At 23.3% G+C, this 72,089-nt stretch overlaps 2 protein-coding genes across 2 annotated transcripts; both read right to left on the reverse strand.

The window, feature by feature from the left end:
• Window positions 1-7,234: 7,234 nt before the first annotated feature.
• LOC145839034 (uncharacterized) lies at window positions 7,235-11,713 on the reverse strand. Its single transcript, XM_082946648.1, has 5 exons — window positions 11,623-11,713; window positions 8,591-9,268; window positions 8,082-8,224; window positions 7,510-7,813; window positions 7,235-7,323 (listed from the first exon to the last, which is right to left on the reverse strand). The coding sequence occupies exons 1-5, from the start codon at window positions 11,711-11,713 to the stop codon at window positions 7,235-7,237; spliced, it is 1,305 nt and encodes a 434-aa protein (XP_082802774.1).
• An 18,965-nt stretch (window positions 11,714-30,678) lies between these two features.
• Window positions 30,679-53,930, reverse strand: LOC145839035 (uncharacterized). The gene is made up of 7 exons (XM_082946649.1): window positions 53,888-53,930; window positions 53,137-53,303; window positions 52,934-53,054; window positions 52,386-52,570; window positions 52,073-52,226; window positions 51,923-52,018; window positions 30,679-31,361 (listed from the first exon to the last, which is right to left on the reverse strand). Exons 1-7 carry the CDS (start codon window positions 53,928-53,930, stop codon window positions 30,679-30,681), a joined length of 1,449 nt encoding a protein of 482 aa, XP_082802775.1.
• Window positions 53,931-72,089: the final 18,159 nt, after the last annotated feature.

The following is a 72,089-nucleotide window of genomic DNA, read 5'->3' on the forward strand; positions in this document are numbered from 1 at the left end:
GTTGAGTAAATTTACTATGTTTTTTTTCCTGATAATTAAAATATATTAATGTTAACTTAAATATAATACTTTATTGATATCGATTAAAAACATATTTACTTTGAAATTTTATATATTTTTATCAACAAATAGTGTTAAAGTAAGTAAAATATGAATATGTTTTTTTTATATACTAATCTTATTATCTAGAGAAAAACTAACGTATATTTGTATTTGTTAAAGCATACGACAATTCTGAATGATTGAACAGTTATTTTCTAAATAAACAAAACTTAAATAAAACAGCATATTATCAATATTGTATAAGGTATAAAATTTTAGTCAGTCTTTATCAAAAACAAATATTTTCATGCTTAAATTTTATTTTATTTTTCTAATTTAAACATTTTTCTCTTTTCCGTTTCCAATTTTGTATGTATAAAATAGTTATAAAAAATTTATATAATATCTTACTAAGTTAATTATAAATCATTTGAAACCATTCTTCTTGGTATTTTAAGGTTTCCATTTCACGCCTTATATCTATTTGATTATTTCTGACAAATTTCGGGGGACATAGTCAATTTAATTTAAATCTAAAAATGTTTAAAAATTAAATTATTTTAAATTTTTAAGGCTTACACTTTTATTGTTTTTAATATGACAAATATTATGAATAATAAAGTTAACATATGCTTTTGATTATTAACTTTTGTTCTTTGAAGATAATTACAAATAATCAATGTTTTTTTTTGTAAAGACTTTTGGATTGACTTTTAATGTTTCGATTTTATTTTCTTAAATTTATAGTCTAATTACCTAATGTTTAAAATTCATAACTTTAACCTTAACTAAGTCTGTTTTAGATAAGTTATATTTAATATTTTTTGATAAAGATAGTGAAAATCAAGAGCTTATGAAAGTTATATGATAAAAATATTTTAACTAAAAATAAAAAATTTATTATGTTATATGATATTTAAAGTTAGAGGAAAGGTATTGGATAAAAATGATCAAAGTTGTAGTAAAGTATTTTTTTCAGTAACTATGTTTTAATTCTAAACATCTCTAAACTTAAAATGTTAAAGGTTAATGATAGATAGAAAATATTTGATAGTTTAAACAACGCACTATAGATTGGTTTCATTCAAAAGTTTTAAAATAAGTATTAAATAAATATTCTGGTTTAGCTAGACTTATAAGCATCAGATTTACTTTAAAATATATAAAAAATTAATAAAAAAAATTTATAAAACAATAATTCAGTGCTACACCAAGACTAAATTACAAAGAAACATTAGCATAAACAAAAACAAAAATTAAATAATCAACAACATAATGTTAAAAGACATATAGAAACTATTTAACAATTTAAGCAAGTTACTTTAGATTGGTCTAAGTTCAACTATGCAAAGTTTTAATTTAAGTTTTGGTAAAGGTTAGTTAAGATCTTAATGCAAATAAAAGATTAAGGATTGGCGCCTGTTTTACATAATATATAAAGATAAATAATTTCGTTTTTAATTTCAATTGAAAACTAAAAACGAAAATATTACAGGAAGATTGTCTTATAAAAAATAAGTTTTAACATTTAAAATACTCAAAGGTTTTGAACATTAAATTTCAGTAATGATTAATTTACATCTATATACAACTAAAAGATTAAGAATTGGCGCCTGTGTTGCCAAATAAATAAAATTAATTGATTAAATGTTTACTATAAACAGAAGATTCAAGTTGAATGGCAAAACGTTTAAAAGATTTAAAATAATTGTTATCAAGTTCACACATAGGCAGTAATAAATCAAAATATACCAAAGCGTGGCTAGATATTTTTATTTTTTTTAAAAATTTATTTTAGTTTAGACTATTTATCTTTTCATATTTAGTCATCGTTTGGTATGGTTTGTTGTTTTGTTCAAATTGTTTGACTATGTTTTGACTACTTTTTTATGTGTTAAAACCTCGCAGAACTATAATATTTAACTAAAAATAAAAGTTTACATAAAAATAATAGACTTAGAGTCTAAGTCTATTATTTTTATGTAAACTTTTATTATTACTAAAAGTAGTTACTAAAAGAAACATTTATTTTACAAATAAATCTTAAAAGTCATGTTCGACTTTCAGTGCATCTACTTCTGTATAATAGCTTGTGTTGAAAGATATTTAAACTTTTATCAAGTTATACAAAAAACCAAGTCTCGTAAATTGTACGTAATTAATTCTTCACCAAATCAAATAGAATTATATATTTTTAATAAATGAGATGTATAATATTAAATATTAAATAAATGTATAAATATCAAATAAAATATTTTTGGAAATAGTTTTTTCTAGTTCTTTCTAATTCTAATACATACTCAAAAATTAAGTTTTTAAACCGAATATTGTAAATGAACATATGTTTTCAAGTAAATACAGGCAGCATAAAACGGTGTTCTTTTAATCTATATTTTATTTACTAACAAAGTTTATCAATTGTCTAAAAGCTTATTGAAACTAGGTAATACTTATGATATTTGACTACTTACAACTTTGTTTCTTAATTCTTATAAAATAAACTAATCAATGACATATGTTTCTCACAACTACTGAATAAACATTACAATAAGACCTTATTTCTTCTTGTTTGTTATTTTAAATCCTCCGAAGTGCCATATGTATTTTTCACAATAAATTTTTTTTTTACCAATATAAAATCAATCCTCACTAGATAATACCATACACACTATATTATTATATACTCATAAATTATCACACTAGATAAATAATCTGTCTTTTGTTGTTTGTCTGTGTATGTTTTTTTTTTGAAATCTTATGTATGTTAGATTACGAAAACAAAAGAGTAATTTCAAATTGTTTGATTTTTATTTATTAATACTAAAACTAGTGAGACTTGATGTAACACACTTGTCGAAATAGTTTTGGTTTTATCATTAAGAGCTTTAAAAAAACTTCATTTAACAATTTTTTCCGAAACATTTAGAATTAACTTAGGTTAGTGGTTCCTTTTTCACATTGTTTTACAGTTCTTTTAAGTTTAACTAACTTTACCTTTTTATAATTCTAATATGTTAATAAAAGCTAGTAGTTAAAAATAAGAAGACTGTAAAAAATATTTTTTTAAATATTATAATATACATAAATTATATTACTAAATGATATTACGAAATTATATATTTATGATATTACTAAATTTAGTAAAATAAGGTATGTGCATAAGTACCTTGAAAAAATTTTATTTATATGTCAAAACAATAAATAAAAATTGTTTATATTAGCTTAATAAAATTTGCATTTAAACAAATTTACTAAAATTTTAAATAAAAGTTTTTTTCAGGTTTTACCAACTTAATTTTCAAGTTTTCTAATTTTCTGTTTTTTTTTTACAACGTAGTAAATAACACTAAATAATAATAGATTTGTTTAAGTTAAATTTTGTTTTCCAACAATGTATTTTGAAAATTCACTAGTATGCGAAACTGTTTTTATTTTTAAAGCTTCAATGAGATTTATTTACTAAAAAAAAACCATAATCTTCTATTTCAACATTTTTTAGTAAATATTTTACGATAGTTTAACATATCTTAAGATTTTTTTTCACTAGACTTTTATAAAGATATAAAATGATTATTTTTAAATTTAGCTAATAATTCTACACTTTACCAATTACAGTCTAAACAGATATAAATTAAAACTGATTGTACTTACTAAAAAAGTTTTGGCAATTCTATCGTTTCAAAAATTGGTTTCAAAATATGTATCCAAAAGCTGTCATCATATAATAAAACATATATTCATCTTAAATCGTTTTAACTGTTAGTAAAATAAAACTTTAAACCTAAAATGAAAAAAAATTGTATAGTATTAGATTTTTTTGCTTTTAAACAAAACGGTTTATAAATTCTCGTTTGTCCAAACATTTATTTAAATAAAAGCCACGAAGAGTTTTGATTTTAATTTTGAAAATCAGTTATAAATAATTAAGTTTTAAATGTATTCTTTTTAAGATAGACAACTATAAAAAAAAGGTAATAAATCCGATTTAAGAAATATAATTTATGATATGTTTTGTTTTTACTTTAAGCTCATCAGTTAATAACATTTATCTTTAGGTGTATTTCAATACCATTTTTTAAAGACAAGGAATAAATAAGTTCTTTTTTCAATAGAAACTGCATAAATCAATCATATTTACTCAAGATTGGCGCCATAATTATTTGCATAAGAAAACACTCCGTAAATAAATTATTTAAATCTTTTAACAAGTTAAAATTTTTATTAGGGTTATATATAGCCTTTTAGAAAAAATACTGAAGCACTGTTTGACATTGAATTTTTATAAATAATTTAAAATTGAAATTTTTTGTAGTATTTTGAAGTTATTTAACATCGAGTAAAAATTTATATCAGAATATAAAGTATGAGCTAACTTACTATTGAACAAATAGAATTAAAACAAGTTTTAGAAACTTTAATTTTTCACGATTTATAAGTATTTAATATTATTTTAAAACTTTTATTATCTGGTTGTTTTAGAATTTAAACAAATAAAATGGTTAGTAAAAAAAAATCTAAATAAAAAAAAACGTACTTTGTTTTTAAAGTTAAAAAGTAAATAAAACTAATTTTGGTTTAAAGCTTTATACATTGTTGTTATACTGTACTGAACATTCTTCTTTAATAATAGTAAATTTATGTTATTTAACTTTAACATGAGTATTGCTTTTTCGATGTTAATAGTTAGTAGAAATTTTATTTTCAATTTAAAGTAAATAATGGACTAAACAAACTAAAAAACTTCTAAATTTTGATTTAACTTATTTTCGATGTTTATTGAAGTTTGGAAAAGTTTTATTGCTGTAAAAAATGTAAACTACTTTATCGACTATAATTTAGTTGTCCAGCTTATACTAAGAATTTTAATTTGTACAACATGTGTACTATACTTGTATATAGTCATTCAAATTTCTATGTACACTAAATTGCTACAACTTGTATGTAAATTAAAATAAACACTTTGAAATTTGTTTTATAAACTTATCAAACTTTACTAAACTACACTTCTAAATAAAAAAAAAGACACTTTGGTTAGATTTCTATGAAATAAGTATTTAGAATAATTTTAAATAACATAAATTATGTATTTTATATGTTTTAGTTTTTTGAAAACAAATGAAGAGATCTCAATTACTAGAAGAGAAATATATATTTATTTTTTTATACAACTAAATTTGCCTAATAAAGTATTGAAAGAATATATATAAATAACGTATAGAAAAATGTAGCTTATGATAATTTACTTATTTTAACTGTTTAGTTTTAATAGGTTACTATTACTAGTTTTGTAAGAACTAAAAACTGATATTTTTTATTTTGATGAAAACAACTAAAATAAAGGACTATACTTATATTTTTTTTTTAGTTTGGTTAAAGTAGATTAGAGTTTAAGATGTTCTATAAAAGGCCATCAGTATTTGTTATTTTAAACAAACACAAAAATCCTTTGATAATTGCATGCTACTTGCAAACGTATAAATATAAGAGTCAAGGTTCATTTGATATACTTTTAAGTATTTTATACAATTGAATATGAATTAGTTTAAGTTCAAACAAAATATATACCTATACAAAAAGTTTTTTATCTAACTTTGAAAAAAAGTCATTTAGTATAAAATCAGTAAAATTCTTTCTTTTCACTGCAAAAAATTATAATATACTGTTTATCAAAAAATAAATGCTTTGTATTAGTTTTTATATGAAGATAAAAAAGTTTACTACTACTTTGATGTTGCTTAATTTAAAGTTAAAATATTTTTTACTCTTCTTTTAAAACTAGGAAGTTTTAATAAACTAACTGTGGTAGAAGTATTTGTATTCAAAATAAAAACAAACTTTTTTTTTAAATTGCCTGAGTAGCTTTAACTTATAAATTTCCCTTTAACATCATAAAATAATGAAATCATCTGCAGTACTTTTATTTTTATGACATATTGAATTTTTAGGAGTATTAATCTTTTATTTTCAAAAAAAAGTTTTTCTTAATCGTCTTAAATACAAAAATACAAATTATTTCTAATAAATTTCTATAAAATTTTTAATTGTAATAAAGCATTACAAAGTAAAACAGTAAAGTTTCAAGTTATTTTAAAGCAAAACAGTTAGTAATACTCGTTAAGGTTACTGTTCTATATAAACTTTCTGTACATTAAGTTATGTATTTTTTGTGTTTTCTAACTTAGTTTTCTTTTATCCTTCAACAAATAATTCATGTCATCAAAATTAAGTTGAAATGAGTTTATTATTTTACAGCTATGGCTAACCAATGTACTAAGAGTTTATCTGAAACTAGTAAGAGAAGTATAAAACAAAGGTAGTCTAATATTTTACTTACTATACATTGGCTACAACTTTTATAAACTTTAAATGTTTTAAGTTGTAAAATTTAACTAGAATTCACTTTAGGCTAAATAAATATTATGGTATACAATATGTGAAGGTAACAACAAAAGACATGTTTATTAAAACTGTATACAATAGCGACAAAAAACAATTATCAATAAAAGTGCAATAGAAACTTAAACCGACCATTAAACAGCAGTTTACAAAATATTTAAATCTTAAACAAATAACTAAAACAAGAGTATAATTTTGTTAATGCAGCTAAATATCAAAATCAAGCAAGTTTTTTTGGACTAAACTAGCAACTATATATTTAATAAAATTATTTAATTTGCAGCATCAATAATAAAAAATGTATGAAAAAAAAATGCAGCTGAAAATTATTTGCTTATTTTTCTAAACTAAAGATGCAGCTTTTTATTAAAAAATTTACAAGTCTATAAATGCTTAACTACAACATCTTAAAAATATACAATGGCGACAAAGGAATTAAAAAGGTATTTAGAATGAAGTAAAAATTCTTGCTACCAACATAACTAAATAAAATGTGAACACAATTACAAAAAGCTTAAAAAACTTACTTTTTATAGTTTGCATAGTTACATACATGTATAAAGTTTTAATATCTTAAGTGTTAACATTTTTAAGCTTAAGAAAAAAAAAACAGTTCAAGGTTTCTTGGTAAAAAATTGAACATGTTATACTTTGACCGTCTAAGTAAGATGTTATGTTATAAAGAATAAATAAATTAAAACTTTTTTAGCATTTAGTAATAATTATCTTTTTAGCTTTTATATTGATACTTTTGCTTTACCCTATCTCGCTTTGTTTACTTTTGTCTCCATGTGTTTTATGATTGCTCCTCAACTAGATTTTGTTGAACTAAAATCTGTGATGGACTCTTTCCATTGTTGCTGTTAGATTCCAAAACAGTCAATCCTAATAGTAAATACATAAATAAGATTCTGTAGCTTTCTAAGGTTTTAAATATACTTTGTTTATTAATGAATTAAAACCAAGTTTTATAAAATCTAACTTTTTTGTATAAAACTGACTTAATGTTGTTGTAACAAAAAGTTTCTATTTTTAATGTTAAGATACATTAAACAACTTTTTCAAACTAACTCTGTTGGCAGTTCTGACTTTCATAAAAGTCGTAAGCAGACTCCATCGAATTGAACGATTGTACGGATGAATGGGGACTCCTAGTGGCAGAAGTTTCCGGCAATCCCGGTTGAATTACGGGATACATATCAGTACTGTAATAAGCAGAACCGTACTGCTGCATCTGTGGGTGCTGGATGTAGCTGCTAGGTGGCGCAAGGGGTGGTTGGTGGTGAAAATTGTGAGCATCGTAAACTGATTGGTTGTAGCAGGAATTTGATGGCTGCACTGAAGTAAAAGCTGATGATGCTTGAGTTGGCGACCCCTGTAAAAAATAAATTAAGTTGTCTCAAAAAATTTGCTATGAGTATAAAACACACTGTTAAGATAAAAAGAACTTAAATTGTTATAAGTAAGTACATTTGTTGTCTTCCATAAATATTGAATTGACAAGACAATTATTCTATTTTGATTTGCTGTAACTAGTAAAAATACTGTTACTACACTTTGTTAGAAAAATTATTTGAAATTAGTTGAGTAAATTTACACACTTATTCGCCCGATGATTTTATAGGTGTCAACTGTTTATTCACTGAAGATTTCGTGTTGGAACTACAAGATGTAAGATCTGGTGCAAGTCCGTAATAAGCTGTTTTCCATTCTTCCTCGATTTTCGGAGCAAAATATAACGCGTTGTTCGGCTGGTGATTGTACCCGTTAAATGGTGTTGTGTATCCTTAAAAAACAGTTACAATTATTTTCATACCGCTAACTCTTAAATTTGTACTGATTATCGTAATTTAATTTTTCACGAAATAAGTGTAGGAAAATTACAACACCGAAAAGTTAGTAAATAAGAATTTAACTGAACTTAAGTTGTAAAAGTATTTCTGTACAAACTGCAGTTACGCTTAATGTTGAAATTTTAAATTAGTTTTAAAGTATTAGTTTCTTACTATTTTTAGCACAGATATATTGTTACTTTTTCTTAATTTGCTTGTGCAAAATAAAAATTAGAAGGCGTAGTATTTTTTTAATTTTCAACCTCATTATATATAACATTACTAATTGAGGTTATATTTGATTATAAATTGGAACTAACTAATTTGCGAGTTGAGTATTTCAGGTATCGAGTGAGTGTAGAACTGAGACTGACTCGAACTTTTCATCGTGGAAGAATGTGAAACGTTTTCGAATTTCTGCACAGAACTCTTCATCGACACCTGAGGAAAAATAAATCCTGAAGTGTCGTTTGCGCTGTACATCGAACTCGAGCTTTGATTGGTTGATGGCTTAACATCAGTCTGATCGCATTTCTTCACTGCTTGCGGCGGGCTCTTTTTTGCTTTGTAATTAGGGTTGAGGGGGTTTTCGGGATGCAGCACATTGCCCACTTTGTTCCTCAAAATCCTGCTTATGGAGGAGACGGAGGGAACATTGAACTTGTCGCAAACCGTGTCGCTGAGCAACCGGTCCCTGATCTCCCACGCGAATATGCCCGGGTCGCCCACCTTGTACTCTTTTATCTTTTCCACCACTTTCGGCGTGGTCACCCTCGGCTTGCTGCCCCCTATGGCGCCCGGCGCGATGCTTCCGGTCTCGTTGAATCTGGCCAGGATCTTGCTGACGCAACCATGCGACACCCTCAGGTTTCGGCTGATGTCGCACGGTCGCACCCCCGTCTTGTGCAGTTCGATTATTTTCACTCGCATCTGGGTTGGCAGGGGTCGGCCGTTGACGAAAACTCCCCCCAATTGATTAACTTCCCCGTAGGAACTACCTGGGAAATTAATAATAAATTACTTTTCAAACTTATGAAGAAAAAATTAAAAAGCAGGTTATACATATGACATAAGTTTACATTTGATAGGACTTTAGCTTTAAATTTTTTTTGTATTGTATAAACTAGTAGTATTTTATAAATTTATATACTTAAAATAGAAATAATTTTACTGAGTCGATTGCCTTAAGCCCCATTAAAGGTTTTAATAATCTTTCGCAAATGTAAAGTTCAAAAGTAAAAGTAAATATGCTTTATTCAACTTAATTCTATAACTTTCAATTGTTTAGATTTTTAATTGATTAACCTTTGTACAGAAATTACACAAAATAAAAACATTATGAATTCATCATGATTTTTCGTCCAGAACGCCGTTAGTGCAAAAAATTTGTGTAATCGACAGTGAGGATTTTAATTATCGTCGCCACCACACGCAACAAACACTTGTGTTGAAATTTTAATCCAATCAAGTATTTGAGGGAAGATTTTCGTCTACACACAGGTAAGTAGTTTGTCGAGTGATTTATAAGTATGACGTATAACTGCTGAAAATTTTACACGCTAAACATACACTAATGCTAGTAAGGGTCGTAATTGATAGCTTTTCTGTGTTTTTACCGACGCCTTTTAATTAATGATGTGAACAAAGCTACTTGTTTTTATTGCATAATTTTTACTGGAGTTGGCAGATAGCCGAAAATGAAAATTTTTTGTTTTTAAATGTTCATAAAAACCACCCTTAACAATGGCAGAGGTAATTAATCCGATTTGTACTTGTTTGCTTTAAGCTTTTGTTTCTTACCTACATTGTTTTCTGTTTAATTTTTTCTTATACGTTTTTTTTTTGTAAAGAACTTATATAGTTTGCATATGTTCAAATTTTAACAAAGTTCGTTTATGGTACTGTACACTTAACAACTTCTTAAAACTAGAAAAGTTAGCTTGCATGATTAATGGAAAAAATAAAAACATATTTATTGCATATTCTAAAAATCTGATAAACTAAAGCTCACAATATGAATGTTTGATTTATTTTGGCCAAAACAAAAATATGCAGGGTATTCCATATAACGCAAGATCATTTTAATTTGCAGTTAAAAATTGAGATAACAGCTCTCTTTGCGAGAGTTTTCAATACATAAAATTCTACTTAAAATTAATTTATAAAAAACTACAAAATTGTTTTGCACCTGCAAGTAGCTCATAATACCAGCAGTTTTTTTTTTTTTATTAACTCGACACTTTTCACGTTTTATAGATCAAAACTCATTAGTATTGCAAAAGACGGCCATTGTTATGAAATCATCCGAAACGAATTTTTTCTTACGTCACGAATTCAACCCCCATTGAACGATTTGTCTCCCCATTTTGTGCTTCTCAAATTCGTGCACCCCAGATTGAAAATAATAGAAAACTTTTCAACACGTGAGTGTGAATAGAATTACCGAAAGGCAAATAAAACAGATAAGTTTTTGTACAATACCCGGTTACGTTTTCTGAATAAATATTTTAAAATACTTTGTTGAACTTCAATCGAAATAAAATTGCTGCTTTTTACCCAAACTAAATCTTCTTTATATTACATTTTCTCAACGAATGTTTTAATTATCAAATTGAAACTATTGCTGCACCTTGAAACTTTAAAAGCCTAGCTTTCAGGTTCGTATTGTTCTTTTCTTAAACTATTTTATATATTTAAGTATTATAAAAATGGTTTAACAAAAGTTCAATTATATATTTTAGTGAGAAGAGACTAAAGTAAATATATTTCTTAACTTAGATTAAAACTTATTGAATGTTTTATTTTCTCTCAATATTTTAAGTAAATTCTTAAGTTAAAATCTAATTTCTTTGACTATTAGTTATAATTTTTCAAAATTTTTAGTTTATTCGAGCACTGATTAGCTTATTAAGCGAAACATTATTCGTAAAATAAACTTTAAAATTTTTGTAATTTTTTTTCTTTTTTTATAAAACGGAAATCTTTAACTTTCCCAACGACAAAAAATAAAGTAATTGAAAAAATGTGTAGTAACTACTTTGGTCATTGAAAAAAGTATTATTATCTTAAAACCTGAACATGACATTAAACTGTATCCTGGTGTATGACTCGATAACCGAAAAGTTTTTTCGTTCACCAGATCTTTGGAACAATTTTTTATGTTGTTTATAGTCATTATATACAATGACTATAAACAATCACACTGTTATTAATGACTACACATTTTTGTTTCTTTTTATTTAAGACAAATCTAATAATTAGTATTAATTTGAAGTAATTTAAAAATTTTGGTACTAGCTCTTTAAATATTTATTTTAAAGTATTTTTCTATAATTACTAACTATAGTAGAACCTGAACAATTAGGCATAGTAGACATCATGTTTTGATTAGCTATGGGAGTAGAGAATCCAATATGTTGCGGTTGTGTTGGGGAATGCAGCATTTTCAAACTTTTGTCTCCTGATAAGTTTAGTCATTAGGTTCAGAAATTCGACTGAAGAATTTTTTCTAGACGAAATAAATATCATACATTTTTTGTTTATATGTTAGCTTTTTAAAATGAGCTTTTAAAAATTTAGTATAATTGAAAATATTTCCTTTTAAAAAATTTTTTTAAGTATGCATTGAAATTAGTTTTTTGCAAAAATATGTTAAAACAAAACTATACTATTAAAACAAAAGTTTTAAACGTTAAAGTTTACTAGTTAAATATAACAAATTAAATTAAAATATATAGAATAAAAAGTTAATATTAATTGAATTCACAAGTCTAATCTTTTTTTTTGTTAACTTACTTTATGAAGACTTCCGAAGATCCTTTTAGTTCTCGGTTGCTAAAGTTATAGTATTAATCAATTTCTTATTTTGGAATGTGTGAAATTGCCTTTTTTACTTTGTTATGTCTCTCAATCCTTTTTTTTTCTTGCTCGCTCAATTTGTAAAATAAAAATAAAGATTCGTAAAGCTTTAAATAAGTTTAACTTAACATAAATTTCAAACAAATCTATAAAGTTTTAATGCAACTGTAAAACACAAAATAAACAGCACATTAGACAAGTTAAAGATTTATAATAAGTCTTATGAAGTTTTTTCCAGTGAATACACAAACTATTCTAAACTATTTTAATTTAACCCGGTGAATACAAAGCTAGGTGTTACTAAAAATGTTTATAAAGTTAAAAGACATTATTAATAAGTAACTTTGTTATCTTTTATTAAATATGTTGCTCAAGATACTAAAAAAAGCACTTCTAACAAACACTACAGTGTTTAACAAGTCAAAACAAAGTTTTACTCTAATAAAAAACTAGTTGATTATGAATGACATGTTAATAGTAAAACTATATTGTAACTGCATTATTCTTTTTAAACACTTTTTAAATACATTTAACTGTTATCCTCAACTTGCTTATGTAGTCTGACTTTTGTTTTATTTAAACACAACCATTCTTTTGAAAAGTAAATTCATTAAAGCTTGCTATCTGTTTAAAGAAACTTAAGCAAAGTTTACTACAAGTTCTACGTAGGCAATTATGTAAATATTTCCATTCTCAAAACTTGAACTAGCTTTCAGTATTAGAAACAAAGACTAATTTACATCTCAATGCAAATAAAAGATTATCAAAAGGCGCCAAAAACTGCCAACATATATAAAAATTGTTGATTACTATTTTACCAAAATCTGGTTATTCAATCTAAACGACAAAATACTTAAAAGCTCAAATGTAGTTGTTATTAAGCTTTAAATAATCAATCAGTCAAAATTTACTGATATATAGTTCGTGGAACTTTTCTTTATTTTTAAAGAATTCTAAAAAATTAGATTAGTTTTTCTATTCACATTCCTACTCATTATTTATCATTTGTTCGATTTTATAAACTAACTTTAATTTGAATCAATCGACCTTCTAACCTTAATTCACAATAATTAAACAAACTTTAATATGTTTTATGTGTGTTTTTGGTTTTATATTAAAATAAGTTTACAAAAAAATATCTAAAACATTTAAATATCAATGTTTTTGTCTAACACGAACTTCTAAAAATACAAAACGTTTTACCATAACAAAAGTATTTTCATAGTAATTTCGGAAAATCGACAAATTAAAAAACTCATTTAATTTTTATTTGTTTTTTCTAAAATATTTTTATTCAGTTTTAAATTAACAAAGTTTAATATTTAACAAAGTTTTAAGTTAACATATCTATTTATTATTTACAAAAGATTTTAAGAAGGATTAGTGAAAATCCACTTTAATTTTGTCACTTTTTTGCTGTTCGACATTAAAGCCTAACTTTTAGTAATTTTAATTAGTTTTTTTTTTCATTTCTTTCACATTTAAATAAAGTTGACCATATAAGTAACTGATAATCATAAAATTAATCATAAAAGCTGAGTGAATATCCTATATATATTTTACGAGTTCAAAAGGAGGTCACGTTTTAATAGGTTATAATGATAAACCAAAACAAAATAAAACTATTTGTAAAAGAACTTAAAAGCGAAAAAAAGTTTGTTGAATTACCGTTATTTAGTAATCAGTTTGAGATAAACTAATACTCTTGCAAAAAAAATCAAACTAGTTAGATGAAACGATTTCTAATCTTTATAAGTGAATCAAAAGTCTCCTAACTGTAAACTACCTTCAGGTTTAAATGAAAAAAGTGAAACTTATGTCAACGTACTTGTAAATAGTGCTTTTTAACAGTTTTTAATTAATCAAGATCAAAAGTTACATCAGTAGAATATTTTTCTAGGTTTTTATTAAGTTTGCTAACATATTTTGACTTTAGTTCTATTATTAGTATAATTAAGATAATAAAAGTTAATATTATGGTTTTTAATAATTTAATTTGTACTTTGCTACTTAAATAATTTTGTTAATAAACTAATTTAATCTAAATGTCTAATCGTTTCACCCTTTATACTTTATAAGGGTTTAGTGTACATTTTTTAAATCAAATCAAACGGTTGATTAAAAGTATGTATTCGTTTAAATATAGTTGATTACTCTTTAAACAATTTATCTCTAATATTAAGAAAAATAAACAAACGTACAGTTCTTTGAAAATTACACGTTCTATTTGATTGTTAATTAAATAAAATAAATTGTTTTTATACTTAAAAAGAACCAAATATACAACGTAAGGAACACCTTATTTAACATTATTGTTTATAAAAAGCTACTTTTTTAGTTTACTTTCAAGTTTTATAATTCCTACTTACATAAATAAAAATAAAAATTTAACTGCCATATATACCAAACATGACTAGGTTATATAATAAATTCGTCAATAAAAATTTTTCTCAATATTTTTGAATTAATTTTAGTTCAACTGTTTTTAGCTAAATTAGGCTAGTTGTCATGATCACTAATTAAAATTATTTATAATATAATAAATAAATAATAACATTAATATACCAAGCAATACGCAATTTTTTTATAAAAGCAATGTAAATAAAATGAAACTTAAAGGACAAGTTACAAGTTTTAGATACTGTTTATTAATCGGATTAATTTAACTTGAAAGTTTTAATACCTTTAAAATTTCAATCTTTATTAGTTACGCATCAGTAGATGTTGTTGCTAGAGTACAATTAATGTAAAATTTAATATATTGTATTTTGAATCAACAGAATACTTATACTTCTCTGTTTCTAGAAAAAAAACCGCTTATATTTGATATTAGTCTAACAATAAGTGTTTTACACTTTGAACGTGAATATTTTTTTGTGATAAAATAATCTACTTGAGTTTGCACAAACAACTTGAAAAAAATTGCTTTTTTTTTTTTGAATAAATAATTGATTTTGAAAAAATATATATATACGTGTACAAGTAATAATATTACTATAATCATATTTTTTAAATGTAAGATAAATAACTATTCACATATAACTGTATATTAAAATTTCGCTTATTAACGTCATTTAATAAAATTGAATTGTAAACTTTCAATCCATTCATACATATAAACGAATTTTTTTCACTTGTAATATTTCAAAAAGTTCTTTAAATTTTGAAGCTTTACTTTGATGAGTTCAATACTTATTACATTGGCTATTATTCAACATTCAAAGCTTACAGCTAAAGGTAACCATTAAAAAACAATACGCAAAGCTTTAACGTTATAAAAGTGTACGAATAACCAGTTCTACGGAAACTAAAAGAAATAAACTGCTTGGATTTACTGTATATTATGTAGGTTTGTTTTTAATATTTTTTATAAAACTCAAAATCAGTTATATGAAAAAATTTACTTAGTATAATAAGTTTGACTAAAGTATTGATATATCTAAAAACTTTTATTTACATTATTTATCAATCGTACAAAAGCCATGGCTTTTATTTTTAATCAACATTTTGAATTAAAGCAAACAAAAGAGTTCATAAAGTAAGGTATAACAATAAAACTAGCAAAATATATAATGTTACGTTATTTCGTAATGATAAATTATCAGTTTGTCTTTGAAGTTAGACAGTTTACAAAGCACTTTAAAACATAGACAATTGTTTATTTAATTTTACATTCTAGTTCTTGGCTACGAGCTCAGTTTATGGTCAATTGAATCTTTATGATTTGTTGATTTTGGTGCTTATTTAGTTAAAGTTTTTTCAATTGTTTTTCTATAAATCTTTTTGTGTATTTGTTTAGTTTCTTTATCAAAAAATTTTATAATTTAAATGTAGGAAATATTTTATATTCTTATTATTGTAAAAATTTAATTTTTAATTATACTGTAAAAACTTTTTTTGATATTTTTAAAGTCAATCTAACTAAGATCTCGGATGGTGTTGTAGTTGATTGTGTGAAGTCCATTATTTATTATTAGTCAATCTAAGTTACCTTACAACAAAAATATTGTAAAGTTAAACGACAAACAGAGATTTAAAACAATAGATGTTGGTTTAAAATTTAATTGTTACAAACAGCAATCATTAAACTTTTTTGTATCGAAAACTTTGTTAAATTAAAACTTCAAGTAAAATAATTGTTTCTACATTATCACCACAAGTATATTGATGAGTTATTTTTGTTTTAGTGCTATACAAATAACTATATATTTTTATCTTATTTATACACGTTAATATTTGATTATCTCATTAATTAACGACTTAAAACTGTAAAATAAAGCTATATAAATAAAGTTAATAGTCAGTTTACGTAATTTTAATACAGCTTTACACAACTTTAACAATAATTATTTATGTTAAAAGAAAAACCATATTAAGGAGTTGAGGGAAGTTCTTTATTACATGCTTGCCACAGTTAATTTATTTTAGAAACTATAACATAACGAAAATTATCTTTTTTAGAAAAGTTTAAGTTTATGGAATATGTGAAAGTCAGTTTAAAACAGTTGATTATCTTAAACAAACACTTAAGCTGAGTGCTGTATGTTGTTTTTTTAATCTTAAAAAAAATTCAGTATGGTTATTTAGTCGAATCGACAAACTTTTAAAACTTAAAAAAATTTTTTAGTTCATTATTCATCTATTCAAGATAAAATAACTATGTATTGAGTTAGAGAATACTTAAATGTGTTTTAAGTAGCATAAGTAATGAACAACTGTTTATTTAATCTTTGAAATAAAAATTTAAATGTTTTTCATGTTAGTTATCTCATCATAAAAAGAAAAAAAACATATTAAGGGTGCGGCAAAGATAAAAATTGTTATTTATGTTATATATTTTATGTAAAGTTAGCTTATTAAAATCTAAATTATAAGACAAACAATCGGACTTATAAAACAAGTTTTTTATTCTCAGAAATAAAAGGTTTAGCTAAAATAAATGACTGTAATATTGTTGAGATGACATTTTATTCGTAAAGATTCTATTTTTACTCCTTAGTTGTTTTAGACTTCGCATTTTCGTACAAGTTTATCAAAAACAGTAAATATTTTCGACGCAATTGAAGGATATACTTTAGCTTTATACGTAACAAAAAGTCTAAGAAAAGGTAGTTAAATGATAAAATCTCATACGGTGTAACAAAATGACTAATAATAGAAAAAAACTTTTATTTTCAAAATAAAGCTGACAACTTTCTTGTACACAACGTTTTATTAAAACTTCGAAAAAATAAAAATAAAATGCAAACTGTAAAAGTTTTATTAAATATTTAATAAGAGCAATTAGACATTTTAAGTAGTTATAACAACGTTTAAATGCTTTTAAAAATTGTAAAATGTACTCTCTGTATATTTTAGTAAAAATACTGTTGATTTTCACTTGAAAATTATTTTAGCAAAATATGTGACCGATATTGTTGTTTATAATAAATATAAAGATATATGTATATATATATATTTTTAAAGTTATAATGTTAACATTTTTTTGTTATAAACTAAACGTATATACATGCTTAATAATTATATACAAATTCGCAAAAAAAATTGCTTATACGTTTATAAAAAATAAATTTTCACTAAAGTAAAATAGTTGCTAAAACTAGAAATTTAAAATATTAAAACTGGGTTTTAAATGATATGGAGTTTTTTAAGCATTATTTTAAACAACTATAATTAATATAATTAGTTAAGTTCGTATTAAGTATGTTTTAATAAAAAAATTAATAAACTCTGTGAACTAATATGTATCAAAGAAATCTTAATAATACATCACTTACAAAGAATAATATCATTGTAATTTCTTGAATCGTGTTCCCACGCAAAACATTATCAAGGTGCTTTCTATTAATCTTTTGATTCATTCAGATTTGTATGTTTATCTCAAAACTAGAAGACAAGCTTCAACTGATGTATACAAAGTAAATAAGCTAAATAGCGAGTAAGCTTATTGTGATTCAGTAAGCGTATTAAATTGATAAGATTCACATTTTATATTCTAGAAAGTATCAATTATTTTTGCTTTGTATATAAAAAAACTAAATCTACTTTTACAAGCACTAAAAAATAATAACTAAATTATTCTAACACTAATAGAATTTGCTATGCATAAATGTTTTTTTTTGAGATTAAACACAAACTTTTTTTTATTAACAATTTAAGCTACTTTAATTTTTTTTAATTAAACATAATAACCGAATTACTGAAATCATTACTGAATCGTTTCTTAAGAAAATCAACGAAAATAGTATATATTTAAAATTTTGTAGAGAAAAAAACTAATTTTAGTCGGTAAGAATCCTCTTTGACTAATAGTCAGTTGATGTTTGAATAATAAAAGTTTTATTAATAACAACTTATTTTTAAACAGTCAATAAACAGTTATATATAGGACTTATTTTTCTCAAACATTTATTATCTATTAACTGATTTAACTATTTTCTTACAACAAATAATGTTCAAGTATACGTTTTCCAATTATTTAAAAACCTTCAAAAAACATTTTTGATGTGAAATTGAGTTACATCACTCAGTAGTAAAGAATTGTTCTGAGTAAAGTAAAATTTACGAAGGATTAAAACAGTTTTTTATTTTAAATTATAGTATAGTTATAACCACTAACCAGTTGCTACTTAAATTTATAATGTTTTACATTGTGTTTGTAAACTTCAAAGGCTTATTCAGACGTACCTGAGTTAATAATAGATTATATTCTTAAGTTGTTAAATACTACCTGAATCTAAAAGTTTAATTATGCTAACTAAACGCAATGTTTATTTTTATTTTATACAGAATAATTTTAATATATAATGCAGCTTTTCTACACATAATTAACTGCATTCCACCAAAAGTAAGTAGTGGAAGAGTCTGAATGGTATTATCATATACTGTATAAACTATACTCAATATTTTATCAAAAATTAAAACATGACAAAACTTATATAAATTTTTAATTTTATTTGTGTTTAGTTGCTTTTGTATAACTGTTATATTAAAACTTGAGCTAATTCTCATCAGGACGGGTCCGGTGACGGGCAAAGGCTTGCCGGCTTCTGAATTACTTTTTGCTTGTCAATTTGTTTAGTATATATAAAAAAAACAGTTATTTTACTAAAATCAATAAAGTATTGAAAAATTAAAGTTTAGAGAACACAAAACATTGTGTTAAGGATAAATCTAAAACATTGTTAAAATTAGTTTTTAATGAAATCGTATTTTAAAGCCTATACATTTCAACTGAATGTAAATAAAAGTACGTGTTTTCAAGCATTTCATATAACTGATATTGTTTTTATTTGTTCATTACAAATAATATTATTATATGAGAACATAATCGCATTAATGATAAATCACGTATGCAATACTTGAATATTTAAGTTTAGCAAAAATTTCCGCTATTCAATCTTCCAACTACTATGATTGAGTATCACTGTCATTTAAAGTCCGAACTTGTCAAATTAATTGTTGAAGTACTTCCGTATGTTAACTATTATAAAACATTTAAATACATCACTTAAGAGAAAACAATATTGTTTTAACTGGACTAAGAGCTTTTTTACATACTTTATATAAATTAGATGTCATTGTATTTATTTAAAAATATATAAACCATTTTTATTAAAAAAAAAACTTTATAGTTTTTTATTAATGAAGAAGGTAACAGAATTAGCTTAGAACACAGTATAAATAGTTCCAAAGATTTAAGAACAGAAAGGTATAAATGTTTTCAATGAAAATTACAAATATATGTATAAACAAGTTTTAAAAAATCAGTATAACTTCTCAATCTGAAGAATCAAAACTTGTACCTACAAGAATCTTGTTTCCTTTAATAAGCTTTAAAAATTTGAAACTAGAAGTAAAATGCGGACTATATATTTTCTTGTTTCTAAAAAAACTTTAAATAGCATGCTCGTAAAGGTATTATTACAATTATTTTTTTAGTTTAAACAAATTAATTTATTAGATATTTATTAATTATATGTTTTGATTTTTAGAAAACAACATTTTAGATACTTATTTATTGTAATAATTTCAAAATTATAAGTTTTAACCGGCCAACTAAAAAGTCTCTTTCTTATAAAAACTAAAAAAAGATAAAACGAAATAGATTCAGTCTAATTAGGACAAAAATAAATGATTAATAAAAACCTGTCGTTTATATTCCGTTAAGAAAAGATTATTATTTTCAAATTCAATGAAATTTTTAACAAATAACTGTTCAAAAACATGATAATTGTATTTTTGTTGTTTTTTTTTTTATGAAACTTTATTCCACTAGTTAACAAAAAAACTTTTAGTTTTATGATATATTTCAAACTGGTTGTCATGATACTAAATATTTTTTGATAAAAACTTTTGATTTCTGATAAAAGTTAAAAGAGCTGCGCACTCATTAAAATAAAAAAAAATTAGTTAGTCATACTAGAGTGTATAAACAGTTAATTAAAAGATAAAAATAATATCTTGATTTACTCTTTTTTAAGTTTATTAAAATAAATTTAACATAAAAAGTAAACCTTTAGCCATATCACCACACTTTTTACTGATGTTTTATAAGCCTAAGTTCAAAAAGTTACATTTTAGGGAAACGAATAGATTTGCCACAAGTATTGTATACCGCCTTTTAATGTAAATTTTGTTTTCTTTTAGCGGCCTTTTAACTTATTTAACGAAGATAAAACACTGATTTATCTGACTAGTCGGGTTTTTTTGGCAATAACATCAGTTTACAAAAGACCAGTGAATCAATAACCTTTTTGTAGTTTTTAATTATTAAGGGGCAGGATTTTTGGCGCAGATTAGCTATTAGATTACATTTATCATAGATAATTTTGTATTTAGTAGTACTTTTTATTTAAAATTACGTAATAAAACTACATTTTATTGATAATAAAACTATTAAACGCTTTTCTTTGTTATTTGAGTAAGCTAGTGATGTTTATTTTGCTGATACAAAATAAGTATTTAGTCAAATTATATTAATATATTAAGTCTTTCGACGTCGATAAAAAATTTATACTATATTAAATACATTTGAAAACCTTATGACGTTAAGATGTATATTATTTTTATTTATTAATATTTGTTTTTATATATTAATTGAATGACACTCTTCTTTAAATTGTTATTTTTCCGTTTCTCGTCTAAGGTTTTTTTTTTCTAATTTTCTGATATTTGATGCGGATATGGTATATTTAATATAGTTAAACAAGTTGTATTATTAAATGTTTTTAAATTCAAAAGCTACAATCATATTTATTCTAATTTAAAAATTTAATAATCAAAATTTATAAGGATTCAAGATTATCAACTTTAGCTTTTTAAAGATAGATATAAAATATGAACTTCCTAAAATATATGTTAAAACATTCTAAATAACGACTAGCTAACCTATCATTTGAAATCTAATAATTAAAAAAGTTCAATTTTGTTATATTTAGGATGAGTTTATTTTAAAACTGTTTTAAAATGGCATTCAGCTTCGTTATGAAAGTAATTAGGTTATATTACTCTTTATACCAATAAAATATTATTTGTGCTATATTGTGTATTAAGTTAGATGATCAACAATTTAAAAATAATCACAAAAGAAAAATTAAAGTAATTTTCTATTAGCTTGTCTTAACCTAATATGCAATATGTAAACTTTAAATACCTGAGTTTAAGAATAAAAAGAAATTGTTTAAGAATTTTAACAAAATACTTTAGATAGGTTTTAGTCAATCATGTTTCAACAATTTTTTCTTTGTTATATTTTTGTACTTATTATTAAGATTTATTCGTAGTCAAATGATTTAGTTCTGTAAGGTTTTAAATTTACTTTAAAACAAAAACTGTTAATGACAAAACTTGAATAAAACAACAAATTACTACTAAACAAAGACTAAATTACAAAGAAAAACAAGCAATAACAGAAGCAGATTCTTACAAAAATCAAAAAAGCCACGCTTTGTACTTTGGTATATTTTGATTTATTATAGACTTGGGGTAGGCTTAATAACAATTATTTTAAATCTTTTAAACACTTTGCCATTCAACTTGAATTTTGTGTCTGTAGTAAACATCTGATCAATTATTTTTATTTAGTTTGTAAAATAGGCGCCAATTCTTAATCTTTTATTTGCATTCAGGTGTAAATCAATCTTAACTTAAACTAATTTTCGAAATTATCATAGTTAAAATTTTAAAGTCTACTTCTACTGGTTCAATGTTCCTGTAATATTTTCCCGTTTAGTTTTTAGTCGGATTTCAATTATTTCATTTAAAAAAAATTCTTAGTTACTTAAATTAAAATATAAAACACTTATCTAAAATACAACTTTTTAAGACATTATTTTAAAGACGAAATTATTAAGGTATTTTTTTTATAATGTATAAATTAAGAAAACAAAAATTGTGAAAAATCACAAAAATTATTTCTCAAATTACGTACAACTATACAAAAGTTTATTTTGCCTTGTTTTTATTTATTTTATTTACTGTTAATTATACAAATTGTTTAAATTAGCTTTGTAAATTTCAGAAACATCCATAATAAAGATGCATAAAACCAAACAAATCATACTAGATGTTGTTACAACTTTGATTATTAATTGTGACTTAAAGCTCAAAACTAGTTTGCTAAAATTTTCAAAATTTTTTGTTTATAATAATTCATTTTTTTCCTGTTAGCTCCGTTATATTTGATTCATTTATGTATTATATTTTTTATGAACGATTAATGTTTTCTTCAGTATTTAACTCATGTTTTTTTTTAATTTACTACTGTTTGCAATTTATTGAGTTTATAGGAGATACTTGTTAAAACTATATTAATTTATTATCAAATTATTTGAAACTTAAAAATTTAAATAAAAGATATTTTTCAGTTAACGTTTTTGAATAGATTGGTTACCATAAATTTTAAAATTTGATAGTTTCAATTTATCTATATCGTTTTCTTGAATGTTTAAAGTAGTAGAACGTTTGTCTACAGAAATCAATAATTCTATGTTTAAGAACTTTTTTTTTTTAATTTCCTCGAAACTGTTCAATTTTCAGTACAAAATGATTGTAGATTTAAAAAAAAAACATGTCGCTTTAAATTTTTTAATTTTGTAAATAAAAAGGTGCACGTTATTATACAATATAGCGCAAAAGCTACTACATATCACTTTTTATATTTTATGCTGCGTAATTTTAGTTTGATATTTAAAAAGGAGGGTACAAAAAAAAACATTTATTTTTACAAATAAATCTTAAAAGTCACGTTCGTCTTTCATTGCACCTACTTCTGTATAATAGCTTATGTTGAAAGATACTTAAATTTTCATCAAGTTATACAAAAGACCAAATCTCGTAAATTGTACGTAAAATATTCTTTACCACATCAAATAAAATTATATATTTTTAATAAATGAAATGAATATCATTGAAAAATAGTTAAAGTAGTCGATGTTTTGCACGCAATATTCAACTTAAAAAAAATCTAAAAGTATAATATTTTTAAATTTTTGTTTTAGTCGTATCTAATGAATGCTAAAAAATTAAGTTTTAACAACCAAATATTATAAGTGAACATATGTTTTTAAATAAATACAGGCAGTAAAAAAAAGTTTTCTAATATTTTATTAACTAACCAAAGTTAATCAATTGTCTAAAAGCTTATTGAAAAATAGGGAATACTTGTGATATTTGACAACTTAAAACTTTGTATCTTAATTCTCATAAAAAAAGACTATTTCATGACATATGTTTCTCACAGCTACTAAATAAACATTACAATAAGACGTTATTTCTTCTTGTTTGTTATTTTTAGTCGTCAAAAGTGCCATATGTATTTTTCATAAAGAAATTCATTTTGTCAATGAAAAATCAATCCTCACTAGATTATACCACACACACTATATTATTATATATTCATAAATTATCACACTAAATAAATAATCTATCTTATGTTGTTTGTCTGTGTGTGTTTTTTTTTTCGAAATCTGATATAATTAGGATGTTAAATTAGAAAAAAAATTGTTTAGAATCGTTTAATTTTCATTTATTAATACTAAACCTAGTAAGACTCAACGTAACACTCTTGTTTTGATAGTTTTGTTTTATCATTTTTAATTTAAAAAAAACTTCATTTAAGAATGTTTTGCGAACCATTTAGTGTTAACTTAGGTTAGTGTTTCCTTTTGTACATTATTTGACAGTCCTTTTAAGTTTAACTAATTTACCTGTTATAATTCTAATATGTTATTAAAACAAAAATATGTTATTAAAGAGCTATTAGTTAAAACTAAGAGGACTGTAAAATAACTCTTTGAAATAGTGTAATACACATAAATTTTGTACCGTCGAGAATTTTATAATACTTAAGTTAGAAAAAAGGTATGTGCATAAATACCTTGAAAAATGCTTACTTATCTGTCAACACTGAAGAAAAAATGTTTATTTATCTTTTATAATATTAGCATTTTAACAAGTGTACTAAAATTTAAAATAAAAGTATATTTTGGTTTTACCAACTTAATTTTCAAGTTTTCTAATTTTTTGTTCATATTTATGACGTAGTAACTAACAATCTATTGTGATAACAGACTGGTTTAAATTAGATCCTATTTTCCATCAGTATATTTAAAAAATTCACTAGTATGCAAAACTGTTTTTTATTTTTAAAAACTTTAATAGATCGATTTACTAAACATTACCATAATTTTCTATTTTAACATACTTTAGTGAATATTTTATGAAAGTTTAACAAACTTTAAAGTTGTGTTTTCACTAAACTTCTATAATGATTTTAGAACTTTAAATAAAAAGATTATTTTTTAAATTTAGTTAATATTTCAACAGTTTACAAAATAAAGTCAAGACAGATATAAACAAAACTAAATATACTTACTAAAAAAGTTATAGCAATTCTATTTTTCAATAGTTGTTTTCAAAATGTGTACCTAAAAGCTGTCATCATACAATAATACATAAACACATATTAAATCGTTTTAACTATTAATAAACTAAAACTTTAAACTTAAAATCTAAAAGATATTTTTATAAATAGTAGTTTTTATTTTTGCTTTTAAACAAAATCAGTTTATTAATTTTTGATTATCAAATCATTTAATTAAGTAAAAGCCACAAAAAAGTTTGTTTTTAATTTTAATAAATTAGTTATTAGTAGTTAAGTTTTAAATAGTTTTTTTTTAAGATAGACGGCTTACAATAAAAATGAAATAAAACCTATATAACATAAAACTTTATCATATGTCTTTTTATAATTATATTTTTTTACATTTAGCTTATCAGTTAATGTTATTTATCTTTAGGTGTATTTCAAGACCATTGCTTAAAGACAATGAATAAATAAGTTTATTTTTCAATAGAAACTGCATATATCAATCATATTTACTCAAGATTGGCGCCGTAAATATCTGCATAAGAAAAGACGCTGTAAATAACCTGCTTAATTATTTTAAAAATCTATATATAACCTTTTAAGTAAAATAACTAAGCACTATGTGACATTGAATTTTTATAAATCGATTAAAAAGACAACTTTTTATATTGTAGTGTTTAAACTACGAGTAAAAACTTATTACAGTATAAAAAATATGAACTAAATTAGTATTGAACAAATCAAATTAAGAAAGTGTTCAGAAATTTTAATTTTTTACAATTTTATAACTAATAAATTTTATTTTAAAACTTTTATTAACTGGTTTTTTTATATTTCAAACAAATAAAACTTTTTTTATAGAACATTTGTCATATTTAGGTTTGAAAAATATTCATTTTATTATTTACTTATTTAACCACTACTACTTATTTAGTGTAAAGCAAAATTTAATAAGCCGGTATGTAAAAAAACTCTAAAGGAAGAAACGTGCTTTATTTTTAAATGAAAAAGTAAACAAAAATAATTTTAATTTAAAGCTTTATAAAGTGTTGTTATAATTTACTTAACAAACGAAAAACCTTTACAATTTTGACATACCTTATCCTAAATGTTTATTTAAGTTTAGGAAAGTTTTGTTGGTGTAAATAATGTAAATTAAATTAAGACTTTAATTAAATTGTCTAGCTTGTACTACGAATTTAACTTTGTACAATGTATGTATTATATTTGTACATAGTGATTCAAATTTCTATGTACATTGAATTGCAACAACTTTTATGTAAATTAAAATAAATGCTTTAGAAATAGGTTTTACAAGGTTATCAAGCTTTACTAAACTAAACTTCTAAAGAAAATAAAATTGGCTAGGTTTTATGAAAAAAGTATTAAAAATAGTTTTAAATAACATAAATTGTGTATCTTATATGTTTTGATTTTACAAAACAAATAAAGATATCTTAATTACTAAAAGAAAAAAAATATATTTATTTTATTAAGCGTTCATTATGTAAACTAAGTTTGCACGATAAACTCTTTAGAAAATAAATATAAGTTATTTATAGGATAAATGTAGTAAATGATAATTTACTTTATAAGCTGTTATTTTTAAAAGGTATTTAATAGAATTAAAGAAAAGCGAAAACTAAGATTTGTTTTATTCAATTACTAGTTTTGTAAGATTTTAAAACTGATACTTTTTATTTTGATGCAAACAACTAAACTTTATGATTATATTTATTATCATTTTAGTTTGGTTAAAATAGATTAGAGTTTAAGATAGTCTATAAAAGGCCATCAGTATTTGTTATTTTAAATAAACACAAAATCTTTTGATAATTGCATGCTTCTTGCAAACGTTTAAATATAAGAGTCAAGGTCCATTTGATATACTTTTAAGTATTTTATGCAAATGAATATGAATTAATTCAAGTTCAAACAAAATGTATAAATTTATACCTATACAAAAAAAATTTCTAACGCAGAAATAGTCATTTAGTATATAATCAGTGAAACTTTTATTTTGACTGCAAAAAATTATAATATACTGTTTATCAAAGTGTAAATGGTTAGTATTGCTTTTTATCTAAAGATAAAAAAAGTTTACTACTACTTTGATGTTGCTTAATTTAAAGTTAAAATATTGTTTACTCTTCTTTTAAAACTAAAAAGATTTAAGAAATTAACTGTAGTAGAAGTATATTTATACAAAAAAATACAAACTAAATTCTTATTTTTTAATTTGCCTGAGTAGCTTTCAACTTATAAATTTACCTTCGACGTCATAAAATAATGAAATCATCTGCAGTAAATTTATTTTAATTAAATATTTATTTTTTAGGAGTTTTTATCTTTTATTTTCAAATAAAAGTTTTTCTTAATCGTCTTAAAAGCAGATTATACAAATCATTACAATAAATTTCTATAAAATTTTTAATTGTAATAAAGCATTACAAAGTAAAACGGAAAAGTTTTAAGTTATTTTGAAGCAGAACAGATAGTAATACTCATAAAGGTTACTGTTTTATATAAATTTTCTGTACATTATGTTATGTATTTTTTGTGTTTTCTAACTTAGTTTTCTTTTATCCTTCAACAAATAATTTATGTCTTCAAAATTAAATTGAACTTAGTATATTATTTTACAGCCAAGGCTAACCAATGTACAGTAGAATACCGCTTAGGTACGCAAATTGAACCCGAACAAAAAGTGCGTACTTAGCACGGGTAGTGCGTACTTTTTGACGACATAGTATAATTTGAAATTTAGTTGTTTTTTTTTTCTTTCTTACAACTAGTCACTAAATAATTAAACCAAATAAACAAGTCTTTTTATTTTAAATAATATTTAAAACATAATTCTAATCTGCAAAATTTTTTAATAGATTTTAAAATAATTTTTTTTTTTTATAAAAAGTTTCTACATAACAAATACATACATTTAATATAGAAAGACAATGTCAGTCAATGATATAAAAAAGAACATTAAGCCATATTTTCCATATTTTGTTTTAATAGAGGGAAAGTACCAAACTACATTGTATTTAACAAAATTTTCAAAACATAAATGTGTGTACATTTAAATTAAATTATGATTTAACTACATATGTTGTACATATTTGTAGGTTTTTTAACTTTGTCATCTAGATTTATTTAATAGCATTAAAGCTAAAATATCATTATTCTTTTCACTTTTCTGTAACCACTACATAAGTATTTAGTTTGTTAACACTTAATAACAGGATTGTCACTATCACAGGCCACTTAGACTACTCAGGATTACTCACCCTATTTTAAAAGTTGTGAAAGTCTCAGGCTAACTCAGCAGGTTGGCCATTCTACCTGGAAACATAAAATAGTCTGGAAAAACTTGATGATTGAAAACTTAAGCAAAAAAATCATAAAAAATTTAGAATTTTTTTTTGTCTTTCTGGATAAGTGCGTACTTAAAGTGGGGTGCGTATCAAAAAAGTGCGTACTTAAGCGGTAGTCTACTGTACTAAGAATTTACCTGAAACTAGTAAGAGAAGTATAAAACAAAGTTAGTCTAATATTTTACTTACTATACATTTGCTACAACTTTTTAAAACTGTAAATGTTATAGGTTGTAAGATTTAATTAGAATTCACTACAGGCTAAATAAATATTATGGTATACAATATGCGAAGGTAACAACAAAAAACATGTTTATTAAAACTGTATACAATAGCGACAAAAAACAATTATCAATAAAAGTGCAATAGAAACTTAAACCGATCATTAAACAGCAGTTTACAAAATATTTAAATCTTTAACAAATAACTAAAACAAGAGTATATTTTTGTTAATGCAGCTAAATATCAAAATCAAGCAAGTTTTTTTGGACTAAACTAGTAACTACACATTTACCAAAAATAATTAACTTGCAGCATCAATGATAAAAAATGTAGTAAAAAAATGCAGCAGATAACTCATTGCTTATTTTTCAAACTAAAGATGCAGCTTTTTATCAAAAAATTTAAAAGTCTTTAAATGCTTAACTACAACATCTTTAAAATATACAATGGCGACAAAGGAAGAAAAAAGATATTTAGAATGTAGTATAAATTCTTGCTACCAACATAACAAAATAAAATGTGAACATAATTACAACAAGCTTAAAAAACTTACTTTTTATAGTTTGCATAGATACATACATACATAAAGTTTTATTATCTTAAGTGTTAATATTTTTTAAGCTTAAGAATAAAAACACTTCAAGGTTTCTTGGTAAAAAATTGAACATTTTATACTTTGACCGTCTAAGTAAGATGTTATGTCATAAAAAATAATTAAAGTAAAACTTTTTTAGTATTTATTAATCATTATCTTTTAAGCTTTTAGTTTGATACTTTTGCTTTACCCTATCTCGCCTTGTTTACTTTTGTCTCAATGTGTTTTATGATTGCTGCTCAACTAGATTTTGTTGAACTAAAATCTGTGATGGACTCTTTCCATTGTTGCTGTTAGATTCCAAAACAGTCAATCCTAATAGTAAATACATAAAAAACTTTTTGTAACTTTCTAAGATTTTAAACATACTTTGTTCATTAATGAATTAAAACCAAATTTTATAAAATCCAACTTTTTTGTATAAAACTGACTTAATGTTGTAGTAACAAAAACTTTCTATTTCTAATGTCAAGATACATTAAACAACTTTTTCAAACTAACTCTGTTGGCTGTTCTGACTTTCAGAAAAGTCGTAAGCAGACTCAATCGAATTGAACGATTGTACGGATGAGTGGGGACTCCTAGTGGCAGAAGCTTCTGGCAATCCCGGTTGAATTACGGGATACATATCAGTACTGTAATAAGCAGAACCGTACTGCTGCATCTGTGGGTGCTGGATGTAGCTGCTAGGTGGCGCAAGGGGTGGTTGGTGGTGAAAATTGTGAGCATCGTAAACTGATTGGTTGTAGCAGGAATTTGATGGCTGCACTGAAGTAAAAGCTGATGATGCTTGAGTTGGCGACCCCTGTAAAAATAAATTAAGTTGTCTTAAAAATTTTGCTTTGAGTATAAAACACACTGTTAAGAGAAAAAGAACTTTAATTGCTATAAGTAATTACATTTGCTGTCTTCCATAAATATTGAATTGACAAGAAAAGTATCTTTTAGTTAAGTAAATTTACACACTTTTTCGCTCGATGATTTTATAGCTGTCAACTGTTTGTTCACTGAAGATTTCGCGTTAGAATTACAAGATGTAAGATCTGGTGCAAGTCCGTAATAAGCTGTTTTCCATTCTTCCTCGATTTTCGGAGCAAAATATAACGCGTTGTTCGGCTGGTGATTGTACCCGTTAAATGGTGTTGTGTATCCTTAAAAACAGTTACAATTATTTTTATACAGCTAATTTTTAAATTTGTACTGATTATCGTAATTTAATTTTTCACGAAAATCAGAAGTTAGTAAACAAGAACAAGACTAAACTTAAGTTGTAAAAGTATTTCTGTACAAACTGCAGTTACGCTTAATGTTGAATTTTCAAACTAGTTTTAAAGTATTAGTTTCTTACAATTTTTAAGCACAGATATATTTTTACTTTTTCTTAACTTGCTTGTGCAAAATAAAAATTAGAAGGTGTAGTATATTTCAATTTTCAACCTCATATTCTGTAAGAACTTACTAATTGAGGTTATATTTCATTATAAATTGGAACTAACTAATTTGCGAGTTGAGTATTTCGGGTATCGAGTGAGTGTAGAACTGAGACTGACTCGAACTTTTCATCGTGGAAGAATGTGAAACGTTTTCGAATTTCTGCACAGAACTCTTCATCGACACCTGAGGAAAAATAAATCCTGAAGTGTCGTTTGCGCTGTACATCGAACTCGAGCTTTGATTGGTTGATGGCTTAACATCAGTCTGATCGCATTTCTTCACTGCTTGCGGCGGGCTCTTTTTTGCTTTGTAATTAGGGTTGAGGGGGTTTTCGGGATGCAGCACATTGCCCACTTTGTTCCTCAAAATCCTGCTTATGGAGGAGACGGAGGGAACATTGAACTTGTCGCAAACCGTGTCGCTGAGCAACCGGTCCCTGATCTCCCACGCGAATATGCCCGGGTCGCCCACCTTGTACTCTTTTATCTTTTCCACCACTTTCGGCGTGGTCACCCTCGGCTTGCTGCCCCCTATGGCGCCCGGCGCGATGCTTCCGGTCTCGTTGAATCTGGCCAGGATCTTGCTGACGCAACCATGCGACACCCTCAGGTTTCGGCTGATGTCGCACGGCCGCACCCCCGTCTTGTGTAGCTCGATTATTTTCACTCGCATCTGGGTTGGCAGGGGTCGGCCGTTGACGAAAACTCCCCCCAATTGATTCACTTCTCCGTAGGAGCTACCTAGAAAATTAATAATAAACTATGTGTTGAAGTTATAAAGAAAAATTAAAAAGCAGGTTATTGATATGACATAAGTTCACATTTGATAGGACTTTAGCTTTAAACTTCTTTTGTATTGTATAAACTTGTATTATTTTATATATTTATATACTTAAAATAGAAATAATTTTACTGAGTCGATTGCCAAAAGTCCCATTAAAAGTTTTAATGATCTTTCGCAAATGTAAAGTTCAAAAATAAAAGTACATATGCTTTATACAAATTTAACCTATAACTTTCAATTGTTTAGATTTTTAATTGATTAACATTTGTACACAATTACACTAAAAAAACATTATGAGCTAATCATGATTTTTTTTTGTCCAGAACGCTGTTAGTGCAAAAAAATTGTTTAATCGACAGTGAGGATTTTAATTATAGTCGCCACCACACGCAACAAGCACTTGTGTTGAAATTTTAATCCAATCAAATATTTGAGGGAAGATTTTCGTCTACACACAGGTAAGTAGTTTGTCGAGTGATTTATAAGTATGACGTATAACTGATGAAAATTTTACACGCTAAACAAACACTCGTGCTAGCAAGGGTCGTAAGTTGATAGCTTTTTTGTGTTTTTACCGATGCCTTTTAATTTATGATGTAAACAAAGCTACTTGTTTTTAATGGAAAATTTTTACCGAAGTTGGCAGATAGCCGAAAAGGAAGTTATTTGTTTTAAACGTTAATAAAGACCACCCTTAACAATGGCAGCGGTAATTAATCCGATTTGTACTTGTTTGCTTTAAGCTTTTGTTTCTTACCTACATTGTTTTCTGCTTCATTTTTTCTTATACGTTGTTTTTGTAAAGAACTTATATAGTTTGCATATGTTTAAATTTTAACTAAGTTCTTTTATGGTACTGTACACTTAACAACTTCTAAAAACTAGAAAAGCTAGCTTGCATGATAAGTGGAAAAGTGTAAATAAATTTATTGATTATACTACAAAATAAGATAAACTAAAGCTCGTGTTATGAATGTTTGATTTATATTGGCCAAAACAAAAATATGCAGCGTATCGCATTTAATGCAAGATAATTTTTATTTGCAGTCAAAAATGGCGATAACTGCTCACTTTGCGAGAATTTTTAATTCAAAAGTTTCAATCAAAAACTTCATTTATTACAAACTTCAAATTTTATTTTGCACCTGCAAGTAGCTCAAATTACCAGCAAAATTTCTTTTTATTAACTCGACACTTTTCACCTTTCAAAAGTCAGAACTCATTAGTATTGCAAAAGACGGCCATTGTTATGAAATCATCCGAAACGAATTTTTTCTTACGTCACGAATTCAACCCCCATTGAACGATTTGTCTCCCCATTTTGTGCTTCTCAAATTCGTGCACCCCAGATTGGAAATAATAGAAAACCTTTCAACACGTGAGTGTGAATAGAATTACCGAAACGACAAATAAAACAGATAAACTTTTATACAACGCAAGGTAATGTTTCTAAATAAACATTTTAAAAGACTTTGTTGAACTTCAGTTAAAAAAAAAATTATGCTTTTTACCCAAAATAAATCTTCTTTATATTACATTTTCTCAACGAGTGTTTTAATTATCAAATTAAAACTATTTCTGCAACTCGAAACTTTAAAAAGCCTAGCTTTCAGGTTTAGAGTGTTCGTTTCTTAAACGATTTTATATTTATAAGTATTATAAAAATGGTTTAACAAAAGTTCAATTATATATTTTAGTGAATAGAGACCAAAGTAAAAATATTTCTTAACTTAGATATAAACTTATTGAATATTTTATTTTCTCTCAGTATTTTAAGTAATTTCTTAAGTTAAAATTTAATTTGTTTGACTATTAGTTATCATTTTTCAACATTTTTAGTTTATTTGAGCACTGATCAGCTTATTAAGCGAAACATTTTTCGTAGAATAAACTTTTAAGTCATTGTAATTTTTTTCTCTTTTTATAAAACACAAATCTCTAACGTTTTTTAACCACAAAACGTAAAATAATTAAAAAATGTGTGGTAACTACTTTGGTCATTAAAAAAAAGTATTATCATTTTAAAACCTGGATATGACATTAAACTGTATCCTGGTGTACACTCGATAACCGAAAAGTTTTTCATAGACCAGATCTTTGGACAAAATTTTTAGGGTTTTTCTTTCGTTCAAAAAACAATTAACCGAACAAAACTCTATTATATACAATGACTATAAACAACCATACTGTTATTAATGACTGTACACTTTTGTTTTTTTTTATTTAAGACAAATCTAACAACCAGTAAGAATTTGAAGTAATTTGAAGTAATTTGAAAATTTTGGTACCAGCTTTCAAATAGTTGTTATAAAGTATTTTACATAATTACTAACTATAGTAGAACCTAAACAATTAGGCATGAGAGACATCATGTTTTGATTAGCTATGAGAGAAGAGAATTCAATATGTTGCGGTTGTGTTGGGGAATGCAGCATTTTCATACTTTTTTCTCCTGATAAATTTAGTCATTAGGTTCAGAAATTCGACTGAAGAATTTTCTATAGACAAAATAAATATCATACATTTTTGTTTATATGTTAGATTTTTAAAATGAGCTTTTAAAAATTTAGTATAATTGAAAAGATTTCCTTTTAAAAACATTTTAAAGTATGCATTAAAATTAGGTTTTTGCAAAGATATGAGAAAACAAAACTATACTATTAAAAAAAAAGTTTTAAACATTAAAGTTTCTTAGTTAAATATAACAAATTAAATTAAAATATATAGAATAAACATTTAATATTAATTAAAGTCACAAGTCTAATCTTTTTTTTTTTTTGATGACTTACTTTATAAAGATTTTCGAAGACCCTTTAAGTTCTTGGCTGCTAAAGTTATAGTATTAATGAATTTCTTATTTTGGAATGTGTGAAATTGCCTTTTTTTACTTTGTTATGTCTCTCAATTCCTTTTTTTCATGTTCGCTCAATTAGTAAAAAATAAATAAAAAGATTCGTAAAGCTTTAAACAAATTTAACTTAACAAAAATTTCAAATAAATCTATAAAGTTTTAATGCAACCGTAAAACACAAAATAAACAGCACATTAGGCAAGGTAAAGAGTTATATTAAGTGTTATGAAGTTTTTTGCCAGTGAATACAAAAACTATTCTAAACTACTTTTAATTAAACCCGGATAAATACAAAGCTAGGTGTTACTAAAAAATTTTAAAAAGTTAAAAGACATTTATATTAAGTAACTTTGTTATCGTTTATTAAATATGTTGCTCAAGGTACTAAAAAAAACTACTAACAAACACTACAGTGTTTAACAAATCAAAACAAAGTTTTAATCTAATCAAAAACTAGTTAATTATGAAAAAACATAATAATATTAAAACTAGTTTGTAACTGTTTTATTCTTTTTAAACACTTTTTAAATACATTTAACTGTTATTCTCAACTTTCTTATTTAGTCTGATTTTTGTTTTATTTTAACTAGTGATGTACCGGACCCACAATTTTGGAACCCGGATCTGGACTTTTTTTTTCAAATTATAATCCTGCCGGAACCGGATCCGGACTTTTTTTTTTAATTAGAATCCGACCGGAACCGGATCCGGACTTTTTTTCAAATTAGAATCCGGCCGGAACCGGACCCGGACTTTTTTTTCAAATTAGAGTCCGGCCGGAACCGGATCCGGACTTTTTTTTCAAATTAGAATCCGGCCAGAACCGGACCCGAACTTTTTTTTCAAATTAGAGTCCTTCCGGAACCGGATTCGGACTTTTTTTTCAAATTAGAATCCGGCCGGATCCGGATATCAGACAAAAATGGCAATATCCGGCCGGACCCGGATAGTGAGTCCGGTACATCACTAATTTTAACACAACCATTCTTTTGAAAAGTAAACTCATTAAAGCTTGCTATCTGTTTAAAGAAACTAAAGCAAAGTTTTCTACAAATTCTACGTAGGCAATTATGTAAATATTTCCATTTTCTCAAAACTTGAACTACCTTTCAGTATTAGAAACAAAAATTAATTTATATCTCAATGCACATAAAAGATTATCAAAAGGCGCCAAAAACTGCCAACACATATAACAATTATTGATTACTATTTTACCAAAATCAGGTTATTCAACTTAAACGACAAAATACTTAAAAGCTCAAATGTAGTTTTCATCAAGCTTTGAATAATCAATCAATCAAAATTTACTGATGTATAAATCGTGGCATTTTGCTTTATTTTAAAAGAATTCTAAAATATTAGATTAGTTTTTCTATTCACACACCTAATCATTATTTATCATTTGTTAGGTTTTATAAAATAAGTTTAATTTAGATAAATCGAACTTTCTAACCTAAATTAAAAACAATTAAACAAACTTTTATATGTCTTATGTGTGTTTTTGGTTTTATATTAAAAAAATTTTACAAAACTTTACTTCTGAAAATACAAAACGTTTTACCATAACATAAGTATATTCATAGTAATTTCGGAAAATCGACAAATTTAAAAACTTATTTAATTTTTATGTGTTTTTTTCTAAAATATTTTTTATTAATTTTAAATTAACAAAGTTTAATATTCAACAAAGTTTTAAGTTAACATCTCTATACTATTATTTACAAAAGATTTTAAGAAAGATTAGTAAAAATCCACTTTAATTTTGTCACTTTTTTGCTGTTCGAAATTAAAGCCTAATTTTTAGTAATTTTAAGTAGTTTTTTTTTTCATTTCTTTTACATTTAAATAAAGTTGACCATATAAGTAACTGATAATCAAAAAATTTATCATAAAAGCTGAGTGAATATCCTTTATATATTTTACGAGTTCAAAAGGTGGTCACGTTTAAATAGGTTATAATGATAAACCAAACAGAACAAAATTATTTGTACAAGAAATTAAAAGCGACAAAAAGTTTGTTAAATTACTGGTATTTAGTAATCAGTTGGAGATAAACTAATACTTTTGCAAAAAAGATCAAACTAGTTAGATGAAACGATTTCTAATCTTTATAAATGAATCAAAAGTCTCCTAACTGTAAACTACCTTCAGGTTTAAATGAAAAAAAGTGAAACTTATGTCAACATACTTGTAAATAGTGCTTCTTAACAGTTTTTATAAATAAAGATCAAAAGTTACATCAGTAGAAAATTTTTCTATGTTTACTCTAAGTTTGCTAACATATTTTGTCTTAAGTTCTATAATTAGTGTAATTAATATAATAAAAATATTTTTACGGTTTTCAATAATTTACTTTTGTATTTTGCTACTTAAATAATTTTGTTAATAAACTAATTTAATCAAATGTCTAATCGTTTTACCCTTTATACTTTATAAGAGTTTAGTGTACATTTTTTAAATCATATCAAACGGTTGGTTAAAAGTATGTATTCGTTTAAATATGGTTGATTACTCTTAAAACAAATAACTCTACTATTAAGAAAAATAAACAAACGTACAGCTTTTTGAAAATCACACGATGTATTTGATTATTAATTAATTTAAATAAATTCTTTCTCATACTTAAAAAGATTAAAAGATACAATGTAAGAAACACCTTATTTAACATTATTATTTATACAAAGATACTTTTTTAGTTTACTTTTAAGTTTTATAATTCCAACTTAAATTAATACAAACAAAAATTTAACTGCCATATATATCAAATGAGACTAAGTTATATAATAAATTCGTCAGTAAACAGTTTTCTCATTTTTTTAAAATTAAATTTAGTTCAACTGTTTTTAGTTAAATTGTTGTCATGCTTACTAACTAAATTCATTATTTATTATTAGTCAATCTTAGTAACATTACAACAAAAATATTGCAAAGTTAAACAACAAACAAAGATTCTAAACTATAGATGTTGGTTTGAATTTTAATTGTTACAAACAACAATCATTAAACTTTTTTGTATCGAAAACTTTGTTTAAGTAAAACCTTCAAGTAAAATAATTGTGTCTACATTATCACCACAAGTATATTAATGAGTTATTTTTGTTTTAGTGCTATACAAATAACTATATATTTTTATTTTATTTATACACGTTAATATTTGATTATCTCATTAATTAACGACTTAAAACTGTAAAATAAAGCTATTTAAATAAAGTTAATAGTTAGTTTACGTAATTTTAATACAGCTACACAAAATTTTAATAATAATTATTTGTGTTAAAAGAAAAACCATATTAAAGTGTTGAGGAAAGTTCTTGATTACATGCTTGCCACAGTTAATTTATTTAATAAATTATAACGTAATAAAAATTATCTTTTATAGAAATGTTTAAGTTTGTCGAATATATGAAAGTCAGTTTATAAAAACTTATTATTTAAACATACCTTTTAGCTAAGTGCTGTATATTGTTTTTTTTTTAATCTTAAAAAAATGCAGTATGGTTTCTTATTTAGTCTAATCGACAAAATTTTAAAGCTTAAATAAGTAATTAGATATATTTAGGTTATATAATTCTAAAATTTCTAATCAATTATCTATATCAATTACGTTAATAACATAAAAACTCAATTTCTTATAAAGTGTGTTAAAGCAGTAGTTTATATAAAATATCATCATAGATTTGTCAAAAATCGGTGATGTAAATACAATTAACAATATTAAAACTTCGGATATAATATATAACTCGGAAAGTACGCTTATCAATAAGTTTATTCTGCTGGAAAAAAAAACTTAAGTAATAATAAAGTAACTAGTTTTCAAAAGAAAAAATTGTTAAATTTTAATTAAAATTAAACAAGTAAAAAACTATGTTATTTTCTAATCCATGTTAGAACTTAGTCTACTTTTTTTTAACTCAAAAAATTATTAGTTAGGGTTATTAATTACAAGATATAAAAAAGTACTAATGACTCAAGTTATTTAAAAACACAATAGTAAATCACAAAAAATTGATACATCTAATATTGTTTTTATACTATCATTATTATTATTATTTTTACTATTATTATTATTATTATTATTATTATTATTATTATTATTATTATTATTATTATTATTATTATTATTATTATTATTTATTATTATTATTATTATTATTATTATTATTATTATTATTATTATTATTATTATTATTATTATTATTATTATTATTATTATTATTATTATTATTATTATTATTATTATTATTATTATTATTATTATTGTTATTATTATTATTGTTATTTTTATTATTGTTATTATTATTATTATTATTATTATTATTATTATTATTATTATTGTTATTATTATTATTATTATTATTATTATTATTATTATTATTATTATTATTATTATTATTATTATTATTATTATATATATTTATAATACATCTAATCAGTCTAAAAGTCTTAATTTTGTTAATTATAAAACTTAGTTTTTTACTTAACGTTCAGATGATCTTTTAAGAATAAATGAGTAAACTAAAGAAAAACAAATATCTTTTTATTATTGTTTTGTAATGTATATTACATTTTTCCAGTTAACTAGTTAATGTAAACAGTATATAATATAGGAAAATAAAACTGATATACATTTTTTTGATTAGTATTCTTAAAGGTCAGGCTGGCTTGAATATTTACGGAGTCAGCAAAAAATATATACTTTAATTTAATTATTAAAACTTTATTTTATAATATATTTTAAAATTTGCTTTGGTAAGATGGGTTAGGGATATGGGCATACATAAAAAAAATAACTTTTGAAAAATTGTGCTGATTGATCAAATATGCAAATCAATCTGACCTTAAAGTATATTTTCCTTTTTCTTTTTTTGAAGTTATGATACTCGAATTTTCTTAAAAGGAGGGAAACATGCTTTAACTAGAAAATACATATGTTCAATTAAAAGAAATTTTAGCAAATCACCAAAATATCTTTCTCTAACTTAATTCTCATCTAAAATGTACATCAAAGAAAGACTAAATCAATTAAAGTTTAAAGTTTAAAAATTTAAAAAAAATTGTTAGTAGTAACTTTTATTAATTGCTAAAAATTATTATTTTTTATTGATTGTCTATAAAATTAGAAAGTTCAGAAATATTTATAAGAATCAAATGTTTTTATAATTCATTAACATCTATTCGAGATAAAATAACCATGTATTGCATGAGCGAATACTTAAATGTGTTTAAAGTAGCATAAGTCATGGACAACTGTTTATTTAATCTTTAAAACAAAAGTTTAAATATTTTTCATGTTAGTTTTCTCATCATACAAAGAAAAAAACATATTAGGGGCACGGCAAAGATAAAAACTATTATTTACTTTGCATTTTTATGTAAAATTAGCTTATTAAAATCTGTATTATAAGACAAACAATCAGATTTATAAAAATAAAAATTCAGACGAAAAAGGTTTAGTTAAAAAAAATGACTGTAATATTGTTGAGATGACATTTTACTTGTTAAGATTCTATTTATACTCCTTAATTGTTTTAATTTTCGTATTTTCGTACAAGTTTATTAAAAACAGTGAACATTTTCCGAACAAATGAAGGATATACTTTAGCTGTATACTTAACAAAAAGTCTAAGCAAAGGTAGTTAAATGATAAAATCACATACGGTCTAACAAAATGACTAATAATAGAAAAAAACTTTTATTTTCAAAATAAAGCTGACAACTTTCTTGTACACAACATTTTATTCAAACTTCGAAAAAATAAAAAATAAAATGCAAACTGTAAAAGTTTTATTAAATATTTAATTAGACCAATAAGGCATTTCAAGTAGTTATAACAACGTTTAAATGCTTTTAAAAATTGTAAAATGTACTCTCTGTATATTTTAGTTAAATTACAGTTGATTTTCACTTGAAAATTATTTTAGCAAAATATGTGACGGATATTGTATTTTATAATAAATATAAATTATTGTATAATAATAGATATATATATTAATATAAAACATTATGAAATTAACTAAATTCTTTGTTAGAAGCTCAACGTAAATATATGCTTAAAAACTATATACAAACTTGCAAAAACTTTGCTTGTACAATTCTAGAAATAATTTTTTTTTAAAGTAAAACAGTTGCTAAAACTAGAAATTTAAAATATTTGAACGATGTTTAAAATGATATGGTATTTTTTAAGTGTTGTTTTTAACAACTGAAATTAACATAATTTGCTAAGTTTGTATTAAATATGTTTTTTAAAAAAAAGTTAAAAAAAATATGTAAACTGATATTTATCAAAGAAATCTTACTAATGCATCACTTACAAAGAATAACATCATTGTAACTTTATTAATTCTTTTCCCACGCAAAACGTACAGGTACTATCTATTAATCTTTTGACTCATATAGATTTGTATGTTTATATCAAAACTACAAGATAAATTTTAACTGATATAATACAAAGTAAATATTTCAGGAGCAAGTAAGTCTATTGTGAATCAATAAGCGTGTTAAATTGATAAGATTCACATTTTATGATCTAGAATCAAATACTTTGTCGTTTTGTATAAAAAAATTACTTTACAAACACTAAAAACTAGTTTTAGAATTATTTTAGCGTTAGTAGGGTTTGCTATGATTAAACTTTTTTTTTAAGTTAAAATACAAACTGTTTTGTATTATCAGTTTAAACTACTTTAACTTAAACATACTATTTGATTTTTAAAGCATCCTGAAATACTTGTTAAGAAAACTAACGAAAGTAGTATACATTTAAAATTTCACAAAAAAAAAAGTTTTTAATAATGTTAGTCGGTAAGAATCCTCTTTGACAAATGTTTAGTTCATGTTTTAAATATAAAAACTTTATAAGTTTTATTTTTTAACAGTCAGTAAAAAGCTTTATATAAGAATTATTTTTCTTAACTATTAACTAACTATTTTCTAAAAATATAAATTGATCAAGTCTATATTTTTTAATTATTCAACCACTTTTCAAAAAAAATTTTGGTGTGAAATTGAGTTAAGTTACTCGGAAGTAATAGTTGATGTTAGTAAAACAAAAGTTACGAATGATTTAAATTGTTGTTTATGTTAAATAACAACTCTAATCACTAACCAGTTGCTACTTAAACTTAAAATGTTTTACCTTGTATTCGTAAACGTTAAAAACTTAACTGAACGTACCTTAGCTAGTTATAGATTACATTCTTAAACTGTAAGATATTACCTGAATCTGACTGTTTTGTCGGTTCAATTATGCTAACTAAACGAAACGTTTATTATGACTTTAAAATCAATATTCTTAATATATTTTGCATATTTTCTACACATTGTTAACTGTGTACCTTCAAAAGTCAATAATGGAGTAGTCTGAACGCTATTTTCATGTACAGTAAAATCATACTCAATATGTTGTTAAAAATTAAAGCAAGACAAAACTTGTATAAAATTATTATGTTAATTTGTGTTTAGTTGATTTTCTACAACTGTTATAATTAAAATACAAGCTAATTCTTTTCTTGACGGGTCCGACAAAGGCTTGCCGACTTCTGAATTATTTTGCTTGTGAATTTGTTCAATATATAGGTAAAAGAATCTATTATTTCAGTTAATCAAGAAAGTAATGAAAAAATTTTAGATTGAAGAACACAAACCATTGTGAAAACTATAAAGTTACAATATTTATGAAGTTAGTTTCTATTGAAATTGCGTTTTAAAGTCGGTATGTTTCGATAAACATACATAAGATTACGTGTTTTTAGGTATTTTACATAACTGATGTGTTTTTTATTTACACATTACAAATGAGATAATAGTCGAAGCAATGATAAATCACGTATGCAGTACTTGTATTATTAAGTTTAGCAAAAATTTTAGCTAACCATGGTTTCTACTATTATGATTGAGTATTGCTATAATTGAAAATCAGAACTTGTGAAATCAATCGAAAATTTATTATTGAAGTATTTCCGATTATTAACTATTTAAAAACATTTTAATACAACACTTGAGAGAAAACAATATTGTGTTAACAGAACTAAGAGCTTTTATACATACTTTATCTACATTAAATGTCATTGTATTGATTTAGATATATAAAAAAAATTAAAATAAAATAAAAAAAACTTAATAGTTTTTTTATTAATGAAGAAGCTAACAGAAATAGCCTAGAACACAATATAAATATTTCGAAAGGTTTATGAACAGAAAGGTATAATATTCTTTAATGAAAAATTACAAACATATGTATCAACAAATTTGCAAAAAATTAATGAACATTTTTAACCTAAAGAATCAAAATTTGTACCTACAGGAAACTTGTTTTCTTCAATAAGCTTTTAAAAATTAAAATTAGAAGTAAAATGCGGATTGTAGGTTTTCCATTTTTAATAAAGTTTTAAATAACATGCTCATAAAAACATTATTTTAAATTTATTTGTTATTAAAATAAACTAATTTATTAGATATTTATTCAATGTAATAATTACAAAAGTATAACTTATAACCGGCCAACTAAAAAGTCTATTAATTATATAAATTAAAACAAGATAAAACGAAAGAGATCTAGTCTATTCAAGATAAAAATAAATGATTGATAAAAACTTATCGATTAGAAAACGTTAAAAACGATTATTATTTTCAAATTCAATAAAATTTTCAACAAATAACTGTTCAAAAACAAGATGATTGTTTTTTTAGTTGTGCTTTTTTTATGAAATTTTATTCCGCTAATTACCAAAAAAATCTTTTGAATTTATGACATATTTCAAACTTATTGTTACATTACCAAATGTTTTTTTAATAAAAACTTTTGATTTCTGATAAAAATTAATAAAGCTGCGCACATATTTAAAAAGATAAAAAAATAATTAGTCTTACGAGATTATATAAACAATTAATAAAAAGATAAAATAATACCTTGATTTACTCTTTTTTAAGTTTATTAAAATAAGTTAAACAAAAAAAAAAGTAAAACTTTAGCCTTATCACGTTTTTTTTCACTAATGTTTTATTAACATAAGTTCAAAATGTCAAATTTTAGGGAAACAAATTAGAGATTTGCCACAAGTATTGTGTACCGCCTTTAAACGTAAATTTTGTTTTCTTTTAGCGGGCTTTTAACTTGTTTAACGAAGATAAAACACTGATTTATCTGACTAGTTGGGTTTTTTGGCAAGAACATCAGTTTACAGAAAACCAGTGAATCAATAACCTTTTTGTAGTTTTTAATTATTAAGGGCAGGATTTTTGGCGCAGATTAGCTATTAGATTACATTTATCATAGATAATTTTGTCTTTAGTAGTACTTTTCATTCAAGTAAATTTTATAGATAATAAAAAAATTAAACGCTTTTTTTCTTTCTTTTTTGAGTAAGTTAATGTATTTATTTTGCTGATACTAAAAAAATATCAAGTCAAATTATAATAAGAGATTAAGTCTTTCGACGTCGATAAAAATTTTATTAATTTTTAGTTATCTTTATTAACAAATATTTTTTAAGTAAATTAAACATGTATAAGAAAATTTTTATTAAGTTTTATTAACTAAAGTAAAACTATCTTTTTGTTTATATTTATTAGAGCATACGGCTATTATTAATTAGTAAACAAATAGTATTTACCCAAAGCTAATTTTAAATAAAACAACAATAATCAAAACTATATACAGTATAAATCTTTAGCAAGTCATTAGAAAAAATTATAATTTTATTCGCTATTAAAGTTGTACTATTATATTTTCTTAAAAACACGTTTCATTTTTTTCATTTCTAATTTTGTTAAAAATAAAATACATTTGAAAAGCTTATGACAATGAAGTTTATTTAATATTATTATTTTTTTTTTATAAACTAATTGAATGACACTCTTTTTAATACTTTTATTTTTCCGTTTCTCGTCTAAGGTATTTTTTCCTAATTTTATGATAATTGGTGCGGATATGGTATATTAAATTTAAATATAAACAAATTGTATTCTTAAATGTTTTTAAATTTAAAGGCTACAATCATATTCATTTTAATTCGTTAAAATTAATACGGATTCAAGATTATCAATTTTAGCTTTTAGAAAAATATAAAGTATATACTTCCTTTGTTGTAAAAGCTACTAGATTAACTTTCAACATATCTTTTTAAACTAAATAATGAGTTACTATCCTATTATTTGAAATCTAATATTCCAACAAAGTTCAATGTTGTTATATTTGAGATAAGTTAATTTTAATACTGTTTAAAAACGGTATTAAGCATAGCTATAAACACTATTAGGTAATATTACTCTAAATACCAATAAAAGATTATTTGTGCTATATTGTATTTTAAGTTAGATGATAAACAATTTAAAGAATAATCACAGTAGAAGAATTAAAGTATTTTTTTATAAGCTTGTCTTAACCTAATATGCAATTTGTAAACTTTAAATACTTGAGTTTAAAGATAGGTACAAATCATTTAAGAATTTGAACAAAATACTTTAGATAGGTTTTAGTCAATCATATTTCAACAAACTATTCTTAGTTTTATTTTTGTAAATATTATTAAGATTTATTCGTAGTCAAATGACTTGATTCTGTAAGATTTTAAATTTACTTTGAAACAAAAACTGTTAATGACAAAACTTGAAAAAAAAACAACAAATTACTACTAAACTAAGACTAAATTACAAAAAAAAACAAGCATTAATAGAAGCACATTCTTACAAAAATCAGAATAACCACGCTTTGTATTTTGATATGTTTTGATTTATTATAGACTTGGGGTAAGCTTAATAACAATTATTTTAAATCTTTTAAACACTTTGCCATTCAACTTGAGTTTTGTGTCTATAGTAAACATCTAATCAATTATGTTTATTTATTTTGTAAAACAGGCGCCAATCCTTAATCTTTTATTTGCTTTCAGGTGTAAATCAATCTTAACTTAAACTAATTTTCGAAATTATCATAGTTAAAATTTTTAAGTCTACTTCTACTGGTTCAATGTTCCTGTAATATTTTCATGTTTAGTTTTCAGTTAAGTTTAAAATATTTCATTTTAGAAAAATACTTAGTCACTTAATTTTAAATATAAAAAACTTATCTAAAATCAACTTTTTAAGATAATTTTTCAAAGACAAAGTTATTAAGGTATTTGTTTTTATAATATATAAATTAAGAAAACGAAAATTTTGAAAAATCACAAGAGTTGTTTCTCAAACTACGGACAACTATACAAAAGTTTTTTATGCCTTGTTTTGTAATTTTATTTTAATATTTACTGTTAATTATACAAATTGTTTAATTTTGCTTTGTAATTTTCAAAAAAATTCATCATAAAAATGCATAAAACCGAATAAATCATACCATATTTTATGTTATTTAATTTACTTTTTTTTTTATTGAGTTTATAGGAGATATTTGTTAATACTAAAAATAATTTGTTATTAAATTATTTAAAACTTAAAAACATGAATAGAAAATATTTTATAGTTAACGTTTTTAAATAAATTGGTCACCAGTTTTAAAACTTAATAATTTCGAATTATCTATATTGTTTTCTTAAGTGTTTAAAGTAGTAGAACATTAGTCTACAAAACACAATAATTCTATGTTTAACAACTCTTTTTTTTAAATTTTTGAAACTGTTCAACTTTCAGTACAAAATTGAAAAAAAAAAACAAGTAGTTTAAATACTTTTAATTTTGTTATTAAAAAGATGCATGTATTTTCAAAATTATAATAATAAATAACAGCATTTCGTTTGAAAAATAGAAAGATGGACAGCACTGAAGTTTTTAAGTTAAGTTACAAAATAAAAGCGCTATTTATTAAAGTAGGCTTTTATTACAATAATTATTATCTTATGAATAGTAGTTTTTTAACTTTAATTAAAGTCCTTCAATAGATACATTATAGCGCAAAAACTACTACATATCATTTTTTATATTTTATGCTGCGTAATTTTAGTTTGATATTTAAAAACGAGGGTACAAAAAGAAACATTTATTTTACAAATAAATCTAAAAAGTCACGTTCACATTTCAGTGCTGCTACTTCTATATAATAGCTTGTGTTGAAAGACGTATAAATTTGTATCAAGTTATACAAAAGACCAAGTCTCATAAATTGTACGTAATTTATTCTTCACCACATCGAGTAGAATTATTCATTTTTAATAAATGAGATGTATATCATTGAAAAACTATTAAAGTAGTTGTATGTTTTGCACGCAATGTTCAACTTCAAATATTTCTTTAATTAAAATATTACAATTTTTTGTCTTTGAGCGAAACTTAGTTTGTAAAATAAATTCTTGTAAGAATAAGTTCTTTTTTTTTTGTTTTAGTTGTATCTACAGCATACTGAAAAATAAGTTTTGAAAACAGAGTAGTATAAATAAATATATGCTTTTAAGTAAATACAGCCAGTACGAAATAGTGTTCTTCTAAGCTATATTTTAATTACTAACAAAAGTTAATCAATTGTCTAATCGCTTATTGAAAAATAGGTAATCATTGTGACTTTTGACTGCTTAAAACTTTGTTTCTTAATTCTTATAAAATACACTATTTTGTGACATATGTTTCTCACAACTACTAAATAAACATTACAACAAGACCTTATTTCTTCTTGTTTGTTATTTTTAGTCGTCAAAAGAGCCATATGTATTTTTCACAAAGAAATTTATTTTGTCAATTAAAAATCAATCCTCACTAAATTATACCACACACATAATATTATTATATATTCATAAATTACCACACTAAATAAATAATCTATCTTATGTTGTTTGTCTGTGTGTGTTTTTTTTTTTTTTTTTGAAATCTTGTATATTTAGGAAGTTAGATTAGGAAAAAAAAAGATTAATTTAGAATCGTTTACTTTTCTTTCTAATTACTAAAACTAGTAAAACTCAATGTAACACTCTTGTTTTGATAGTTTTGTTTATCATTTTAAATTAAAAAAATTTTTATTCAAGAATACTTTGTAAAACATTTAGAGCTAACTTAGGTAAGTGTTTCCTTTTGTACATTATTTGAAAATTATTTTAAATTTAACTAATTTTACCTTGCTATAATTTTAATATGTTATTAAAACAAAGTATGTTATTAAAAAGCTAGTTATTAAAACTAAGAAGACTGTAAAAAAATTCTTTGAAATAACGTAATACATATAAATTTTGTATCGTCGAGAATTTTATAATACTTAAGTTAGTAAAAAATATATGTGCATAAATACGTTGAAAAATGCTTACTTATATGTCAACACTATAAAAAAAAATTATATTAGCTTTTATAATATTAGAAATTTAACAAGTGCACTAAAATTCAAAACAAAAGTATGTCTAGGTTTTACCAACTTAATTTTCAAGTTTTCTAATTTTTTGTTCATATTTATGACGTAGTAACTAACACTAAATGGTGATAACAGACTTGTTTAAATTAGATCCTGTATACCAACAGTGTATCAAAAAAATTACTAGTATGCAAAACTGTTTTTTTGTTAAAACTTCAATAGATTGATTTACTAGGAAATACCATAATTTTCTATTTCAACATATTCAAGTGAAAATTTTATGATAGTTTAACATATTTTCACTAAATTTTTATAATGGTATCAAAAATTAAAAATAAAGATTATTTTTTGAATTTAGCTAAAATTTCAACACTTTACCAAATAAAGTCAAGGTAGATATAAACAAAAACTGAATATACTTACTAAAAAAGTTATGAAAATTCTATTTTTATTAATAATAACAATAATAACAATTATTTCAATAGTTGGTTTCAATATATGTACCTAAAAGCTGTCATCATATAATAAAACATATATACATCTTAAATCGTTTTAACTATTAATAAACTAAAACTTCAAACTTAAAATTTAAAATATATTTTGTATAAATACTAGTTATTTTTTGCTTTTAAACTAAATCAGTTTATTAATTTTTATTTATCCAAACATTAAATAAGTAAAAGCCATGAAAAGTTTTGTTTTTAATTTTAATAAACTAGTTATTAATAGTTAAGTTTTGAATAGTTTTTTTTTAGAGAGACGACTATCAATAAAGAGAAAGTAAAACCTATTTAACATAAAACTTTATTATATGCTTTTTTTGAGTATCTTTTTTTTCACATTTAGCTTATCAGTTAATTTTATTTATCTTTAGATTTATTTCAAGACCATTGCTTAAAGACAATGAATAAATAAGTTTACTTATTTCAATAGAAACTGCATATATCGATCATATTTACTCAAGATTGGCGCCATAATTATTTGCATAAGAAAATACACCGTAAATAACTTGCTTAATTATTTTATTAAGTTTAAATCTTTATTAAGGTTGTATATAACCTTTTAAGTAAAATAACGAAGCACTATGTGACATTGAATTTTTATAAATCGTTTAAAAATGACAATTTTTTATAGTATTTTGTAGTAATTAAACTACGAGTAAAAACTTATTCCAGTAAATAAAGTATGAGTTAACTTAGTATTGAACAAATCAAACTATGAAAGTTTTCAGAAACTTTAATTATTTACGATTTTATAACTAATTATTTTTATTTGAAAATGTTATTAATTGATTGTTTTAGAATTAAAACAAATAAAACTTTTCTTATAGAACATTTGTCATATTACGATTTGAAAATTATTCATTTTATTATTTACTTATTTAACCTCAACTACTTATTCAGTGTAAAGAAGAATATAATAAGCCGGTATGTAAAAAAAAATCTAAAGAAAAAAACCTACTTTGTTTTTATAGTTAAAAAGTTGTCAAAACTAATTTTGGTTTAAACCTTTATACATTGTTCTTATAATGTACTTAACATTCTTCTTTAATAATAGTAAATTTATGTTATTTAACTTTAACATGAGTATTGGTTGTTTCGATGTTAATAGTTAGTATAAATTTTGGTTTTTGATTTAAAGTAAATAATGGATTAAACAAATTAAAAAACTTCACAACTTTGACATACCTTATCCTAAATGTTTATTGAAGTTTAAGAAAGTTTTGTTGCTTCAAAAAATGTAAATTACTTTAATAACTTTAATTAAATTGTCCAGCTTATACTATGAATTTTAATTTGTACAAAATATGTATTATACCTGTATAAATTAATTCAAATATCTATTTACATTAAATTGCTACAACTTTTAGTAAATTAGAATAAACGCTAAAGAATTGTATTTTATAAAGTTATCAAACTTTACTAAACTACACTTCTAAATAACTAAATAATAACTTTGGCTAGATTTTCATGAAAAAAGTATTAAGAATAATTTTAAATAACATAAATTATGTATTTGCTATGTTTTTATTTTTTGAATACAAATAAAGAGATCTCCATTACTAGAAGAGAAATAGTACATTTATTTTTATATATAACTAAACTTGCATAATAAAGTCTTGAAAGAAGATATATAAATTACGCAAAGATAAATGTTGCGAATATAGTTTAATTTTTCTAACTATTTAGTTTCAAAAGGTAACTATTACTAGTTTTGTAAGAATTTAAAACTGATACTTTTTTGTTTTCATTAAAACAACTAAAGTAATGACTATATTTTTTGTTTTTTTTTTTAATTTAGTTAAAGTATATTAGAGTTAAAGATAGTCTATACAAATCCATCAATATTTGTATTTTAAAAAAACACAAAATCCTTTGATAATTGCATGCTACTTGCAAACGTATAAATATAAGAGTCAAGGTCCATTTGATTTATTTTTAAGTATTTTATGCAAATGAATATGAATTAGTTCAAGTTCAAACAAAAATATACTTATACAAAAATGTTTTTTACTAACGTAGAAAAAATTCATTTAGTATAAAATCAGTGAAACTTTTTTTTTCACTGCAAAAAATTATAATACACTGTTTATTAAAGTATAAATGCTTAGTATTGGTTTTTATCTAAAGATAAAAAAAACTTTACTACTACTTTGATGTTGCTTAATTTAAAGTTAAAATATTTTTTACTCTTCGTTTAAAACTAGGAAGTTTTAAAAAATTAACTGTAGTAGAAGTATATGTATACAAATAATACCAGCTAATTTTTTTTTTTTTATAATTTGCCTGAGTAGCTTTTAACTTATAAATTTATCTTCAACGTCATAAAATAATGAAATCATCTGCAGTAAATTTATTTTCATAACACATTTATTTTTTAGAAGTTTTTATCTTTTAATTTCTAATAAAAGTTTTTCTTAATCGTCATAAAAGCAGATTATGTATATCATTATAACAAATTTCTAAAGATTTCTTAAATGCAATAAAGTATTACATAGTAAAACCGACGGTTTCAAGTTATTTCAACGCAAAAAAATGGTAATAATCGTACAGGTTACTGTTTTATATAAATTTTATGTACATTATGTTATGATTTTTTTTGTGTTTTCTAACTTAGTTTTCTTCTATCCTTCAACAAATAATTCATGTCATCAAAATTAAATTGAACTGAGTTTTTTTATTTTACAGCCAAGGCTAACCAATGTACTAAGAGTTTATCTGAAACTAGTAAGAGAAGTATAAAACAAAGGTAGTCTAATATTTTACTTACTATACATTGGCTACAACTTTTATAAACTTTAAATGTTATAAACTGTAAAATTTAACTAGAATTAATTTTAGGCTAAATTAATATTATGGTATACAATATGTGAACGTAACAAAAAAAAACATGTTTATTAAAACTGTATACAATAGCGACAAAAAACAATTATCAATAAAAGTGCAATAGAAACTTAAACCGATCATTAAACAGCAGTTTACAAAGTATTTAAATTTTAAACAAATAACTAAAACAAGAGTATACTTTTGTTAATGCAGCTAAATATTAAAATGAAGCAAGTTCTTTTCGACTGAACTAACAACTATGCATTTACCAAAATTAATTAACTTGCAGCATCAGTGATAAAAAATTTATTTAGAAAAAGTGCGGCAGATAATCATTGCTTATTTTTCTAAACTAAAGATGCAGCTTTTTACTAAAACTTTTAAAAGTCTATAAATGCTTAAATACAACTACTTTGAAATATACGATGGCGATAAAGGAAGAAAAAAAGTATTTAGAATGTAGTAAAAATTCTTGCTACCAACATAACAAAATAAAATGTGAATATAGTTACAAAAAGCTTAAATAACTTACTTTTTATACTTTGCATAGTTATACATATATAAAATTTCAATATCTTAAATGTTAATGTTTTTTAAGCTTAAGAAAAAACCGTTCAAGGCTTCTTAATAAAAAATTGAACAAATTATACTTTGACCGTCTAAGTAAGATGTTATGTTATGAAAAGTAATTAAAGTAAAACTTTTTTAGCATTTATTAATCATTATCTTTTAAGCTTTTAGTTTGATACTTTTGCTTTACCCTATCTCGCTTTGTTTTATTTTGTCTCAATGTGTTTTATGATTGCTGCTCAACTAGATTTTGTTGAACTAAAATCTGTGATGGACTCTTTCCATTGTTGCTGTTAGATTCCAAAACAGTCAATCCTAATAGTAAATACACAAATAATTTTTTGTAACTTTCTAAGATTTTAAATATACTTTGTTTGTTTTTGTTAATGAATTAAAACCAAGTTTAATAAAACCCAACTTTTTTGTTACAAAACTGACTTAATTTTGTTGTAAAAAAAGTTTCTATTTCTAATGTTAAGATACATTAAACAACTTTTTCAAACTAACTCTGTTGGCTGTTCTGACTTTCAGAAAAGTCGTAAGCAGACTCCATCGAATTGAACGATTGTACGGATGAATGGGGACTCCTAGTGGCAGAAGTATCTGGCAATCCCGTTTAAATTACGGGATACATATCAGTACTGTAATAAGAAGAACCGTACTGCTGCATCTGTGGGTGCTGGATGTAGCTGCTAGGTGGCGCCAGAGGTGGTTGATGGTGAAAATTGTGAGCATCGTAAACTGATTGGTTGTAGCAGGAATTTGATGGCTGCACTGAAGTAAAAGCTGATGATGCTTGAGTTGGCGACCCCTGTAAAAAATAGATTAAAAAGTCTTAAAAATTTAGTTTTGAGTATAAAACAAACTGTTAAGTGAAAAAGAACTTTAATTATAAGTAAATACATTTGTTGTCTTCCATAAATATTGAATTGACAAGACAAGTATCTTTTAGTTAAGTAAATTTACACACTTTTTCGCTTGATGATTTTATAGCTGTCAACTGTTTATTCACTGAAGATTTCGCATTGGAATTACAAGATGTAAGATCTGGTGCAAGTCCGTAATAAGCTGTTTTCCATTCTTCCTCGATTTTCGGAGCAAAATATAACGCGTTGTTCAGTTGGTGATTGTACCCGTTAATAGGTGTTGTGTATTCTTAAAAAACAGTTACAATTATTTTTATACAGCTAACTCTAAATTTGTACTGATAATCGTAATTTAATTTATCACGAAATAAGTGTAGTGAGTTATAACACCGAAAAGTTGGTAAATAAGAACATAACTAAACTTAAGTTGTAAAAGTATTTCTGTACAAACTGCAGTTACGCTTAATATTGAAAATTAAAACTAGTTTTAAAGTATAAGTTTCTTACAACTTTTAGGCACAGATATATTATTACTTTTTCTTAATTTGCTTGTGCAAAATAAAAATTAGAAGGCGTAGTATTTGAAATTTTTAACCTCATTATATATAACATTACTAATTGAGGTTTTATTTTATTATAAATTGGAACTAACTAACTTGCGAGTTGAGTATTTCAGGTATCGAGTGAGTGTAGAACTGAGACTGACTCGAACTTTTCATCGTGGAAGAATGTGAAACGTTTTCGAATTTCTGCACAGAACTCTTCATCGACACCTGGGGAAAAATAAATCCTGAAGTGTCGTTTGCGCTGTACATCGAACTCGAGCTTTGATTGGTTGAACTCGTTAAATCTAGCCAGGATCTTGCTAACGCAGCCATGCGACACCCTCAGGTTTCGGCTGATGTCGCACGGCCGCACTCCCGTCTTGTGCAGTTCGATTATTTTCACTCGAATCTGGGTGGGCAGGGGTCGGCCGTTGATGAAAACTCCCCCCAATTGATTCACTTCCCCGTAGGAGTTACCTAGTAAATTATTAATAAATTATTTGTTGAAGTTATGAAGAAAAAATTAAAAAGCAGGTTATACATATGACATAAGTTTACATTTGATAGGACTTTAGCTTTAAACTTCTTTTGTATTGTATAAACTTGAATTATTTTATGTATTTATATACTTAAAATAGAAATAATTTTACTGAGTCGATTACCAAAAGCCCCATAAAAAATTTTAATGATCTTTCTCAAATGTAAAGTTCAAAAATAAAAGTACATATGCTTTATACAAATTTAACCTATAACTTTCAATTGTTTAGATTTTTAATTGATTAACATTTGTACACAAATTACACTAAAAAAAAACATTATGAATTCATCATGATTTTTTTTGTCCAGAACGCCGTTAGTGCAAAATAGTTGTGTAATCGACAGTGAGGATTTTAATTATAATCGCCACCACATGCAACAAGCACTTGTGTTGAAATTTTAATCCAATCGAATATATGAGGGAAGATTTTCGTCTACACACAGGTAAGTAGTTGTCGAGTGATGTATAAGTATGACGTAAAACTAATGAAAGTTTTACACGCTAAACAAACACTAGTGCTAACAAGGGTCGTAAGTTGATATCTTTTCTATGTATTTACCGCTCATTTTAATTTAAGATGCAAACAAAGCTATTTGTATTTATTGCTTTCTTAATGAATGTTTTTAAAAAGTTATTAAACTTTATTTTAAATATAATTGCTGCTTTTTACCGATAATAAATCTTTTTTTTTTTGCAACTTCTGAGTGTATGATTTTGTTATATTTTTGAAACTATCCCTACTACTTATCTCTTTAAAAATCCTAGCTTTTAGGTTCGTAGTTTTCATTTCACTAAACAACTTCTAGATAGTTAGACTTTTTCAAAATGGTTCAATAAAATTATAGACATAAAACATAGTGAGAACAGGTTTTGGTAAAAACCTTACTAAACTTTCATGTTAAAGTAAATTATTTAACGTATTAAATATTTTATTTTCTCTAAAAACTCGAATTATTTGCTTAAGTAACAACCTAATTTCCATAATTTTTAGTTATACTTTTTCAACTTTTAGTTTATCTTTAACAACGATTAGATTTCTAAGCAAAACATTGGTTGCAGAATAAACTTTTGAAAAATTTGTAGTACATTTTCTGTCATTTTATAAAGCATGAATCTCTGTTTTTTTTTTTTTTTGAATAACCAAACGTTAAATAGTTAGATAAAAAGTTATTGTATTCAAAACCGTCATTAAAAATGTGTTCTGATCTTAAAACCAAACAAAGCTCTTAATATAATCAATGACTTAAAACAATCACACTGTTATTAATGATCACACATGTTTGCTTACTCTAAGTTTAATAATAAATCTAAAAAGACTTTATTAAAGTGAACTAATTTTTAAAAAAATCACTAGCTTTCTAACTAGTTGATGAATAATATTTTATACAATTACTAACTATTGTAGAACCTAAATGATTCGGCATGATAGACATTATATTTTGATTAGAAATAGGAGAAGTAAATCCAATTTGTTGTGGTTGTGTTGGTGATTGTAGCATTTGAGACTTTTATCTCCTGATAAATTTAGTCTTTAGGTTCAAAATTTCGAATGAAGAATTTTCTCTATACGAAATAAATATCATAAAATTTTTGTTTATATGTTAGCTATTAAAAATTTTATTATAATTGCAAAATCTTCTTTGAAAAATTATCTTAAAGTATATATTAAAGTTTTATAAAACGCATTAAGCTCGTCGTAAGGGTTTCTTTAAAAAAAATATAACTATTAAAAACAAAGTTTTAAACTTAAAAGTATCATAGTTAGATAGAACTAATTAAACTAGATATATAGAATAAGAAATTAGCACTAACTAAGTTTACAAATCTATTTATTTTAACTTATTATATTAAGACTTCTGGATACCTTTCTAGTTCAAGGCTGCTAAAGTTATAGTATTAATGAATTTCTTTATTTGGAATTTGTGAAATTGCGTTTTTTTTTACTTTGTTATGTCTCTCAATTTTTTTTTTCTTGTTCGCTCAATTGATAAAGTAATAAAAAAGAATCGAAAAACTTTATACAGATTTAACTTAAATGAATTAAAAAAAAAATTTAAACTTTTAATGCAACCATAAAACAGGTAATATATAGCACATTGAGCAAAATAAGTATTTGCAATAAGTATAATAAAGTTGTTTGCCAGTAAATACAAAAACTATTCAAAACTATTTTTAATTAAACCCTGATAAATACAAAGCTAGGTGTTACTAAAAAAGTTTAAAAAGATAATAGACATTATTATTAACTAACTTTGTTATCTCTTATTAAGTATATTGCTCAAGATACTATTAAAAATAAACACTATAGTGTTTAACAAATCGAAACAAAGTTTTAATCTAATTAAAAACTAGTTGATTATGAAAAGCATGATAATAATAAAACTAGTTTGTAACTGTACTTTGATTTTTTGAACACTTTTTAAAATTATTTAACTGTTATCCTCAACTTACTCATGTAGCCTGATTTTAGTTTTTATTTTAACACAACCTTACTTTTAAAAACTAAATTCAAAAAACTTTCTGACTGTTTAAGCAAACTTAAGCAAAGTTCTCTACAAACTCTACGTAGGCAATTATGTAAATATTTCCATTCTCAGAACTTGAACTAGCTTTTAGTATTAAAAGTAAAGATTAATTTATATCTCAATGTAAATAAAAGATTATCAAAAGGCGCCAAAACTGCCAAACACATGAAAAATAATTGATTACAATTTTACCACAATCAGGTTATTCAATTTAAATAGAGTAATACTTAAAAGCTCAAATGTAGTTTTTATTAGGCTTTAAACAAGCTATCAATCAAAATTTACTGACATATATTTCTTGGCATTTTGTATCATTTTTAAAAAACTTTAAAATATTAGATAAGTTTTCTATTCACACACCTATTCATTATTTATAACATGGTGGCTTTTATAAATTAAAAAAAAAATTAAAATTGACCGTTTTTTCTTAACCTTAACTTTTTTTAAGTAAATAAACTTTAATATGTTTTATGTACGGTTTTGATTATAAAATTTTACACTTAAATGTTAATGTTTTTTTTAACACGAACTTCTGAAAATACAAAACGTTTTACCATAACCAAAGTATTTTCATAGTAATTTCGGAAAATCGACAAATTTAAAAACTTATTTAATTTTTTTTTGTTTTTTCTAAAATATCTTTATTAGTTTTAAATTTTAAAACCTTAATATTTAACATGTTTTAAGTAAACACCTTTGTTTCATTATTCTAAAAAGATTTTAAGAAGGATAAATAAAAATCCACTTTAATTTTGTCTTTTTTTATGCTGTTTGACATTAAAGCCTAACTTTTAGTAATTTTAAGTACCCTTAATTTTTTTTTTTTTACATTTGAATAAAGTTGACCATATAAGTAACTGATAATCATAAAGTTTATCATAAAAGCTGAGCGAATATCCTTTATATATTTTACGAGTTCAAAAGAAGGTCACGTTTAAATAGGTTATAATGATAAACTAAAACGAAATAAGATTATTTGTACAAGAAATTAAAAGCGACAAAAAGTTTTTTGAACTACTGTTATTTAGTAATCAGTTGAAGATAAACTAATACTCTTGCAAAAAAATCAAACTAGTTAGATGAAACGATTTCTAATCTTTATAAGTGAATCAAAAGTCTCCTAACTGTAAACTACCTTCAGGTTTAAATGAAAAAAGTGAAATTTATGTCAACATACTTGTAAATAGTGCTTCTTAACAGTTTTTATAAATAAAGATCAAAAGTTACATCAGTAGAAAATTTTTCTATGTTTACTCTAAGTTTGCTAACATATTTTGTCTTAAGTTCTATAATTAGTGTAATTAATATAAAAAAATAATTTTACGGTTTTCAATAATTTAGTTTTGTATTTTGCTACTTAAATAGTTTTGTTAATAAACTAATTTAATCTAAATGTCTAATCGTTTCACCCTTTATACTTTAAAAGGGTTTAGAGATAAAAGGGATTTTTTAATCAAATCAAAAGGTTGGTTAAAAGTATTTATTCGTTTAAATAAAGTTGATTACTCTCTAAACAATTTATCTCTACTGCTAAGTAAAATAAACAAAAGTACAGCTCTTTGAAAATCACACGTTGTATTCGATTGTTAACTAAGTTAAATAAATTATTTTTAATACATAAAAAGAATAAAAAATACAACGTAAGAAACACCTTATTTAACATTATTATTTAAAAAAAAGCTACTTTTTTAGTTTACTTTCAAGTTTTATAATTCCAACTTACATAAATACAAATAAAAATTTAACTACTATATATATCAAACATGACTAGATTATATAATAAATTCGTCAATAAAAAGTTTTCTCAATTTTCTTAAATTAAATTTAGTTCAACTTTTTTTAGTTAAATTTAGCTAGTTGTCATGATCACTAATTAAGATTATTTAAATATTATCACTTAATATACCAAGCAAAACAGAATTTTTTATAAAAGCAATGTAAATAACATGAAACTTAAAGGACAAGTTACAAGTTATAGATACTGTTTAATAATCGGATTAATTTAACTTGAGGTTTTAATACCTTTTAAATGTCAATCTTTATTAGTTACGCATCAGTAGTTTTTTTTTGCTAGAGTACAATTAATGTAAAATTTAATATTTTGTATTTTAAATCTAATCAACATGATACTAATATGTCTCTGTTTCTAAAAAAAACACTTATATTTGTTATTATTTAAATAATTAGTGTTTTACTTAAATTAAATGATTTTATAGAAGTCAAAATGAAAGTTATAACACTTTGAACATGAATACTTTTAGCTGTGATAAAACGACTCTACTTGACTTAGCACAATCAACCGGCAGAAATTTGTTTTTTTCTTTTTCGAATAGATAATTCATATCGAAAATATATATATACGTGTATAAGTAATAATATTATTATAACCAAATTTTTTAAGTGTAAGATAAATAACTATTCACATATTACTTCGTCATTTAAAAAATGGAATTGTAAACTTTAAATCCAGTTATACATTTAAACGGAATTTTTCACTTGTAAAATTTTGAAAAGTCCTTAAAATTTTTAAGGTTTATTTTGATGAGTTTAATACTTATTTAATTTGTTTACAACCGCTTTTTTTAACACTCAGATCTTGCAGCTAAAGGTAACCATTTTTAAAAAATATCCGAAGATTTAAAGTTATAAATGTGTACAAATAACCTGTTCTACGGAAACTATAACAAATAAACTGTTTGGATTTATTGTATATAACGTAGGTTGGTTTTTAATATTCTTTATAAAACTCAAAGTCAGTTATATAAAATTATTTATTAAGTATAAAAAGTTTTTATTTATGTTATTTATCCATCGTACAAAAGCGTTGGCTTTTATTTTTAATCAACAATTTGAATTAAAGCAAACAAAAGAGTTCATAAAGTAAGGTATGAGAATAAAACTAGCAAAATATTGGATGTTACGATATTTCGTAATTATAAATTAGCATATTGTCTTTGAAATTAAACAGTTTACAAAGCGCTTTAAAACGAAGACAATTTTTCTTTAGTTTTTAAATTCTAGTTCTTGGCTACGAGCTCAGTTTATGTTCAATTGAAATTTTATGATTTGTTGATTTTGGTGCTTATTTAGTTACAGTTTTTTAAATGGTTTTCTATAAATATTTTTGTGTATTTGTTTAGTTACTTTATAAAAAATTATTATAATTTAAAAGTAAGAATTACTGTATATCCTTATAATTGTAAAAATTTAATTTTTTAATTTTACTGTAAAGACTTTTTTTGATAATTATAAAGTCAATCTAATTAAGATCTCGGATGCTGTTGTAGTTGATTGTGTGAAGTTGATTATTTATTATTAGTCAATCTAAGTTACATTACAACAAAAATATTGCAAAGTTAAACAACAAACAGATATATAAAACTTAAATGTTGGTTTAGTTTTTAATTGTTACAAACAGCAATCATTAAACTTTTTTGTATCGAAATCTTTGTTTAAGTAAAACCTTCAAGTAAAATAATTGTATCTGCATTATCACCACAAGTATATTGATGAGTTATTATTGTTTTAGTGCTATGCTTATAACTATATATTTCTATTTTATTTATACACGTTGATATTTGATCATCTCATTAATTAACGACTTAAAACTGTAAAATAAATCTATATAAATAAAGTTAATAGTTAGTTTACGTAATTTTAATACAGCTACACACAATTTTTAGAATAATTATTTGTGTTAAAAGAAAAACCATATTAAAGTGTTGAGGAAAGTTCTTGATTACATGCTTGCCACAGTTAATTTATTTTATTAACTATAACGTAATAAAAATTATCTTTTTTAGAAATGTTTAAGTTTGACGAATATATGAAAGTCAGTTTATAAAAACTTATTATTTAAACAAACCTTTTAGCTGAGTGCTGTTAATGTTTTTTTTTATCTTAAAAAATGCAATATGGTTTCTTTTTTAGTCTAATCGACAAAATTTTAAAGCTTAAATAAGTAATTAGAAATTTTAAAGTTATATAATTCTAAAATTTCTAATCAATTATCTATATCAATTACGTTAATAACATAAAAACTCAATTTCTTATAAAGTGTGTTAAAGCAGTAGTTTATATAAAATATCATCATAGATTGGTCAAAAATCGGTGATGTAAATACAATTAACAATATTAAAACTTCGAATATAATATATAACTCGAAAAGTACGCTTATCAATAAGTTTATTCTGCTGGAAAAAATTTTTTAAGTAATAATAAAGTAACTAGTTCTCAAAAGAAAAAATTGTTAAGTTTTAATTAAAAATAAACAAGTAAAAAACTATGTTATTTTTTAATCCATGTTATAACTTAGTCGACTTTTTTTTAACTCAAAAAATTATTAGTAAGGGTTATCAATTGTAAGATATAAAAAAGTACTAATGACTCAAATTATTTAAAAACACAATAGTAAATCACAAAAAATTGAAACATCTAATATTATTTTTATACTATTATTATTATCATTATTATTATTATTATTATTATTATTATTATTATTATTATTATTATTATTATTATTATTATTATTATTACTACTTAATTATTATTTTTATTATTAAATTATTATTATTATTATTATTATTATTATTATTATTATTATTATTATTATTATTATTACTATTATTATTATTATTATTATTATTATTATTATTATTATTATTGTTTTTATTATTATTATTATTATTATTATTGTTATTATATATATTTATAATACATCTAATCAGTCTAAAAGTCTTAATTTTGTTAATTATAGTTTTTTACTTAACGTTCAGATGATCTTTTAAGAATAAATGAGTAAACTAGAGAAAAACAAATGTCTTTTTATTGTTGTTTTGTAATGCATATTACATTTTTCCAGTTAACTAGTTAATGTAAACTGTATATCATATAGGAAAATAAGACTGATATACATTTTTTTGGTTAGTATTCTTAAAGGTCAGGCTGGCTTGCATATTTGCGGAGTTAGCTAAAAATATATACTTAGATTTAATTATTAAAACTTTATTTCATAATTTATTTTTAAATTTGCTTTGGTAAGATGGGTTAGGGATAAGGGCATACATAAAAAAATAACTTTTGAAAAGTTGTGCTGATTGATCAAATATGAAAATCAATCTGACTTTAAAGTATATTTTCTTTTTTTTTTTGAAATTATGATACTCAAATTTTCTTAAAAGGAGGTAAACATGCTTTAACTAGAAAATACATATGTTCAATTAAAAAATTCTTAGCTAACCAACATAACATCTTTCTCTGACTAAATTCTCATCTAAAATGTACATCAAAGAAAGACTAAATCAATTAAAGTTTAAAAATGTAAAAAAAAAATTGTTAGTAGTAACTTTTATTAATTGCTAAAAATTAATTATTTTTATTGTTTGTCTATAAAATTAGAAAGTTCAGAAATCTTTATAAGAATCAAATGTTTTTATAATTCTTTAACATCTAATCGAGATAAAATAACCATGTATTGCATGAGCGAATACTTAAATGTGTTTGATTTGAAGTAGCATAAGTCATGGACAACTGTTTATTTAGTCTTTAAAACAAAAATTTAAATGTTTTTCTTGTTAGTTTTCTCATCATACAAAGAAAAAAACATATTAAGGGCGCGGCAAAGATAAAGAATGTTATTTACTTTATATATTTTATGTAAAATTAGCTATATAAAATCTATATTATAAGACAAACAATCAGATTTATAAAAAAAAATCAGACGAAAAAGGTTTAGTTAAAATAAATGACTGTAATATTGTTGAGATGACATTTTATTTGTTAAGATTCTATTTATACTGCTTAATTGTTTTAATTTTCGTATTTTCGTACAAGTTTATTAAAAACAGTGAAAATGTTCCAAACAAATGAAGGATATACTTTAGCTGTATACTTAACAAAAAGTCTAAGCAAAGGTAGTTAAATGATAAAATCTCATACGGTGTAACAAAATGACTAATAATAGAAAAAAACTTTTATTTTCAAAATAAAGCTTACAACTTTCTTGTACACAACATTTTATTCAAACTTCGAAAAAATAAAAAATAAAATGTAAACTGTAAAAGTTTTATTAAATATTTAATTAGACCAATAAGACATTTTAAGTAGTTATAACAACGTTTAAATGCTTTTAAAAATTTTAAAATGTACTGTCTGTAGATTTTAGTTAAATTACAGTTGATTTTCACTTGAAAATTATTTTAGCAAAATCTGTGACGGATATTGTTATTAATAATAAATATAAATTATTGTATAAAAATAGATATATATATTAATATATAACATTATAAATTAAGTAAATTGTTTGTTAGAAGCTCAACGTAAATATATGCTTAAAAAATATATACAAGCTTGCAAAAACTTTGCTTGTACAATTCTAGAATATATTTTTTTTATAAAGTATAACAGTTGCTCAAACTAGAAATTTAAAATATTTGAACGGTGTTTAAAATGATATGGTATTTTTTAAGTGTTGTTTTTAACAACTGAAATTAACATAATTTGCTAAGTTTGTATTAAATATGTTTTTAAAACAAAAATTAAAAAATATATGTAAACTGATATTTATCAAAGAAATCTTACTAATGCATCACTTACAAAGAATAATATCATTGTAACTTTATTAATTCTTTTCCCATGCAAAACGTGCAGGTACTATCTATTAGTCTTTTTACTCATATAGATTTGTATGTTTATATCAAAACTACAACATAAATTTTAACTGTTATAATACAAAGTAAATAATTTAGGAGCAAGTAAGTCTATTGTGAATCAATAAGCGTGTTAAATTGATAAGATTCACATTTTATGATCTAGAATCAAATACTTTGTCGTTTTGTATATAAAAAATTACTTTACAAATACTAAAAACTAGTTTTTGAATTATTTTAGCGTTAGTAGGGTTTGCTATAATTAAACTTATTTTTATTAAGGTAAAATACAAACTGTTTTATGTTATCAGTTTAAACTACTTTTACTTAAACATACTATTTGATTTTTAAACCATACTGAAATACTTGTTAAGAAAACTAACGAAAGTATTATACATCTAAAATTTCACAAAAGAAAAAGTTTTTAATAGTGTTAGTCGGTAAGAATCCTCTTTAACTAATGTTTAGTTGATGTATTAAATATAAAAACTTTATAAGTTTTCTTTTTTAACAGTCAGTAAAAAGCTTTATATAAGACTTATTTTTCTTAACTATTAAATAACTGTTTTCTAAAAATATAAAATGATCAAGTCTATATTTTTTTAATTATTCAACCACTTTTCAAAAAAAAATTTGGTGTTAAATTGAGTTAAGTTACTCGGTAGAAAAAGTTGATGTTAGTAAAACAATAGTTACGAATGATTTAAATAGTTGTTTATGTTAAATAACAACTCTAATCACTAACCAGTTGCTACTTAAACTTAAAATGTTTTACCTTGTATTCGTAAACGTTAAAAACTTAACTGAACGTACCTTAGTTAGATATAGATTACACTCTTAAACTTTAAAATATTACCTGAATCTGACTGTTTTGTCGGTTCAATTATGCTAACTAAACGAAACGTTTATTATGACTTTAAAATCAATATTCTTAATATATTTCGCATATTTTCTACACATTGTTAACTGTGTACCTTCAAAAGTCAATAATGGAGTAGTCTGAATGCTATTTTCATGTACAGTAAAATTATACTCAATATGTTGTTAAAAATTAGAGCAAGACAAAACTTGTATAATATTTATTATTTGTTTTATGTTTAGTTGCTTTCATATAACTTTTATAATTAAAATACAAGCTAAATCTTTTCTAGACCGGTCCGAGTCAAGGCTTGCCGACTTCTGAATTATTTTGCTTGTGAATTTGTTTAATATACAAGTAAAAGAATGTGTTATTTCAGTTAATCAATAAAGTAATGAAAAAATTTTAGATTGAAGAACACAAAACATTGTGAAAACTATAAAGTTAAAATATTAATTTAGTTAGTTTCTATTGAAATTGCGTTTTAAAACCGATATATTTCGATGGTATATATATATATATAAAACTACTATTTTCAGCCATTTTACATAACTGATGTGTTTTTTTATTAGTACATTACAAATAGTATTTTTATATGAGAACATAATTGCATTAATGATAAATCACGTATGCAGTACTTGAATAATTAAGTTTAGCGAAAATTTCAGCTTACCAATGTTTCTAACATTATGATTGATTATTACTAGAATTGAAAATTCGAACTTGTCATTTCAATCGTTAATTAATTATTGAAATCTTCCGATTGTTAACTATTTAAAATCATTTTAATACCACACTTAAGAGAAAACAATATTGTTTTAACTGGACTAAGAGCTTTTTTTTATACTTTATATAAATTAGATGTCATTGTATTGATTAAGATATACAAAAATATTTATTAAAAAAAAATTATAGTTTTTTAATTATTAGAGAAGGTAACAGAGTTAGCGTAGAACACAATAAAAATATTTCCAAAGGTTTAAGAACAGAAATGTATAAAGGTTTTAAAAAAAATTACAAGTACATGTATAAACAAATTTTAAAAAATCAATATAAATTATTAATCTAAAGAATCAAAACTTGTACCTACAGAAGTCTTTTTTTTTCAATAAGCTTTAAAAATTTAAAACTAGAATGAAAATGCGGACAGTAGGTTTTCTTGTTTTTAATGAAGCTTTAAATAGCATGCTCGTAAAAGTGTTTATACAAATTAATTTTTAACTAAAACAAACTAATTTATTAGATATTTATTCAGTATACGTTTTGATTTTTTAAAAACAATATTTTGAATATTTATTTATTGTAATAATTTCAAAAATATAAGTTTTAACCTGTCAACTAAAAAGTCTTTTTCTTATAAAAACTAAAACGCGATAAAACGCAAAATATTTAGTCTGATTAGGATAAAAATAAATGTTTAATTAAGACTTATTAATCAAAATACGTGAAACAACGATTAGTATTATTTAATTTAATAAAGTTTAAAACAAATGACTATTCAAAATCATGAAAATTGTTTTTTTTGTTGTGTTTTTTTTATGAAATTTTATTTTACTAATTACCAAAAAAAATTAGTTTTATGATATATTTCATACTGGTTGTCACACTACTAAATGTTTTTTAATAAAAACTTTTGATTTCTGATAAAAGTTAAAAGAGCTGCGCACTCATTAAAATAGATAAAAAGTAGTTTGTCATACTAGAGTGTATAAATAGTTAATTAAAAAACAAAAATAATATTTTGATTTACTCTTTTTTAAGTTTATCAAAATAAGTTTAACTAAAATTAAAGTATAACTTTAGCCATATCACCACACTTTTTACTAATGTTTTATAAGCCTAAGTTCAAAAATTTACATTTTAGGGAAACGAATTAGAGATTTGCCACAAGTATTGTGTACCGCCTTTTAACGTAAATTTTGTTTTCTTTTAGCGGCCTTTTAACTTATTTAACGAAGATAAAACACTGATTTATCTGACTAGTCGGGTTTTTTGGCAAGAACATCAGTTTACAGAAAACCAGTGAATCAATAACCTTTTGTAGTTTTTAATTATTAAGGGCAGGATTTTTGGCGCAGATTAGCTATTAGATTACATATATCATAGATAATTTTGTCTTTAGTAGTACTTTTCATTCTAGTAAATTTTATTGATAATAAAACAATTAAACGCTTTTTTTCTTTCTATTTTGAGTAAGCTAGTGATGTTTATTTTGCTGATACTAAATAAGTATTAAGTCAAATTATAATAGTAGATTAAGTCTTTCGACGTCGATAAAAATTTTATTAATTTTTATTTATCTATATTAACAAATATTATTAAAATAAACTAAACATGTATAAGATTATTTTTATTAAGTTTTATTAACTAAAGTAAAACTATCTTTTTATTTATATTTGTTAGAGCATACGGCTATTATTAATTAGTAAACAAATAGTATTTACCTAAAGTTAATTTTTAATAAAACAACAATAATCAAAACTATATACAGTATAAATCTTTAGTAAGTCATTACAAAAAAAAATATAATTTTATTCGCTATTAGAGTTGTACTATTATAATTTCTTAAAAACACGTTTCAATTTTTTCATTTTTAATTTTGTTAAAAATAAAACACATTTGAAAAGCTTATGACAATGAAGTTTATATAATGTTATCATTAGTTTTTTTATAAACTGATTGAATGACACTCATTTTTATACTTTTATTTTTCCGTTTCTCGTCTAAGTTTTTTTTTTCCTAATTTTATGATAATTGGTGCAGATATGGTATATTAAATTTAAATATAAACAAATTGTATTATTAAATGTTTTTAAATTTAAAGGCTACAATAATATTCATTTCAATTCCTCAAAATTAATACGGATTAAAGATTATCAATTTTAGCTTTTTAAAGATTAATATAAAGTATATACTTCCTTTGTTGTAAAAGCTACTAGATTAACTTTCAACATATCTGTTTAAATTTTCTTAATAATAAGTCCTTAACATATCATTTGAAATCTAATATTTCAACAAAGTTCAATGTTGTTATATTTGAGATTAGTTAATTCAAAAACTATTTAAAAACGGTATTAAGCATAGCTATGAACGTTATTAGGTAATATTACTCTAAATACCAATAAAAGATTATTTGTGCTATATTAAGTTTTAAGTCAGATGATAAACAATTTAAAAAATAATCACAATAGAAAAATTAAAGTATTTTTTTATAAGCTTGTCTTAACCTAATATGCAATTTGTAAACTTTAAATACTTAAGTTTATAGCTAGGTACAAATCATTTAAGAATTTGAACAAAATACTTTAGATAGGTTTTTGTCAATCATATTTCAACAAACTGTTCTTAATTTTATTTTTGTAAATATTATTAAGATTTATTCGTAGTCAAATGACTTGGTTCTGTAAGATTTTAAGTTTACTTTAAAACAAAAATTGTTAAAGACAAAATTTGAATAAAACAACAAATTACTACTAAACTAAGACTAAATTACAAAGAAAAACAAGCATTAACAGAAGCACATTCTTACAAAAATCAAAATAGCCACGCTTTGAATTTTGGTATGTTTTGATTTTTTATAGACTTGGTGTAAGCTTAATAACAATTATTTTAAATCTTTTAAACACTTTGCCATTCAACTTGAGTTTTTTGTATGTAGTAAACATCTGATCTATTATTTTTATTTATTTAGCAACACAGGCGCCAATCCTTAATCTTTTATTTGCATTCAGGTGTAAATCAATCTTAACTTAAACTAATTTTCGAAATTATCATAGTTAAAATTTTAAAGTCTACTTCTATTGGTTCAATGTTCCTGTAATATTTTCATGTTTAGTTTTCAGTTGAGTTTCAATTATTTCATTTTAAAAAGTTACTTAGTTACTTAAATTAAAATATAAAAAACTTATCTAAATTGCAACTTAAAAAGAGATTATTTCAAAGAAAAAATTGTTAGTTTATTTTTTTATAGTATATAAATTAAGAAAACAAAAATTCCGAAAAATCATATAAATTATTTCTAAAACTACGTATAACTATACAAAAGTATTTTATGCCTTGATTTGTAATCTTTTTTAATATTTACTGTTAATTATACAAATTGTTTAATTCTGCTTTGTAAATTTCAGAAACATGCATCATAAAAATGCATAAAACCGAATAAATCATACCAGACGTTGTTACAACTTTTATTATTAATCTTGAGGTAAAGCTCAAAACAAGTTTTCTAAAAATTTCCTCAGTTTTTCTATTTTTAACATAATTTTTGTTTTTCTTGTTAGCACTGTTATATTCAATTTATTTATTTTTTCATATTATGTTTGTTATAAGTATTAGATTTTTTATTAACGATTTATATGTTCTTCAGCATTTAACTTATATATACTTTTTAATTACTATTGTTTGTAATTAAGTTTATAGGAGATACTTGTTAAACCTAAAATTATTTTATTATCAAAATATTCAAAACTTAAAAACATAAATAAAAAATATTTTACAGTTAACGTTTTTAAATAAATTGGTCACCAATTTTAAAATTTAATAGTTTCAAATTATCTAAATCGTTTCTTAATTGTTTAAATTGGTAGAACGTTTGTCTATATAAAACAATGATTCTATGTTTAAGAACTTTATTTTTTTGAAACTGTTTAATTTTCAGTACAAAATTATTCTAGATTAAAAACAAAACACGTAGCTTAAATTTTTTTAATTTTGTAAATAAAAAGGTGCAGGATATTTTAAAATTATGATAATAAACAACAGCATTTCGTTAGAAAAATACAAAGATCGACTACAGTGAATTTTTTTAGTAAAGTTATAAAATAAAAGCGCTATATATTAAAGTAAGAGTTTTTACAACAATTTTTATCTTATGAATAGTAGTTTTTAATTTTAATTAAAGACCTTCAATAAATACATTATAGCGCAAAAGCTACTACATATCATTTATTATATTTTATGCCGCGTAATTTCAGTTTGATATTTGAAAACTGAGGATACAAAAAAAAAAACCATTATTTTTACAAAAAAATCTTAAAAGTCACGTTCATTTTTCAATGCAGCTACTTCTGTATAATAGCTTGTGTTGAAAGATATTTAAATTTATATCAAGTTATACAAAAACCGAGTTTCGTAAATTTTACGTAGAATATTCTTCACCACATCAAATGGAATTGTTTATTTTAAATAAATGAGATGTATATCATTAAAAAATTATCAAAGTAGCTGTATGTTTTGCACGCAGTGTTTAAATTTAAACATTTTTGGAAATAGATTTTTTTCTTAATTTAATCTGATTCTAATTCATACTCAAAAATTAAGTTTTTAAACCGAATATTGTAAATGAACATATGTTTTCAAGTTAATACAGACAGTATAAAACGGTGTTCTTTTAAGCTATATTTTATTTACTAACCAAATTTTATCAATTGTCTAAAAGCTTATTCGAAAAATAGTTGTAATTTATGATATTTGACTACTTAAAACTTTGTATCTTAATTCTTATAAAATAAGCTATTTCATGACATAAGATTCTCATAACTACTAAATAAACACTACAATAAGACCTTATTTCTTCTTGTTTGTTATTTTTAGTCGTCAAAAGTGCCATATGTATTTTTCACAAAGAAATTTATTTTGTCAGTGAAAAATCAATCCTCACTAAATTATACCACACACACATAATATTATTATATTTTTACAAATTATCACACTAAATTATTAATCTATCTTCTCTTGTTTGTCTGTGTGTTTTTTTATTTAATTCTTGTATATTTAGGATGTTAGATTAGGAAGAAAAAGATTAATTTTGAACCGTTGAATTTTAATTTATTAATACTAAAACTAGTAAGACTCAACGTAACACTCTTGTTTTGATAGTTTTGTTTTATCATTTTTAATTTTAAAAAAACTTTATTTAAGAATGTCTTGCAAAACTTTTAAAGTTAACTTAGGTTAGTGTTTCCTTTTGTACACTATTTGACAGTTCTTTTAAGTTTAACTAATTTTACCTTGTTGTAATTTTAATATATTATTAAAATAAAAATATGTTATTAAAAAGCTAGTAGTTAAAACTAAGATGACTGTAAAAAAGTTCTTTGAAATAATGAAATACACATAAATTTTGTATCTTCAAGAATTTTATAATACTTAAGTTAGTAAAAAAGATATGTGCATAAACACCGTGAAAATACTTACTTATATGTCAACACTAAAAAAATGTTTGTATTAGCTTTTATAATTTTTGCAATTTAATAAGTGTACTAAAATATAAAATAAAAGTATACTAGGATTTACCAACTTAATTTTTAAGTTTTCTAATTTTTTGTTCATATTTATGACGTAGTAACAAACAATTTATGGTGATAACAGACTTGTTTAAATTAGATCCTATTTTCCAACAGTTTATTTTAAAAATTCACTACTATGCAAATTTTTTTTTTTTAAACTTTAATAGATTGATTTACAAAAAAATAACATAATTTTCTATTTCAACATTTTTAGTGAATATTTTATGAAAGTTTAACATACTTTAAAGTTGTGTTTTCACTAAACTTCTATAATGATAATAGAACTCTAAAAAAAAAGATTATTTGTTAAATTTAGTTAGTAGTTCAACACTTTACCAAATATAGTCAAGACAGATATAAACAAAAACTAAATATAATTACTAAAAAAGTTATAGCAATTCTGTTTTTCAATAGTTGTTTTAAAAATATGTACTTAAAAGCTGTCATCATACAATAAAGCATAAACACATCTTAATTCGTTTTAACTATTATTAAACCAAAACTTCAAAATTAAAATCTAAAATATATTTTGTACAAATAGTAGTTTTTATTTTTGCTTTTAAACAAAATCAGTTTATTAATTTTTGATTATCAAATTATTTAATTAAGTAAAAGTCACGACAAAGTTTCTTTTTAATTTTAATAAATTAGTTATTAATAGTTGAGTTTTATTTTTTTTTTAGATTTAACGGCTTACAATAAAAAGAAAATAAAACCTATATAACATAAAACTTTATTATATGTTTTTTTATAATTATGTTTTTTTACATTTAGCTTATCAGTTAATGTTATTTATCTTTAGGTGTATTTCAAGACTATTGCTTAAAGACAATAAATATATTATTTTATTTTTTCAATAGAAACTGCATATATCAATCATATTTACTCAAGATTGGCGCCGTAATTATCTGCATAAGAAAAGACGCTGTAAATAACTTACTTAATTATTTTAACAAATTTAAATCTTTATTAAGGTTATATATAACCTTTTAAGTAAAATAACGAAGCACTATGTGACATTGAATTTTTATAAATCGTTAAAAATTGATAATTTTTTATATTTTAGTGTTTAAACTACGAGTAAAAACTTATTACAGTATAAAAAATATGAGCTAACTTAGTATTGAACAAATCAAATTAAGAAAATTTTAAGAAACTTTATTTTTTTACAATTTTATAACTAATAAATTTTATTTTAAAACTTTTATTAACTGGTTTTTTTTTTCAAACAAATAAAACTTTTTTTATAGAACATTTGTTTTATTTAGGTTGGAAAAATTATTCATTTTATTATTTTTTGTTTAACCTCTACTACTTATTTAGTGCTAAGCAAAATTTGATAAGCCGATATTTAAAAAAAACTCTAAAAAAAGAAACGTACTTTATTTTTAAAGTGAAAAAGTAAACCAAAATAATTTTAATTAAAAGCTTTATAAAGTGTTGTTATAATGTACTTAACAAACGAAAAACCTTCACAATTTTGACATACCTTATCCTAAATGTTTGTTTAAGTTTAGGAAAGTTTTATTGGTGTAGTTAATGTAAATTACTTTAAGACTTAAATTAAATTTTCCAGCTTATACTACGAATTTAACTTTGTATAAAGTATATATTATACTTGTACATAGTGATTCAAATTTCTATGGACATTGAATTGCAACAACTTTTATGTAAATTAATATAAATGCTTTAGAAATGTGTTTTATAAAGTTATCAAGTTTTACTAAACTAAACTACTAAAGAAAAAAAATTGGCTAGATTTTATAAAAAAATAGTAAATATAGTTTTAAATAACATAAATTGTGTATCTTATATGTTTTGATTTTACAAAACAAATAAAGAGATCTCAATTACTAGAATAAAAAAATATAATTATTTTAATAAGCATTTTTTTGGTAAACTAAGTTTGCACGATAAACTCTTGAAAAAATAAATATAATTTATGTATAGATAAATGTTTTAAATGATAATTTACTTTTTCAACTGTTTATTTTTAAAAGGTATTTAATAGAATTAAAGAAAAGCGAAAACTAAGATTTGTTTTATTCAATTACTAGTTTTGTAAGATTTAAAAATTGATACTTTTTTATTTTGATGCAAACAACTAAACTTTATGGTAATATTTATTATCATTTTAGTTTGGTTAAAATAGATTAGAGTTTAAGATAGTCTATAAAAGGCCATCAGTATTTGTTATTTTAAATAAACACAAAATCCTTCGATAATTGCATGCTACTTGCAAACGTTTAAATATAAGAGTCAAGGTCCATTTGATATACTTTTAAGTATTTTATGCAAATGAATATGAATTAGTTCAAGTTCAAACAAAATTTATACCTATACAAAAAGTTTTTATTTTCTAACGTAGAAAAAAGTCATTTTGTATAAAATCAGTGAAGGTTTTTTT

The sequence above is a fragment of the Thalia democratica genome, chromosome 6 (genome assembly GCF_965202585.1).
Source record: "Thalia democratica chromosome 6, ktThaDemo2.hap1.1, whole genome shotgun sequence".
NCBI classification, from domain to species: domain Eukaryota; kingdom Metazoa; phylum Chordata; class Thaliacea; order Salpida; family Salpidae; genus Thalia; species Thalia democratica.

Bases quoted from the DNA above. Each gene is read 5' to 3' on its own strand.
- LOC145839034 (XM_082946648.1), bottom strand. From the start codon at position 11,713: ATGCTGCATTCCCCAACACAACCGCAACATATTGGATTCTCTACTCCC. The intron at 8,225-8,590 runs GTTAGTTCCAAT...CTGTTTTTTAAG, and splicing joins AATACTCAACTCGCAAATTA to GATACACAACACCATTTAAC. The intron at 7,814-8,081 runs GTGAATAAACAG...TATTTTTTACAG, and splicing joins GTTCCAACACGAAATCTTCA to GGGTCGCCAACTCAAGCATC.
- LOC145839035 (XM_082946649.1), bottom strand. From the start codon at position 53,930: ATGAGCGGTAAATACATAGAAAAGATATCAACTTACGACCCTT. The intron at 52,019-52,072 runs GTTCTTCTTATT...CGGGATTGCCAG, and splicing joins CCCACAGATGCAGCAGTACG to ATACTTCTGCCACTAGGAGT. The intron at 31,362-51,922 runs GTTAGTTTGAAA...TTAATTTTCTAG, and splicing joins AAGTCAGAACAGCCAACAGA to GTAGCTCCTACGGAGAAGTG.